This window comes from Pan paniscus, chromosome 17, assembly GCF_029289425.2.
Source record: "Pan paniscus chromosome 17, NHGRI_mPanPan1-v2.0_pri, whole genome shotgun sequence".
Classification (NCBI taxonomy): Eukaryota; Metazoa; Chordata; class Mammalia; order Primates; family Hominidae; genus Pan; species Pan paniscus.
In genome coordinates, this window is record NC_073266.2 from 6,319,458 (window position 1) to 6,391,546 (window position 72,089).

Sequence of the window (72,089 nt, forward strand, 5' to 3'; positions counted from 1 at the left end):
TCAAAAAGTACAGTAAATATATATTGCATACAGTACATAAAATATCAAGAAGTACACAAAATATGTGTTATATATACTGTAAATAAACTATCAAAAACTACAGTAATTATATTTCATATATTGTACATATAATATTAACTAAAAGTACACCAAATACATTTTATATACTGTAAATAAAATATCAATAGTACAGTAAATATATATTACATACACTACATAAAATATCAAAAAGTACACCAAATATGTTTTATATATACTGTAAATAAACGATCAAAAACTACAGTAATTATATTTAATATACTGTACATAAAATATCAAAAATTACACCAAATGTATATTACATACTGTAAATAAAATATCAAAAAGACTGTAAATATATACTACACACCCAATGTAAAATATCAAAAACTACACCAAATACATATTATATAATTTACCACAAATAACAAAAGGACACAAAATATATATTATATCCTGCACATAAAATATCGAAAAGTACAGAAAATATATTTCATATATTCTACATGTAATATTAACTAAAAGTACACCAAATACATTTTATATACTGTAAATAAAATATCAAAAAGTACAGTAAATATATATTACATACTGTACATAAAATATCAAATAGTACACCAAATATGTGTTATATATACTGTAAATAAACTATCAAAATCTACAGTAATTATACTTAATATACTGTACATAAAATATCAAAAATTACACCAAATGTATATTTTAGACTGTAAATAAAATATCAAAAAGGAAAGTAAATATATAGTACACACCCTATGTAAAATATCAAAAACTACACCAAATTTATGTTATATAATTAACATAAAGTATGAAAAGGACACCAAATATATCTTATATACTGTACATAAAATATCAAAAAGTACAGTATATATAATTCATATATTGTACATATAATATTAACTAAAAGTACACCAAATACATTTTATATACTGTGAATTAAATATCAAAAGTACTGTAAATATATATTACATACTGTACATAAAATATCAAAAAGTACACCAAATATGTGTTATATATACTGTAAATAAACTATCAAAAACTACAGTAATTATATTTAATATACTGTACATAAAACATCAAAAATTACACCAAATGTACATAATACACTGTAAATAAAATATTAAAAAGGACAGTAAATATATATGACACACCCTATGTAAAATATCAAAATCTACACCAAATATATATTATATAATTTACATAAAATATCAAAAGGTCACCAAATATATATTATATACTGTACATAAAATATCAAAAAGTACAGTAAATATATTTCATATATTGTACATATAATATTAACTAAAAGTACGCAAAATACATTTTATATACTCTAAATAAAATATCAAAATACAGAAAATATATATTACATACTCTACATAAAATATCAAAAAGTACACCAAATATGTGTTATATATACTGTAAATAAACTATCATAAACTACAGTAATTATATTTAATATACTGTACATAAAATATCAAAAATTACCCCAAATGTATATTATATACTGTAAATAAAATATCAAAAAGGACAGTAAATATATACTACACAACCTATGTAAAATATTAAAAACTACACCAAATACATATTATATAATTTACATAAAATATCAAAAGGACACCAAATATATATTATATACTGTACATAAAATATCGAAAAGTACAATAAAGATATTTCATATATTCTACATGTAATATTAACTAAAAGTACACCAAATACATTTTATATACTGTAAATAAAATATCAAAAAGTACAGTAACTATATATTACATACTGTACATAAAATATCAAATGGTACACCAAATATGTGTTATATATACTGTAAATAAACTATCATAAACCACAGTAATTATATTTAATATACTGTACATTAAATATCAAAAATTACACCAAATGTATATTATGTACTGTAAATAAAATATCAAAAAGGACAGTAAATATATACTACACACCCTATGAAAAATATCAAATCTACACCAAATATATATTATATAATTTCTATAAAATATCAAAATGTCACCAAATATATCTTATACACCGTACATAAAATATCAAAAAGTACAGTAAATATATTTCATATATTGTACATATAATATTAAATAAAGTACACCAAATACATTTTCTATACGGTAAATAAAATATCAAAAAGTACAGTAAATATATATTACATACAGTACATAAAATATCAAGAAGTACACCAAATATGTGTTATATATACTGTAAATAAACTATCAAAAACTACAGTAATTATATTTAATATACTGTACATAAAATATCAAAAATTACACCAAATGTATATTATATACTGTAAATAAAATATCAAAAAGTACAGTAAATATATTCTACACACGCAATGTAAAATATCAAAAACTACACCAAATACATATTGTATAATTTACATAAAATAACAAAAGGACAACAAATATATATTATATACTGTACATAAAATATCGAAAAGAACAGTAAATATATTTCATATATTCTACATGTAATATTAACTAAAAGTACACCAAATGCATTTTATATACTGTAAAGAAAATATCAAAAATACAGTAAATATATATTACATACTGTACATAAATTATCAAATAGTACACCAAATATGTGTTATATATACTGTAAATAAACTATCAAAATCTACAGTAATTATATTTAATATACTGCACATAAAATATCAAAAATTACACCAAATGTGTATTTTAGACTGTAAATAAAATATCAAAAAGGAAAGTAAATATATAGTACACACCCTATGTAAATATCAAAAACTACACCAAATTTATGTTATATAATTAACATAAAATATGAAAAGGACACCAAATATATCTTATATACGCTAGATAAAATATCAAAAAGTACAGTATATATAATTCATATATTGTACATATAATATTAACTAAAAGTACACCATATACATTTTATATACTGTGAATAAAATATCAAAAAGTACTGTAAATATATATTACATACTGTACATAAAATATCAAAAAGTACACCAAATATGTGTTATATATACTGCAAATAAACTATCAAAAAATACAGTAATTATATTTAATATACTGTACATAAAATATCAAAAATTATACCAAATGTACATTATATAGTGTAAATAAAATATTAAAAAGGACAGTAAATATATATGACACACCCTATGTAAAATATCAAAGTCTACACCAAAAATATATATTTAAGTACACCAAATATATATTATATACAGTAAATAAAATGTCAAAATGTACAGTAAATATATTTCATATATTGTACATATAATATTAACAAAAAGTACACAAAATACATTTTATATACTGTAAATAAAATATCAAAATACAGTAAATATATATTACTTACTCTACATAAAATATCAAAAAGTACACCAAATATGTGTTATATATACTGTAAATAAACTATCAAAAAGTACAGTAATTATATTTAATATACTGTACATAAAATATCAAAAATTACACCAAATGTATATTATATACTGTAAATAAACTATCAAAAAGGACAGTAAATATATACTACACACCCTATGTAAAATATCAAAAACTACACGAAATATATATTATATAATTTACATAAAATATCAAAATGTCACCAAATATATCTTATACACCGTACATAAAACATCAAAAAGTACAGTAAATATATTTCATATATTGTACATATAATATTAAATAAAGTACACCAAATACATTTTATATACTGTAAATTAAATATCAAAAAGTACAGTAAATATATATTAGACACAGTACATAAAATATCAAGAAGTACACCAAATATGTGTTATGTATACAGTAAATAAAATATCAAAAATTACAGTAATTATATTTCATATATTGTACACATAATATTAACTAAAAGTACACCAAACACATTTTATATCCTCTAAATAAAATATAAAAAAGTACAGTAAATATATATTATGTACACTACATAAAATATGAAAAATTACACAAAATATGTGTTATATATACTGTAAATAAACTATCAAAAACTACAGTAATTATATTTAATATACTGTACATAAAATATCAAAAATTACACCAAATGTATATTATATACTGTAAATAAAATATCAAAAAGTACAGTAAATATATACTACACACCCTATGTAAAATATTAAAAAATACACCAAATACATATGATATAATTTACATAAAATAAAAAAAGGACACCAAATATATATTATATACTGTACATAAAATATCGAAAAGTACAGTAAATATATTTCATATATTCTACATGTAAAATTAACTAAAAGTACACCAAATACATTTTATATACTTTAAATAAAATATCAAAAAGTACAGTAAATATATATTACATACTGTACATAAAATATCAAATAGTACACCAAATATGTGTTATATATACTGTAAATAAACTATCATAAAGTACAGTAATTATATTTAATATACTGTACATAAAATATCAAAAATTACACCAAATGTATATTATATAGTGTAAATAAAATATCAAAATGGACAGTAAATATATACAACACACCCGATGTAAAATATCAAAAACTACACCAAATATATATTATATAATTTACATAAAATATCAAAAGGTCACCAAATATATCTTATACACCGTAGATAGAATATCAAAACGTACAGTAAATATATTTCATATATTGTAGTTATAATATTAAATAAAGTACACCAAATACATTTTATATACTGTAAATAAAATATCAAAAAGTACAGTAAATATATATTACATACAGTACATAAAGTATCAAAAAGTACACCAAATATGTGTTATATATAGTGTAAATAAACTATCAAAAACTACAGAAATTATATTTAATATACTGTACATAAAATAACAAAAATTACACCAAATGTATATTATATACTCTAAATAAATATGAAAAAGGACACTAAATATATATTACACTCTATGTAAAATATCAAAAACTACACCAATATATATTATATAATTTACATAAAATATCAAAAGTACACCAAATATATATTATATACTGTACATAAAATATCAAAAAGTACAGTAAATATATTCTACACACGCAATGTAAAATATCAAAAACTACACCAAATACATATTATATAATTTACATAAAATAACAAAAGGACAACAAATATATATTATATACTGTACATAAAATATCGAAAAGAACAGTAAATATATTTCATATATTCTACATGTAATATTAACTAAAAGTACACCAAATGCATTTTATATACTGTAAAGAAAATATCAAAAATACAGTAAATATATATTACATACTGTACATAAATTATCAAATAGTACACCAAATATGTGTTATATATACTGTAAATAAACTATCAAAATCTACAGTAATTATATTTAATATACTGCACATAAAATATCAAAAATTACACCAAATGTGTATTTTAGACTGTAAATAAAATATCAAAAAGGAAAGTAAATATATAGTACACACCCTATGTAAATATCAAAAACTACACCAAATTTATGTTATATAATTAACATAAAATATGAAAAGGACACCAAATATATCTTATATACGCTAGATAAAATATCAAAAAGTACAGTATATATAATTCATATATTGTACATATAATATTAACTAAAAGTACACCATATACATTTTATATACTGTGAATAAAATATCAAAAAGTACTGTAAATGTATATTACATACTGTACATAAAATATCAAAAAGTACACCAAATATGTGTTATATATACTGCAAATAAACTATCAAAAAATACAGTAATTATATTTAATATACTGTACATAAAATATCAAAAATTATACCAAATGTACATTATATAGTGTAAATAAAATATTAAAAAGGACAGTAAATATATATGACACACCCTATGTAAAATATCAAAGTCTACACCAAAAATATATATTTAAGTACACCAAATATATATTATATACAGTAAATAAAATGTCAAAAAGTACAGTAAATATATTTCATATATTGTACATATAATATTAACTAAAAGTACACAAAATACATTTTATATACTGTAAATAAAATATCAAAATGTACAGTAAATATATATTACATACTGTACATAAAATATCAAAGAGTACACCAAATATGTGTTATATATACTGTAAATAAACTATCAAAAACTACAGTAATTATATTTAATATACTATACATAAAATATCAAAAATTACACGAAATGTATATTATATACTGTAAATAAAATATCAAAAAGACAGTAAATATATACTACCCTCCCTAAGTAAAATATCAAAATCTACACCAAATATATATTATATAATTCACATAAAATATCAAAAGGCCACCAAATATAACTTATATACTGTACATAATATATCAAAAAGTAAAGTAAATATGTTTCATATATTGTACATATAATATTAACTAAAATACACCAAATACATTTTATATAGTGTAAATAAAATTTCAAAAAGTTCAGTAAATATATATTACATACTGTACATAAAATATCAAAAGTACACCAAATATGTGTTATATATACTGTAAATAAACTATAAAAAACTACAGTAATTATATTTAATATACTGTACATAAAAAATCAAAAATTACACCAAATGTATATTATATACTCTAAATAAATATGAAAAAGGACAGTAAATATATATTACACTCTATGCAAAATATCAAAAACTACACGAAATATATATTATATAACTTACATAAAATATCAAAAGGACACCAAATATAGATTATATACTGTACATAAAATATCAAAAAGTACATTAAATATATTTCATATATTGTACATATAATATTAACTAAAAGTGCACCAAATACATTTTATATACTGTAAATATAATATCAAAAATACAGTAAACATATTACATACAGTACATAAAGTATCAACAAGTACACCAAATATGTGTTATATATACTGTAAATAAACTATCAAAAACTACAGTAATTATATTTAATATACTGTACATAAAATATCAAAAATTACACCAAATGTACATTATATACTGTAAATAAAATATCAAAAAAGACAGTAAATATATATGACACACCCTATGTAAAATATCAAAATGTACACGAAATATATATTTTTTAATTTACATAAAATTTCAAAAGTACACAAAATATATATTATATAGTGTACATAATATATCAAAAAGTACAGTAAATATATTTCATATATTGTACATATAATATTAACTAAAAGTAAACCAAATACATTTTATATACTGTAAATAAAATATCAAAATACAGTAAATATATATATCATACTCTACATAAAATATCAAAAAGTACACCAAATATTTGCTATATATATTGTAAATAAACTATCAAAAACTACAGTAATTATATTTAATATACTGTACATAAAATATAAAAAATACACCAAGTGTATATTATATACAGTAAATAAAATATCAAAAAGGAAAGTAAATACATATGACACACCCTATGTAAAATATCAAAAACTACACCAAATATATATTATATAATTTATATAAAATATCAAAAGGACACCAGATATATGTTATATACTGTACATAAAATATCAAAAAGTACAGTAAATACATTTCATATATTTTGCATATAATATTAACTAAAAGTACACCAAATACATTTTATATAGTGTACATAAGGTATCAAAAAGGACAGTAAATAAATATTACATACTGTACATAAAATATCAAAAACTACACCAAATATGTGTTATATATACTGTAAATAAACTATCAAAAACTACAGTAATTATATTTAATATACTGTACATAAAATATCAAAAATTACACCAAATGTATATTATATACTGTAATTAAAATATCAAAAAGTACAGTAAATATATATTACACACCCTATGTAAATTATCAAAAACTACACCAAATATATATTATATAATTTACATAAAATATCAAAAGACCACCAAATATATCTTATATACTGTACATAAAATATCAAAAACTACAGTAAATATGTTTCATATATTGTACATATAATATTAACTAAAAGTACACCAAATACATTTTATATACTGTAAATAAAATTTCAAATAGTACAGTAAATATATATTACATACTGTATATAAATTATCAAAAAGTACAACAAATATGTGTTATATATACTGTAAATACACTATCAAAAACTACAGTAAGTATATTTAATATACTGTACATAAAATATCAAAAATTACACCAAATGTATATTATATACTCTAAATAAAAGATGAAAAATGACAGTAAATATATATTACACTCTGTGTGAGATATCAAGAACTACACCAATTATATACTATATAATTTACATAAAATATCAAAAGGATACCAAATATAGATTATATACTGTACATAAAATATCAAAAAGTACACCAAATATGTGTTATATATATGGTAAATAAACTATCAAAAACTGCAGTAATTATATTTAATATAACGTACATAAAATATCAAAAATTACACCAAATGTATATTATATACTGTAAATAAAATATCAAAATTACAGTAAATATATATTACATACTCTACATAAAATATCAAAAAGTACACCAAATATGTGTTATATATACTGTAAATAAACTATCAAAAACTACAGTACTTATATTTAATATACTGTACATAAAATATCAAAAATTACACCAAATATTTGTTATATATACTGTAAATAAACTATCAAAAACTACAGTAATTATATTTAATATACTGTACATAAAATATAAAAAATTACACCAAATGTATATTATATACTGTAAATAAAATATCAACAAGGAAAGTAAATACATATGAAACACCCTATGTAAAATATCAAAAACTACACCAAATATATATTATATAATTCATATAAAATATCAAAAGGACACCAGATATATCTTATATACTGTACATAAAATATCAAAAAGTACAGTAAATACATTTCATATATTGTGCATATAATATTAACTAAAAGTACACCAAATACATTTTATATTCCGTAAATAAAATATCAAAAAGGACAGTAAATATATATTACATACTGTACATAAAATATCAAAAAGTACACCAAATATGTGTTATACATACTGTAAATAAAGTATCAAAATCTACAGTAATTATATTTCATATATTGTACATACAATATTAACTAAAAGTACACCAAATACATTTTATATACTGTAAATAAAATATCATATAGTACAGTAAATATATATTACATACACTACATAAAATATCAAAAAGTACTCCAAATATGTGTTATATATACTGTAAATAATCTATCAAAAACTACAGAAATTATATTTAATATACTGTACATAAAATATCAAAAATTACACCAAATGTATATTATATACTGTAAATAAAATATCAAAAAGTACAGTAAATATATACTACACACCCTATGTAAAATATCAAAAACTACACCAAATACATATTATATAATTTACATAAAATAACAAAAGGACAACAAATATATATTATATACTGTACATAAAATATCGAAAAGTACAGTAAATATATTTCATATATTCTACATGTAATATTAACTAAAAGTACACCAAATACTTTTATATACTGTAAATAAAATATCAAAAATACAGTAAATATATAGTACATACTGTACGTAAATTATCAAATAGTACACCAAATATGTGTTATATATACTGTAACTAAACTATCAAAATCTACAGTAATTATATCTAATATACTGTACATAAAATATCAAAAATTACACCTAATGTGTATTTTAGACTGTAAATAAAATATCAAATAGTACAGTAAATATATATTACATACAGTACATAAAATATCAAGAAGTACACCAAATATGTGTTATATATTCTGTAAATAAACTGTCAAAAACTACAGTAATTATATTTCATATATTGTACATATAATGTTAACTAAAAGTACACCAAATACATTTTACATACTGTAAATAAAATATCAAAAAGTAGAGTAAATATACATTACATACACTACATAAATTATCAAAAAGTACACCAAATATGTGTTATATATACTGTAAATAAACTATCAAAAACTACATTAGTTATATTTAATATACTGTACATAAAATATCAAAAATTACACCAAATGTATGTTATATACTGTAAATAAAATATCGAAAAGACAGTAAATATATACTACACACCCTATGTAAAATATCAAAACTACACCAAATACGTATTATATAATTTACATAAAATAACAATAGGACACCAAATATATATTATATACTGTACATAAAATATCGAAAAGTACAGTAAATATATTTCATATATTCTACATGTAATATTAACTAAAAGTACAACAAATACATTTTATATACTGTACATAAAATATCAAAAATACAGTAAATATATATTACATACTGTACATAAAATATCAAATAGTACACCAAATATGTGTTATATATACTGTAAATAAAATATCAAAAACTGCAGTAATTATATTTAATATACTGTACAGAAAATATCAAAAATTACACCAAATGTATATTATATACTGTAAATAAAATATCAAAAAGGACAGTAAATATATACTACACACCCTATGTAAAATATCAAAAACTACAAGACTTATATATTATATAATTTACATAAAATATCAAAAGGTCACCAAATATATCTTATACAACGTCCATAAAATATCAAAAATTTCAGTAAATATATTTCATATATTGTACATATAATATTAAATAAATTACACCAAATACATTTTATATACTGTAAATAAAATATCAAAAAGTACAGTACATATATATTACATACAGTATATAAAATATCAAGAAGTACACCAAATATGTGTTATATATACTGTAAATAAACTATCAAAAACTACAGTAATTATATTTCATATATTGTACATATAATATTAACTAAAAGTACACCAAACACATTTTATATACTATAAATAAAATACCAAAAAATACAGTAAATATATATTACATACACTACATAAAATATCAAAAGTACACCAAATATGTGTTATATATATTGTAAATAAACTATCAAAAACTACAGTAATTATATTTAATATACTGTACATAAAATATCAAAAATTACACCAAATGTATATGATATAATGTAAATAAAATATCAAAATGTACAGTAAATATATACTACATACCCTATGTAAAATATCAAGAACTACAACATATACATATTATATAATTTACATAAAATACCAAAAGGACACCAAATATATATTATATAATGTACATAAAATATCGAAAAGTACAGTAAATATATTTCATATATTCTAAATGTAATATTAACTAAAAGTACACCAAATACATTTTATATACTGTAAATAAAATATCAAAAATTACAGTAAATATATATTACATACTGTACATAAAATATCAAATAGTACACCAAATATGTGTTATATATACTGTAAATAAACTATCATAAAGTACAGTAATTATATTTAATATACTGTACAGAAAATATCAAAAATTACACCAAATTTATATTATATAGTGTAAATAAAATATCAAAAAGGACAGTAAATATATACTACACACCCTATGTAAAATATCAAAAACTACACCAAATATATATTATATAATTTCCATAAAATATCAAAAGGTCACCAAATATATATTATACACCGTACATAAAATATCAAAAAGTACAGTAAATATATTTCATATATTGTACGTATAATATTAACTAAAAGTACACCAAATACATTTTATATACTGTGAATAATATATCAAAAAGTACTGTAAATGTATATTACATACTGTACATAAAATATGAAAAAGTACTCCAAATATGTGTTATATATACTGTAAATAAACTATCAAAAACTACAGTAATTATATTTAATATACTGTACATAAAATATCAAAAATTACACCAAATGTACATTATATACTGTAAATAAAATATTAAAAAGGACAGTAAATATATATGACACACCCTATGTAAAATATCAAAATCTACACCAAATATATATTATATAATTTACATAAAATATCAAAAGGTCACCAAATATATATTATATACTGTACTTAAAATATCAAAAAGTACAGTAAATATATTTCATATATTGTACATATAATATTAACTAATATACGCAAAATACATTTTATATACTGTAAATAAAATATCAAAATACAGTAAATATATATTACATACTCTACTTAAAATATCAAAAAGTACACCAAATATGTGTTATATATACTGTAAATAAACTATCGAAATCTACAGTTATTATATTTAATATACTGTACATAAAATATCAAAAATTACACCAAATGTACATTATATACTGTAAATAAATTATTAAAAAGGACAGTAAATATATATGACACACCCTATGTAAAATATCAAAAACTACACCAAATATATATTATATAATTTACATAAAATATCAAAATGTCACCAAATATATCTTATACACCGTACATAAAATATCAAAAAGTACAGTAAATATATTTCACATATTGTACATATAATATTAAATAAAGTACACCAAATACATTTTATATACTGTAAATTAAATATCAAAAAGTACAGTAAATATATATTACAGACAGTACATAAAATATCAAGAAGTACACCAAATATGTGTTATGTATACAGTAAATAAAATATCAAAAATTACAGTAATTATATTTCGTATATTGTACATATAATATTAACTAAAAGTACACCAAATACATTTTATATACTGTAAATAAAATATCAAAAAGTACAGTAAATATGTATTACATACACTACATAAAATATCAAAAAGTACACCAAATATGTGTTACAGATACTGTAAATAAACTATCAAAAACTACAGTAATTATATTTAATATACTGTACATAAAATATCAAAAATTACACCAAATGTATATTATATACTGTAAATAAAATATCAAAAAGGACAGTAAATATATACTACACACCCTATGTAAAATATCAAAAACTACACCGAATACGTATTATATAATTTACATAAAATAACAAAAGGACACCAAATATATATTATATACTGTACATAAAATATCGAAAAGTACAGTAAATACATTTCATATATTGTGCATATAATATTAACTAAAAGTACACCAAATACACTTTATATACTGTAAATGAAATATCAAAAAGGACAGTAAATATATATTACCTACTGTACATAAAATATCAAAAAGTACACCAAATATGTGTTATATATACTGTAAATAAACTATCAAAAACTACAGAAATTATATTTCATATATTGTACATATAATATTAACTAAAAGTACACCAAATACATTTTATATACTGTAAATAAAATATCATAAAGTACAGTAAGTATATATTACATACACTACATAAAATATCAAAAAGTACATCAAATATGTGTTATATATACTCTAAATAAACTATCAAAAACTACAGTAATTATATTTAATATACTTTACATAAAATATCAAAAATTACACCAAATATGTGTTATATATACTGTAAATAAACTATCAAAAACTACAGTAATTATATTTAATATACTGTACAGAAAATATAAAAAATTACACCAAAATAATATTATATACTGTAAATAAAATATCAAAAAGACAGTAAATATATATGACACACCCTATGTAAAATATCAAAATCTACACCTAATATATATTATATAATTTACATAAAATATCAAAAGTACACCAATTATATATTATATACTGTACATAAAATATCAAAATTTAGAGTAAATGTATTTCATATATTGTACATATAATATTAACTAAAAGTAAACCAAATACATTTTATATACTGTAAATAAAATATCAAAATGCAGTAAATATATATTACATACACTACATAAAATATCAAAAAGTACACCAAATATGTGTTTTATACACTGTAAATAAACCATCAAAAGCTACAGTAATTATATTTAATATACTGTACATAAAATATCAAAAATTACACCAAATGTATATTATATACTGTAATTAAATTATCAAAAACTACAGTAAATATATATTACACACACTATGTAAAATATCAAAAACTACACCAAATATATATTATATAATTTAGATAAAATATCAAAAGGCCACCAAATATATCTTATATACTGTACATAAAATATCAAAAAGTACAGTAAATATGTTTCATATATTGTACATATAATATTAACTAAAAGCACACCAAATATATTTTATATACTGTAAATAAAATTTCAAAATATACAGTAAATATATATTACATACTGTACATAAAATATCAAAAAGTACACCAAATATGTGTTATATATATAGTGTAAATAAGGTATAAAAACTACAGTAGTTATATTTAATATACTGTACATAAAATATCAAAAATTACACCAAATATATATTATATACTGTAATTAAAATATCAAAAAGTATAGTAAATATATATTACACACCCTATGTAAAATATGAAAAACTACACCAAATATATATTATATAATTTACATAAAATATCAAAAGACCACCAAATATCTTATATACTGTACATAAAATATCAAAAACTACAGTAAATATGTTTCATATATTGTACATATAATATTAACTAAAAGTACACCAATTGCATTTTATATACTGTAAATAAAATTTCAAAAAGTACAGTAAATATATATTACATACTCTATGTAAAATATCAAAAAGTACACCAAATATGTGTTATACAAACTGTAAATAAACTATCAAAAACTACAGTAATTATATTTAATATACTGTACATAAAATATCAAATATTACACCAAATGTATATTATATACTGTAAATAAAATATCAAAAAGGACAGTAAATATATACTACACACCCTATGTAAAATATCAAAAACTACACCAAATACATATTATATAATTTACATAAAATAACAAAAGGACAACAAATATATATTATATACGGTACATAAAATATCGAAAAGTACAGTAAATATATTTCATATATTCTACATGTAATATTAACTAAAAGTACACCAAATACATTTTATATACTGTAAAATATCAAAAATACAGTAAATATATATTACATACTGTACATAAATTATCAAATAGTACACCAAATATGTGTTATATATACTGTAAATAAACTATCAAAATCTACAGTAATTATATTTAATATACTGTACATAAAGTATCAAAAATTACACCCAATGTGTATTTTAGACTGTAAATAAAATATAAAAAAGGGAAGTAAATATATATTACACACCCTATGTAAAATATCAAAAACTACACCAAATTTATGTTATATAATTAACATAAAATATGAAAAGGACACAAAATATATCTTATATACGGTACATAAAATATCAAAAAGTACAGTAAATATAATTCATATATTGTACATATAATATTAACTAAAAGTACACCAAATACATTTTATATACTGTGAATAAAATATCAAAAAGTACTGTAAATGTATATTACATAATGTACATAAAATATCAAAAAGTACACCAAGTATGTGTTATATATACTGTTAATAAACTATCAAAAAATACAGTAATTATATTTAATATACTGTACATAAAATATCAAAAATTATACCAAATGTACATTATATACTGTAAATAAAATATTAAAAAGGAGAGAAAATATATATGACACACCCTATGTAAAATATCAAAATCTACACCAAATATATATTATATAATTTACATAAAATATCAAAAGTACACCAAATATATATTATATACAGTACATAAAATATCAAAATGTACAGTAAATATATTTCATATATTGTACATATAATATTAACTAAAAGTACACAAAATACATTTTATATACTCTAAATCAAATATCAAAATACAGTAAATATATATTACATACTCTACATAAAATATCAAATTTACACCAAATATGTGTTATATATACTGTAAATAAACTATCGAAAACTACAGTAATTATATTTTATATACTGTACATAAAATATCAAAAATTACACCAAATGTATATTATATACTGTAAATAAAATATCAAAAAGGACAGTAAATATATGCTAAACACCCTATGTAAAATATCAAAAACTACACCAAATATATATTATATAATTTACATAAAATATCAAAATGTCACCAAATATATCTTATACACCGTAGATAAAATATCAAAAAGTACAGTAAATATATTTCATATACTGTACATATAATATTAAATAAAGTACACCAAAAACATTTTATATACTGTAAATTAAATATCAAAAAGTACCGTAGATATATATTACAGACAGTACATAAAATATCAAGAAGTACACCAAATATGTGTTATATATACAGTAAATAAACTATCAAAAACTACAGTAATTATATTTCATATATTGTACACACAATATTAACTAAAAGTACACCAAACACATTTTATATACTGTAAATAAAATATCAAAAAGTACAGTAAATATATATTACATACACTACATAAAATATCAAAAAGTACTCCAAATATGTGTTATATAAACTGTAAATAAACTATCAAAAACTACAGTAATTATATTTAATATACTGTTCATAAAATATAAAAAATTACACCAAATGTATATTATATACTGTAAATAAAATATCAAAAAGTACAGTAAATATATGCTACACACCTTATGTAAAATATCAAAAAATACACCAAATACATATGATATCATTTACATAAAATAAAAAAAGGACACCAAATATATATTATATACTGTACATAAAATATCAAAAATTACACCAAATATATATTATATACTGTAATTAAAATATCAAAAAGTACAGTAAATATATATTACACACCCTATGTAAAATATGAAAAACTACACCAAATATATATTATATAATTTACAAAAAATATCAAAAGGACACCAAATATATCTTATATACTGTACATAAAATATCAAAAATTACACCAAATATATATTATATACTGTAATTAAAATATCAAAAAGTACAGTAAATATATATTACACACCCTATGTAAAATATCAAAAACTACACCAAATATATATTATATAATTTACATAAAATATCAAAAGGACACAAAATATATGTTATATACTGTACATAAAATATCAAAAATTCCAGTAAATATGATTCATATATTGTACATATAATATTAACTAAAAGTACACCAATTACATTTTATATACTGTAAATAAATATGAAAAAGTACAGTAAATATATATTACATACTGTACATAAAATTTCAAAAAGTACACCAAATATGTGTTATATATACTGTAAATAAACTATCAAAAACTACAGTAATTATATCTAATATACTGTACATAAAATATCAAAAATTACAAAAAATGTACATTATATACTGTAAATAAAATATAAAAAAGACAGTAAATATATATGACAAACCCTATGTAAAATATCAAAATCTACACCAAATATATATTTTATAATTTACATAAAATGTCAAAAGTACACCAAATATATATTATATACTGTACAAAATATATCAAAAAGTACAGTAAATATATTTCTTATATTGTACATATAATATTAACTAAAAGTACACCAAATACATTTTATATACTGTAAATAAAATATCAAAATACAGTAAATATATATTACATACTCTACATAAAATATCAAAAAGTACACCAAATATGTGTTATATATAGTGTAAATAAACTATCAAAAACTACAGTAATTATATTTAATATACTCTACATAAAATATCTAAAATTACACCAAATATTTGTTATATATACTGTAAATAAACTATCAAAAACTACAGTAATTATATTTAATATACAGTACATAAAATATAAAAAATTACACCAAATGTATATTATATATTGTAAATAAAATATCGAAAAGGAAAGTAAATATCTATGACACACCGTATGTAAAATATCAAAAACTACACCAAATTTATGTTATATAATTAACATAAAATGTGAATAGGACACCAAATATATCTTATATACTGTAAATAAAATATCAAAAAGTACAGTAAAGATAATTCATATATTGTACATATAATATTAACTAAAAGTACACCAAATACATTTTATATACTGTGAATAAATTATAAAAAGTACTCTAAATGTATATTACATACTGTACATAAAATATCAAAAAGTACACCAAATATGTGTCATATATACTGTAAATAAACTATCAAAAACTACAGTAATTATATTTAATATACTGTACATAAAATATCAAAAATTACACCAAATGTATATTATATACTGTAAATAAAATATCAAAAAGAACAGTAAATATATATGACACACACTATGTAAAATATCAAAAACTACACCAAACATATATTATATAATTTACACAAAATATCAAAAGGACACCAAATATATATTATATACTGTACATAAAATATCAAAAATTACAGTAAATATGTTTCATATATTGTACATATAATATTAACTAAAAGTACACCAAATACATTTTATATAGTGTAAATAAAATTTCAAAAAGTACAGTAAATATATATTACATACTGTACATAAAATATCAAAAAGTACACCAATTATGTGTTATATATTCTGTAAATAAACTATCAAAAACTACAGTAATTACATTTAATATACTGTACATAAAATTTCAAAAATTACACCAAATGTATATTATACACAGTAAATAAAATATCAAAAAGGACAGTAAATATATACAAAACACACCATGTAATATATCAAAAACTACACCAAATATGTATTATATAATTTACATAAAATATCAAAAGGACACCAAATATATCTTATGTACTCTAGATAAAATATCAAAAAGTACAGTAAATATATTTCATATATTGTACATATAATATTAACTTAAATTACACCAAATACATTTTATATACTGTAAATAAAATATCAAAAAGTACAGTAAATATATATTACATACAGTACATATAATTTCAAAAATTACACCAAATATGTGTCATATATAGTGTAAATAAACTATCAAAAACTACAGAAATTATATATAATGTACTGTACATAAAATATCAAAAATTACACCATATGTATATTATATACTCTAAATAAAATATGAAAAAGGACAGTAAATATATATTACACCCTATGTAAAATATCAAAAACTACACCAAATATATATTATATAATTTACATAAAATACCAAAAGGACACGAAATATATCTTATATACTGTACATAAAATATCAAAAAGTACAGTAAATATATTTCATATATTGTTTATATAATATTAACTAAAAGTACACCAAATACATTTTATATACTGTAAATAAAATATCAAAAAGTACAGTAAATATATATTACATACAGTACATAAAATATCAAAAAGTACACCAAATATGTGTTATATATAGTGTAAATAAACTATCAAAAACTACTGAAATTATATTTAATATACTGTACATAAAATATCAAAAATTACACCAAATGTATATTATATACTCTAAATAAATATGAAAAAGGACAGTAAATATATATTACACTCTATGTAAAATATCAAAAACTACACCAATATATATTATATAATTTACATAAAATATCAAAAGTACACCAAATATATATTATATACTGTACATAAAATATCAAAAAGTACAGTAAATATATTTCATATATTGTACATATAATATTAACTAAAAGTACACCAAATACATTTTATATACTATAAATAAAATATCAAAATGTACAGTAAATATATATTACATACTGTACATAAAATATCAAAGGGTACACCAAATATGTGTTATATATACTGTAAATAAACTATCAAAAACTACAGTAATTATATTTAATATACTATACATAAAATATCAAAAATTACACGAAATGTATATTATATACTGTAAATAAAATATCAAAAAGACAGTAAATATATACTACCCTCCCTATGTAAAATATCAAAATCTACACCAAATATATATTATATAATTCACATAAAATATCAAAAGGCCACCAAATATAACTTATATACTGTACATAATATATCAAAAAGTAAAGTAAATATGTTTCATATATTGTACATATAATATTAACTAAAATACACCAAATACATTGTATATAGTGTAAATAAAATTTCAAAAAGTTCAGTAAATATATATTACATACTGTACATAAAATATCAAAAAGTACACCAAATATGTGTTATATATACTGTAAATAAACTATAAAAAACTACAGTAATTATATTTAATATACTGTACATAAAAAATCAAAAATTACACCAAATGTATATTATATACTCTAAATAAATATGAAAAAGGACAGTAAATATATATTACATTCTATGCAAAATATCAAAAACTACACGAAATATATATTATATAACTTACATAAAATATCAAAAGGACACCAAATATAGATTATATACTGTACATAAAATATCAAAAAGTACATTAAATATATTTCATATATTGTACATATAATATTAACTAAATGTACACCAAATACATTTTATATACTGTAAATATAATATCAAAAATACAGTAAACATATCACATACAGTACATAAAGTATCAACAAGTACACCAAATATGTGTTATATATACTGTAAATAAACTATCAAAAACTACAGTAATTATATTTAATATACTGTACATAAAATATCAAAAATTACACCAAATGTACATTATATACTGTAAATAAAATATCAAAAAAGACAGTAAATATATATGACACACCCTATGTAAAATATCAAAATGTACACCAAATATATATTTTTTAATTTACATAAAATTTCAAAAGTACACAAAATATATATTATATAGTGTACATAATATATCAAAAAGTACAGTAAATATATTTCATGTATTGTACATATAATATTAACTAAAAGTAAACCAAATACATTTTATATACTGTAAATAAAATATCAAAATACAGTAAATATATATTACATACTCTACATAAAATATCAAAAAGTACACCAAATATTTGTTATATATACTGTAAATAAACTATCAAAAACTACAGTAATTATATTTAATATACTGTACATAAAATATAAAAAATACACCAAGTGTATATTATATACAGTAAATAAAATATCAAAAAGGAAAGTAAATACATATGACACACCCTATGTAAAATATCAAAAACTACACCAAATATATATTATATAATTTATATAAAATATCAAAAGGACACCAGATATATGTTATATACTGTAAATAAAATATCAAAAAGTACAGTAAATACATTTCATATATTTTGCATATAATATTAACTAAAAGTACACCAAATACATTTTATATAGTGTACATAAGGTATCAAAAAGGACAGTAAATAAATATTACATACTGTACATAAAATATCAAAAACTACACCAAATATGTGTTATATATACTGTAAATAAACTATCAAAAACTACAGTAATTATATTTAATATACTGTACATAAAATATCAAAAATTACACCAAATGTATATTATATACTGTAATTAAAATATCAAAAAGTACAGTAAATATATATTACACACCCTATGTAAATTATCAAAAACTACACCAAATATATATTATATAATTTACATAAAATATCAAAAGACCACCAAATATATCTTATATACTGAACATAAAATATCAAAAACTACAGTAAATATGTTTCATATATTGTACATATAATATTAACTAAAAGTACACCAAATACATTTTATATACTGTAAATAAAATTTCAAATAGCACAGTAAATATATATTACATACTGTATATAAATTATCAAAAAGTACACCAAATATGTGTTATATATACTGTAAATACACTATCAAAAACTACAGTAAGTATATTTAATATACTGTACATAAAATATCAAAAATTACACCAAATGTATATTATATACTCTAAATAAAAGATGAAAAATGACAGTAAATATATATTACACTCTGTGTGAGATATCAAAAACTACACCAATTATATACTATATAATTTACATAAAATATCAAAAGGATACCAAATATAGATTATATACTGTACATAAAATATCAAAAAGTACACCAAATATGTGTTATATATATGGTAAATAAACTATCAAAAACTGCAGTAATTATATTTAATATAACGTACATAAAATATCAAAAATTACACCAAATGTATATTATATACTGTAAATAAAATATCAAAATTACAGTAAATATATATTACATACTCTACATAAAATATCAAAAAGTACACCAAATATGTGTTATATATACTGTAAATAAACTATCAAAAACTACAGTAATTATATTTAATATACTCTAAATAAAATATCAAAAATTACACCAAATATTTGTTATATATACTGTAAATAAACTATCAAAAACTACAGTAATTATATTTAATATACTGTACATAAAATATAAAAAATTACACCAAATGTATATTATATACTGTAAATAAAATATCAACAAGGAAAGTAAATACATATGACACACCCTATGTAAAATATCAAAAACTACACCAAATATATATTATATAATTCATATAAAATATCAAAAGGACACCAGATATATCTTATGTACTGTACATAAAATATCAAAAAGTACAGTAAATACATTTCATATATTGTGCATATAGTATTAACTAAAAGTACACCAAATACATTTTATATTCCGTAAATAAAATATCAAAAAGGACAGTAAATATATATTACATACTGTACATAAAACATCAAAAAGTACACCAAATATGTGTTATACATACTGTAAATAAAGTATCAAAAACTACAGTAATTATATTTCATATATTGTACATATAATATTAACTAAAAGTATACCAAATACATTTTATATACTGTAAATAAAATATCATAAAGTACAGTAAATATATATTACATACACTACATAAAATATCAAAAAGTACTCCAAATATGTGTTATATATACTGTAAATAAGCTATCAAAAACTACAGAAATTATATTTAATATACTGTACATAAAATATCAAAAATTACACCAAATGTATATTATATACTGTAAATAAAATATCAAAAAGTACAGTAAATATATATTACACACCCTATGTAAAATATCAAAAACTACACAATATACCTATTATATAATTTACATAAAATAACAAAAGGACAACAAATATATATTATATACTGTACATAAAATATCGAAATGTACAGTAAATATATTTCATATATTCTACATGTAATATTACCTAAAATTACACCAAATACATTTTATATAGTGTAAATAAAATATCAAAAATACAGTAAATATATATTACATACTGTACATAAATTATCAAATAGTACACCAAATATGTGTTATATATACTGTAAATAAACTATCAAAATCTACAGTAATTATATTTAATATACTGTACATAAAATATCAAAAATTACACCCAATGTGTATTTTAGACTGTAAATAAAATATCAAAAAGGAAAGTAAATATATAGTACACACCCCATGTAAAATATCAAAAACTACCCCAAATTTATGTTATATAATTAACATAAAATATGAAAAGGACACAAAATATATCTTATATACGGTACATAAAATATCAAAAAGTACAGTAAATATAATTCATATATTGTACATATAATATTAACTAAAAGTACACCAAATACATTTTATAAACTGTGAATAAAATGTCAAAAATTACTGTAAATGTATATTACATACTGTACATAAAATATCAAAAAGTACACCAAATATGTGTTATATATACTGTAAATAAACTATCAAAAACTACAGTAATTATATTTAATATACTGTACATAAAATATCAAAAATTACAAGAAATGTACATTATATACTGTAAATAATACATTAAAAAGGACAGTAAATATATATGACACACCCTATGTAAAATATCAAAATCTACACCAAATATATATCATATAATTTACATAAAATATCAAAATTACACCAAATATATATTATATACTGTACATAAAATATCAAAAAGTACAGTAAATATATTTCATATATTGTACATATAATATTAACTAAAAGTACACAAAATATATTTTATATACTGTAAATAAAATATCGAAATACAGTAAATATATATTACATACTGTACATAAAATATAAAATAGTACACCAAATATGTGTTATATATACTGTAAATAAACTATCAAAAACTACAGTAATTATATTTAATATACTATACATAAAATATCAAAAATTACACGAAATGTATATTATATACTGTAAATAAAATATCAAAAAGACTGTAAATATATACTACCCTCCCTATGTAAAATATCAAAATCTACACCAAATATATATTATATAATTCACATAAAATATCAAAAGGCCACCAAATATAACTTATATACTGTACATAATATATCAAAAAGTAAAGTAAATATGTTTCATATATTGTACATATAATATTAACTAAAATACACCAAATACATTTTATATAGTGTAAATAAAATTTCAAAAAGTTCAGTAAATATATATTACATACTGTACATAAAATATCAAAAAGTACACCAAATATGTGTTATATATACTGTAAATAAACTATAGAAAACTACAGTAATTATATTTAATATACTGTACATAAAAAATCAAAAATTACACCAAATGTATATTATATACTCTAAATAAATATGAAAAAGGACAGTAAATATATATTACATTCTATGCAAAATATCAAAAATTACACCTATATATTATATAATTTACATAAAATATCTAAAGGACACCAAATATAGATTATACACTCTACATAAAATATCAAAAAGTACATTAAATATATTTCATATATTGTACATATAATATTAACTAAATGTACACCAAATACATTTTATATACTGTAAATATAATATCAAAAATACAGTAAACATATTACATACAGTACATAAAGTATCAACAAGTACACCAAATATGTGTTATATATACTGTAAATAAACTATCAAAAACTACAGTAATTATATTTAATATACTGTACATAAAATATCAAAAATTACACCAAATGTACATTATATACTGTAAATAAAATATCAAAAAGCCAGTAAATATATATGACACACCCTATGTAAAATATCAAAATGTACACCAAATATATATTTTTTAATTTACATAAAATTTCAAAAGTACACAAAATATATATTATATAGTGTACATAATATATCAAAAAGTACAGTAAATATATTTCATATATTGTACATATAATATTAACTAAAAGTAAACCAAATACATTTTATATACTGTAAATAAAATATCAAAATACAGTAAATATATATTACATACTCTACATAAAATATCAAAAAGTACACCAAATATTTGTTATATATACTGTAAATAAACTATCAAAAACTACAGTAATTATATTTAATATACTGAACATAAAATATAAAAAATACACCAAGTGTATATTATATACAGTAAATAAAATATCAAAAACGAAAGTAAATACATATGACACACCCTATGTAAAATATCAAAAACTACACCAAATATATATTATATAAATAAAATATCAAAAGGACACCAGATATATGTTATATACTGTACATAAAATATCAAAAAGTACAGTAAATACATTTCATATATTTTGCATATAATATTAACTAAAAGTACAGCAAATACATTTTATATAGTGTACATAAGGTATCAAAAAGGACAGTAAATAAATATTACATACTGTACATAAAATATCAAAAACTACACCAAATATGTGTTATATATACTGTAAATAAACTATCAAAAACTACAGTAATTATATTTAATATACTGTACATAAAATATCAAAAATTACACCAAATGTATATTATATACTGTAATTAAAATATCAAAAAGTACAGTAAATATATATTACACACCCTATGTAAATTATCAAAAACTACACCAAATATATATTATATAATTTACATAAAATATCAAAAGACCACCAAATATATCTTATATACTGTACATAAAATATCAAAAACTACAGTAAATATGTTTCATATATTGTACATATAATATTAACTAAAAGTACACCAAATACATTTTATATACTGTAAATAAAATTTCAAATAGCACAGTAAATATATATTACATACTGTATATAAATTATCAAAAAGTACACCAAATATGTGTTATATATACTGTAAATACACTATCAAAAACTACACTAAGTATATTTAATATACTGTACATAAAATATCAAAAATTACACCAAATGTATATTATATACTCTAAATAAAAGATGAAAAATGACAGTGAATATATATTACACTCTGTGTGAGATATCAGAAACTACACCAATTATATACTATATAATTTACATAAAATATCAAAAGGATACCAAATATAGATTATATACTGTACATAAAATATCAAAAAGTACACCAAATATGTGTTATATATATGGTAAATAAACTATCAAAAACTGCAGTAATTATATTTAATATAACGTACATAAAATATCAAAAATTACACCAAATGTATATTATATACTGTAAATAAAATATCAAAATTTCAGTAAATATATATTACATACTCTACATAAAATATCAAAAAGTACACCAAATATGTGTTATATATACTGTAAATAAACTATCAAAAACTACAGTAATTATATTTAATATACTCTACATAAAATATCAAAAATTACACCAAATATTTGTTATATATACTGTAAATAAACTATCAAAAACTACAGTAATTATATTTAATATACTGTACATAAAATATAAAAAATTACACCAAATGTATATTATATACTGTAAATAAAATGTCAACAAGGAAAGTAAATACATATGACACACCCTATGTAAAATATCAAACACTACACCAAATATATATTATATAATTCATATAAAATATCAAAAGGACACCAGATATATCTTATATACTGTACATAAAATATCAAAAAGTACAGTAAATACATTTCATATATTGTGCATATAGTATTAACTAAAAGTACACCAAATACATTTTATATTCCGTAAATAAAATATCAAAAAGGACAGTAAATATATATTACATACTGTACATAAAATATCAAAAAGTACACCAAATATGTGTTATACATACTGTAAATAAAGTATCAAAAACTACAGTAATTATATTTCATATATTGTACATATAATATTAACTAAAAGTATACCAAATACATTTTATATACTGTAAATAAAATATCATAAAGTACAGTAAATATATATTACATACACTACATAAAATATCAAAAAGTACTCCAAATATGTGTTATATATACTGTAAATAAGCTATCAAAAACTACAGAAATTATATTTAATATACTGTACATAAAATATCAAAAATTACACCAAATGTATATTATATACTGTAAATAAAATATCAAAAAGTACAGTAAATATATACTACACACCCTATGTAAAATATCAAAAACTACACCATATACCTATTATATAATTTACATAAAATAACAAAAGGACAACAAATATATATTATATACTGTACATAAAATATCGAAATGTACAGTAAATATATTTCATATATTCTACATGTAATATTAACTAAAATTACACCAAATACATTTTATATAGTATAAATAAAATATCAAAAATACAGTAAATATATATTACATACTGTACATAAATTATCAAATAGTACACCAAATATGTGTTATATATACTGTAAATAAACTATCAAAATCTACAGTAATTATATTTAATATACTGTACATAAAATATCAAAAATTACACCCAATGTGTATTTTAGACTGTAAATAAAATATCAAAAAGGAAAGTAAATATATAGTACACACCCTATGTAAAATATCAAAAACTACCCCAAATTTATGTTATATAATTAACATAAAATATGAAAAGGACACAAAATATATCTTATATACGGTACATAAAATATCAAAAAGTACAGTAAATATAATTCATATATTGTACATATAATATTAACTAAAAGTACACCAAATACATTTTATATACTGTGAATAAAATGTCAAAAAGTACTGTAAATGTATATTACATACTGTACATAAAATATCAAAAAGTACACCAAATATGTGTTATATATACTGTAAATAAACTATCAAAAACTACAGTAATTATATTTAATATACTGTACATAAAATATCAAAAATTACAAGAAATGTACATTATATACTGTAAATAATACATTAAAAAGGACAGTAAATATATATGACACACCCTATGTAAAATATCAAAATCTACACCAAATATATATCATATAATTTACATAAAATATCAAAATTACACCAAATATATATTATATACTGTACATAAAATATCAAAAAGTACAGTAAATATATTTCATATATTGTACATATAATATTAACTAAATGTACACAAAATACATTTTATATACTGTAAATAAAATATCGAAATACAGTAAATATATATTACATACTGTACATAAAATATAAAATAGTACACCAACTATGTGTTATATATACTGTAAATAAACTATCATAAACTACAGTAATTATATTTAATATACTGAACATAAAATATCAAAAATTACACCAAATGTATATTATATACCGTAAATAAAATATCAAAAAGGACAGGAAATATATACTACACACCCTATGTAAAATATCAAAAACTACACAAAATATATATTATATAATTTATATAAAATATCAAAAGGTCACCAAATATATCTTATACACCGTACATAAAATATCAAAAAGTACAGTAAATAGATTTCATATATTGTACATATAATATTAAATAAAGTACACCAAATACATTTTATATACTGTAAATAAAATATGAAAAAGTACAGTAAATATATATTACATACAGTACATAAAATATCAAGAAGTACACCAAACATGTGTTATATATACTGTAAATAAACTATCAAAAACTACAGTAATTATATTTCATATATTGTACATATAATATTAACTAAAAGTACACCAAATACATTTTAAATACTGTAAATAAAATATCAAAAAGTACAGTAAATATATATTACATACAGTACATAAAGTATCAAAAAGTACACCAAATATGTGTTATATATAGTGTAAATAAACTATCAAAAACTACTGAAATTATATTTAATATACTGTACATAAAATATCAAAAATTACACCAAATGTATATTATATACTCTAAATAAATATGAAAAAGGACAGTAAATATATATTACACTCTATGTAAAATATCAAAAACTACACCAATATATATTATATAATTTACATAAAATATCAAAAGTACACCAAATATATATTATATACTGTACATAAAATATCAAAAAGTACAGTAAATATATTTCATATATTGTACATATAATATTAACTAAAAGTACACCAAATACATTTTATATACTGTAAATAAAATATCAAAATGTACAGTAAATATATATTACATACTGTACATAAAATATCAAAGAGTACACCAAATATGTGTTATATATACTGTAAATAAACTATCAAAAACTACAGTAATTATATTTAATATACTATACATAAAATATCAAAAATTACACGAAATGTATATTATATACTGTAAATAATATATCAAAAAGACAGTAAATATATACTACCCTCCCTATGTAAAATATCAAAATCTACCCCAAATATATATTATATAATTCACATAAAATATCAAAAGGCCACCAAATATAACTTATATACTGTACATAATATATCAAAAAGTAAAGTAAATATGTTTCATATATTGTACATATAATATTAACTAAAATACACCAAATACATTTTATATAGTGTAAATAAAATTTCAAAAAGTTCAGTAAATATATATTACATACTGTACATAAAATATCAAAAAGTACACCAAATATGTGTTATATATACTGTAAATAAACTATAAAAAACTACAGTAATTATATTTAATATACTGTACATAAAAAATCAAAAATTACACCAAATGTATATTATATACTCTAAATAAATATGAAAAAGGACAGTAAATATATATTACATTCTATGCAAAATATCAAAAACTACACGAAATATATATTATATAACTTACATAAAATATCAAAAGGACACCAAATATAGATTATATACTGTACATAAAATATCAAAAAGTACATTAAATATATTTCATATATTGTACATATAATATTAACTAAATGTACACCAAATACATTTTATATATTGTAAATATAATATCAAAAATACAGTAAACATATTACATACAGTACATAAAGTATCAACAAGTACACCAAATATGTGTTATATATACTGTAAATAAACTATCAAAAACTACAGTAATTATATTTAATATACTGTACATAAAATATCAAAAATTACACCAAATGTACATTATATACTGTAAATAAAATATCAAAAAGCCAGTAAATATATATGACACACCCTATGTAAAATATCAAAATGTACACCAAATATATATTTTTTAATTTACATAAAATTTCAAAAGTACACAAAATATATATTATATAGTGTACATAATATATCAAAAAGTACAGTAAATATATTTCATATATTGTACATATAATATTAACTAAAAGTAAACCAAATACATTTTATATACTGTAAATAAAATATCAAAATACAGTAAATATATATTACATACTCTACATAAAATATCAAAAAGTACACCAAATATTTGTTATATATACTGTAAATAAACTATCAAAAACTACAGTAATTATATTTAATATACTGTACATAAAATATAAAAAATACACCAAGTGTATATTATATACAGTAAATAAAATATCAAAAAGGAAAGTAAATACATATGACACACCCTATGTAAAATATCAAAAACTACACCAAATATATATTATATAATTTATATAAAATATCAAAAGGACACCAGATATATGTTATATACTGTACATAAAATATCAAAAAGTACAGTAAATACATTTCATATATTTTGCATATAATATTAACTAAAAGTACACCAAATACATTTTATATAGTGTACATAAGGTATCAAAAAGGACAGTAAATAAATATTACATACTGTACATAAAATATCAAAAACTACACCAAATATGTGTTATATATACTGTAAATAAACTATCAAAAACTACAGTAATTATATTTAATATACTGTACATAAAATATCAAAAATTACACCAAATGTATATTATATACTGTAATTAAAATATCAAAAAGTACAGTAAATATATATTACACACCCTATGTAAATTATCAAAAACTACACCAAATATATATTATATAATTTACATAAAATATCAAAAGACCACCAAATATATCTTATATACTGTACATAAAATATCAAAAACTACAGTAAATATGTTTCATATATTGTACATATAATATTAACTAAAAGTACATCAAATACATTTTATATACTGTAAATAAAATTTCAAATAGCACAGTAAATATATATTACATACTGTATATAAATTATCAAAAAGTACACCAAATATGTGTTATATATACTGTAAATACACTATCAAAAACTACACTAAGTATATTTAATATACTGTACATAAAATATCAAAAATTACACCAAATGTATATTATATACTCTAAATAAAAGATGAAAAATGACAGTAAATATATATTACACTCTGTGTGAGATATCAAAAACTACACCAATTATATACTATATAATTTACATAAAATATCAAAAGGATACCAAATATAGATTATATACTGTACATAAAATATCAAAAAGTACACCAAATATGTGTTATATATATGGTAAATAAACTATCAAAAACTGCAGTAATTATATTTAATATAACATACATAAACTATCAAAAATTACACCAAATGTATATTATATACTGTAAATAAAATATCAAAATTACAGTAAATATATATTACATACTCTACATAAAATATCAAAAAGTACACCAAATATGTGTTATATATACAGTAAATAAACTATCAAAAACTACAGTAATTATATTTAATATACTCTACATAAAATATCAAAAATTACACCAAATATTTGTTATATATACTGTAAATAAAGTATCAAAAACTACAGTAATTATATTTAATATACTGTACATAAAATATAAAAAATTACACCAAATGTATATTATATACTGTAAATAAAATATCAACAAGGAAAGTAAATACATATGACACAACCTATGTAAAATATCAAACACTACACCAAATATATATTATAAAATTCATATAAAATATCAAAAGGACACCAGATATATCTTATATACTGTACATAAAATATCAAAAAGTACAGTAAATACATTTCATATATTGTGCATATAGTATTAACTAAAAGTACACCAAATACATTTTATATTCCGTAAATAAAATATCAAAAAGGACAGTAAATATATATTACATACTGTACATAAAATATCAAAAAGTACACCAAATATGTGTTATACATACTGTAAATAAAGTATCAAAAACTACAGTAATTATATTTCATATATTGTACATATAATATTAACTAAAAGTATACCAAATACATTTTATATACTGTAAATAAAATATCATAAAGTACAGTAAATATATATTACATACACTACATAAAATATCGAAAAGTACTCCAAATATGTGTTATATATACTGTAAATAAGCTATCAAAAACTACAGAAATTATATTTAATATACTGTACATAAAATATCAAAAATTACACCAAATGTATATTATATACTGTAAATAAAATATCAAAAAGTACAGTAAATATATACTACACACCCTATGTAATATATCAAAAACTACACCATATACCTATTATATAATTTACATAAAATAACAAAAGGACAACAAATATATATTATATACTGTACATAAAATATCGAAATGTACAGTAAATATATTTCATATATTCTACATGTAATATTAACTAAAATTACACCAAATACATTTTATATAGTATAAATAAAATATCAAAAATACAGTAAATATATATTACATACTGTACATAAATTATCAAATAGTACACCAAATATGTGTTATATATACTGTAAATAAACTATCAAAATCTACAGTAATTATATTTAATATACTGTACATAAAATATCAAAAATTACACCCAATGTGTATTTTAGACTGTAAATAAAATATCAAAAAGGAAAGTAAATATATAGTACACACCCTATGTAAAATATCAAAAACTACCCCAAATTTATGTTATATAATTAACATAAAATATGAAAAGGACACAAAATATATCTTATATACGGTACATAAAATATCAAAAAGTACAGTAAATATAATTCATATATTGTACATATAATATTAACTAAAAGTACACCAAATACATTTTATATACTGTGAATAAAATGTCAAAAAGTACTGTAAATGTATATTACATACTGTACATAAAATATCAAAAAGTACACCAAATATGTGTTATATATACTGTAAATAAACTATCAAAAACTACAGTAATTATATTTAATATACTGTACATAAAATATCAAAAATTACAAGAAATGTACATTATATACTGTAAATAATACATTAAAAAGGACAGTAAATATATATGACACACCCTATGTAAAATATCAAAATCTACACCAAATATATATCATATAATTTACATAAAATATCAAAATTACACCAAATATATATTATATACTGTACATAAAATATCAAAAAGTACAGTAAATATATTTCATATATTGTACATATAATATTAACTAAATGTACACAAAATACATTTTATATACTGTAAATAAAATATCGAAATACAGTAAATATATATTACATACTGTACATAAAATATAAAATAGTACACCAAATATGTGTTATATATACTGTAAATAAACTATCATAAACTACAGTAATTATATTTAATATACTGAACATAAAATATCAAAAATTACACCAAATGTATATTATATACCGTAAATAAAATATCAAAAAGGACAGGAAATATATACTACACACCCTATGTAAAATATCAAAAACTACACAAAATATATATTATATAATTTATATAAAATATCAAAAGGTCACCAAATATATCTTATACACCGTACATAAAATATCAAAAAGTACAGTAAATAGATTTCATATATTGTACATATAATATTAAATAAAGTACACCAAATACATTTTATATACTGTAAATAAAATATGAAAAAGTACAGTAAATATATATTACATACAGTACATAAAATATCAAGAAGTACACCAAACATGTGTTATATATACTGTAAATAAACTATCAAAAACTACAGTAATTATATTTCATATATTGTACATATAATATTAACTAAAAGTACACCAAATACATTTTATATACTGTAAATAAAATATCAAAAAGTACAGTAAATATATATTACATACAGTACATAAAGTATCAAAAAGTACACCAAATATGTGTTATATATAGTGTAAATAAACTATCAAACACTACTGAAATTATATTTAATATACTGTACATAAAATATCAAAAATTACACCAAATGTATATTATATACTCTAAATAAATATGAAAAAGGACAGTAAATATATATTACACTCTATGTAAAATATCAAAAACTACACCAATATATATTATATAATTTACATAAAATATCAAAAGTACACCAAATATATATTATATACTGTACATAAAATATCAAAAAGTACAGTAAATATATTTCATATATTGTACATATAATATTAACTAAAAGTACACCAAATACATTTTATATACTGTAAATAAAATATCAAAATGTACAGTAAATATATATTACATACTGTACATAAAATATCAAAGAGTACACCAAATATGTGTTATATATACTGTAAATAAACTATCAAAAACTACAGTAATTATATTTAATATACTATACATAAAATATCAAAAATTACACGAAATGTATATTATATACTGTAAATAATATATCAAAAAGACAGTAAATATATACTACCCTCCCTATGTAAAATATCAAAATCTACCCCAAATATATATTATATAATTCACATAAAATATCAAAAGGCCACCAAATATAACTTATATACTGTACATAATATATCAAAAAGTAAAGTAAATATGTTTCATATATTGTACATATAATATTAACTAAAATACACCAAATACATTTTATATAGTGTAAATAAAATTTCAAAAAGTTCAGTAAATATATATTACATACTGTACATAAAATATCAAAAAGTACACCAAATATATGTTATATATACTGTAAATAAACTATAAAAAACTACAGTAATTATATTTAATATACTGTACATAAAAAATCAAAAATTACACCAAATGTATATTATATACTCTAAATAAATATGAAAAAGGACAGTAAATATATATTACATTCTATGCAAAATATCAAAAACTACACGAAATATATATTATATAACTTACATAAAATATCAAAAGGACACCAAATATAGATTATATACTGTACATAAAATATCAAAAAGTACATTAAATATATTTCATATATTGTACATATAATATTAACTAAATGTACACCAAATACATTTTATATATTGTAAATATAATATCAAAAATACAGTAAACATATTACATACAGTACATAAAGTATCAACAAGTACACCAAATATGTGTTATATATACTGTAAATAAACTATCAAAAACTACAGTAATTATATTTAATATACTGTACATAAAATATCAAAAATTACACCAAATGTACATTATATACTGTAAATAAAATATCAAAAAGCCAGTAAATATATATGACACACCCTATGTAAAATATCAAAATGTACACCAAATATATATTTTTTAATTTACATAAAATTTCAAAAGTACACAAAATATATATTATATAGTGTACATAATATATCAAAAAGTACAGTAAATATATTTCATATATTGTACATATAATATTAACTAAAAGTAAACCAAATACATTTTATATACTGTAAATAAAATATCAAAATACAGTAAATATATATTACATACTCTACATAAAATATCAAAAAGTACACCAAATATTTGTTATATATACTGTAAATAAACTATCAAAAACTACAGTAATTATATTTAATATACTGTACATAAAATATAAAAAATACACCAAGTGTATATTATATACAGTAAATAAAATATCAAAAAGGAAAGTAAATACATATGACACACCCTATGTAAAATATCAAAAACTACACCAAATATATATTATATAATTTATATAAAATATCAAAAGGACACCAGATATATGTTATATACTGTACATAAAATATCAAAAAGTACAGTAAATACATTTCATATATTTTGCATATAATATTAACTAAAAGTACACCAAATACATTTTATATAGTGTACATAAGGTATCAAAAAGGACAGTAAATAAATATTACATACTGTACATAAAATATCAAAAACTACACCAAATATGTGTTATATATACTGTAAATAAACTATCAAAAACTACAGTAATTATATTTAATATACTGTACATAAAATATCAAAAATTACACCAAATGTATATTATATACTGTAATTAAAATATCAAAAAGTACAGTAAATATATATTACACACCCTATGTAAATTATCAAAAACTACACCAAATATATATTATATAATTTACATAAAATATTAAAAGACCACCAAATATATCTTATATACTGTACATAAAATATCAAAAACTACAGTAAATATGTTTCATATATTGTACATATAATATTAACTAAAAGTACACCAAATACATTTTATATACTGTAAATAAAATTTCAAATAGCACAGTAAATATATATTACATACTGTATATAAATTATGAAAAAGTACACCAAATATGTGTTATATATACTGTAAATACACTATCAAAAACTACACTAAGTATATTTAATATACTGTACATAAAATATCAAAAATTACACCAAATGTATATTATATACTCTAAATAAAAGATGAAAAATGACAGTAAATATATATTACACTCTGTGTGAGATATCAAAAACTACACCAATTATATACTATATAATTTACATAAAATATCAAAAGGATACCAAATATAGATTATATACTGTACATAAAATATCAAAAAGTACACCAAATATGTGTTATATATATGGTAAATAAACTATCAAAAACTGCAGTAATTATATTTAATATAACATACATAAAATATCAAAAATTACACCAAATGTATATTATATACTGTAAATAAAATATCAAAATTACAGTAAATATATATTACATACTCTACATAAAATATCAAAAAGTACACCAAATATGTGTTATATATACAGTAAATAAACTATCAAAAACTACAGTAATTATATTTAATATACTCTACATAAAATATCAAAAATTACACCAAATATTTGTTATATATACTGTAAATAAAGTATCAAAAACTACAGTAATTATATTTAATATACTGTACATAAAATATAAAAAATTACACCAAATGTATATTATATACTGTAAATAAAATATCAACAAGGAAAGTAAATACATATGACACAACCTATGTAAAATATCAAACACTACACCAAATATATATTATATAATTCATATAAAATATCAAAAGGACACCAGATATATCTTATATACTGTACATAAAATATCAAAAAGTACAGTAAATACATTTCATATATTGTGCATATAGTATTAACTAAAAGTACACCAAATACATTTTATATTCCGTAAATAAAATATCAAAAAGGACAGTAAATATATATTACATACTGTACATAAAATATCAAAAAGTACACCAAATATGTGTTATACATACTGTAAATAAAGTATCAAAAACTACAGTAATTATATTTCATATATTGTACATATAATATTAACTAAAAGAATACCAAATACATTTTATATACTGTAAATAAAATATCATAAAGTACAGTAAATGTATATTACATACACTACATAAAATATCAAAAAGTACTCCAAATATGTGTTATATATACTGTAAATAAGCTATCAAAAACTACAGAAATTATATTTAATATACTGTACATAAAATATCAAAAATTACACCAAATGTATATTATATACTGTAAATAAAATATCAAAAAGTACAGTAAATATATACTACACACCCTATGTAATATATCAAAAACTACACCATATACCTATTATATAATTTACATAAAATAACAAAAGGACAACAAATATATATTATATACTGTACATAAAATATCGAAATGTACAGTAAATATATTTCATATATTCTACATGTAATATTAACTAAAATTACACCAAATACATTTTATATAGTATAAATAAAATATCAAAAATACAGTAAATATATATTACATACTGTACATAAATTATCAAATAGTACACCAAATATGTGTTATATATACTGTAAATAAACTATCAAAATCTACAGTAATTATATTTAATATACTGTACATAAAATATCAAAAATTACACCCAATGTGTATTTTAGACTGTAAATAAAATATCAAAAAGGAAAGTAAATATATAGTACACACCCTATGTAAAATATCAAAAACTACCCCAAATTTATGTTATATAATTAACATAAAATATGAAAAGGACACAAAATATATCTTATATACGGTACATAAAATATCAAAAAGTACAGTAAATATAATTCATATATTGTACATATAATATTAACTAAAAGTACACCAAATACATTTTATATACTGTGAATAAAATGTCAAAAAGTACTGTAAATGTATATTACATACTGTACATAAAATATCAAAAAGTACACCAAATATGTGTTATATATACTGTAAATAAACTATCAAAAACTACAGTAATTATATTTAATATACTGTACATAAAATATCAAAAATTACAAGAAATGTACATTATATACTGTAAATAATACATTAAAAAGGACAGTAAATATATATGACACACCCTATGTAAAATATCAAAATCTACACCAAATATATATCATATAATTTACATAAAATATCAAAATTACACCAAATATATATTATATACTGTACATAAAATATCAAAAAGTACAGTAAATATATTTCATATATTGTACATATAATATTAACTAAATGTACACAAAATACATTTTATATACTGTAAATAAAATATCGAAATACAGTAAATATATATTACATACTGTACATAAAATATAAAATAGTACACCAAATATGTGTTATATATACTGTAAATAAACTATCATAAACTACAGTAATTATATTTAATATACTGAACATAAAATATCAAAAATTACACCAAATGTATATTATATACCGTAAATAAAATATCAAAAAGGACAGGAAATATATACTACACACCCTATGTAAAATATCAAAAACTACACAAAATATATATTATATAATTTATATAAAATATCAAAAGGTCACCAAATATATCTTATACACCGTACATAAAATATCAAAAAGTACAGTAAATAGATTTCATATATTGTACATATAATATTAAATAAAGTACACCAAATACATTTTATATACTGTAAATAAAATATGAAAAAGTACAGTAAATATATATTACATACAGTACATAAAATATCAAGAAGTACACCAAACATGTGTTATATATACTGTAAATAAACTATCAAAAACTACAGTAATTATATTTCATATATTGTACATATAATATTAACTAAAAGTACACCAAATACATTTTATATACTGTAAATAAAATATCAAAAAGTACAGTAAATATATATTACATACAGTACATAAAGTATCAAAAAGTACACCAAATATGTGTTATATATACTGTAAATAAACTATCAAAAACTACAGTAATTATATTCAATATACTGTACATAAAATATCAAAAATTACACCAAATGTATATTATATACTCTAAATAAAAGATGAAAAATGACAGTAAATATATATTACACTCTGTGTGAAATATCAAAAACTACACCAATTATATACTTTATAATTTACATAAAATATCAAAAGGACACCAAATATAGATTATATACTGTACATAAAATATCAAAAAGTACAGCAAATATATTTCATATATTGTACATATAATATTAACTAAAAGTACACCAAATATATATTATATAGTGTAAATAAAACATCAAAAAGTACAGTAAACATATATTACATACTGTACATAAACTATCAAAAAGTACACCAAATATCTGTTATATATACTGTAAATAAACTATCAAAAACTGCAGTAATTATATGTAATATAATGTACATAAAATATCAAAAATTACACCAAATGTATATTATATACTGTAAATAAAATATCAAAATTACAGTAAATATGTATTACATACACTACATAAAATATCAAAAAGTACAACAAATATGTGTTATATATACTGTAAATAAACTATCAAAAACTACAGTAATTATATTTAATATACTGTACATAAAATATCGAAAATTACACCAAATGTATATTATATACTGTAAATAACATAGCAAAAAGTACAGTAAGTATATACTACACTCCCTATGTAAAATATCAAAAACTACACCAAATATATATTATATAATTTACATAAAATACCATAAGGACACCAAATATATATTATATACTGTACATAATATATCGAAAAGTACAGTAAATATATTTCATATACTCTACATGTAATATTAACTAAAAGTACACCAAATACATTTTATATACTGTAAATAAAATATCAAAAAGTACAGTAAATATATATTACATACTGTACATAAAATATCAAATAGTACACCAAATATGTGTTATATATACTGTAAATAAACTATCAAAATCTACAGAAATTTTATTTCATATATTGTACATATAATATTATCTAAAAGTACACCAAATACATTTTATATACTGTAAATAAAATATCATAAACTACAGTAAGTATATATTACATACACTACATAAAATATCAAAAAGTACACCAAATCTGTGTTATATATACTCTAAATAAACTATCAAAAACTACAGTAATTATATTTAATATACTCTACATAAAATATCAAAAATTACACCAAATATGTGTTATATATACTGTAAATAAACTATCAAAAACTACAGTAATTATATTTAATATACTGTACAGAAAGTATAAAAAATTACACCAAAATAATATTATATACTGTAAATAAAATATCAAAAAGACAGTAAATATATATGACACACCCTATGTAAAATATCAAAATCTACACCTAATATATATTATATAATTTACATAAAATATCAAAAGTACACAAATTATATATTATATACTGTACATAAAATATCAAAATTTAGAGTAAATGTATTTCATATATTGTACATATAATATTAACTAAAATAAACCAAATACATTTTATATACTGTAAATAAAATATCAAAATACAGTAAATATATATTACATACACTACATAAAATATCAAAAAGTACACCAAATATGTGTTTTATACACTGTAAATAAACTATCAAAAGCTACAGTAATTATATTTAATATACTGTACATAAAATATCAAAAATTACACCAAATGTATATTATATACTGTAATTAAAATATCAAAAAGTACAGTAAATATATATTACACACCCTGTGTAAAATATGAAAAACTACACCAAATATATATTATATAATTTACATAAAATATCAAAAGACCACCAAATATATCTTATATACTGTACATAAAATATCAAAAACTACAGTAAATATGTTTCATATATTTTACATATAATATTAACTAAAAGTACACCAATTGCATTTTATATACTGTAAATAAAATTTCAAAAAGTACAGTAAATATATATTACATACTCTATGTAAAATATCAAAAAGTACACCAAATATGTGTTATACATACTGTAAATAAACTATCAAAAACTACAGTAATAATATTTAATATACTGTACATAAAATATCAAAAATTACACCAAATGTATATTATATACTATAAATAAATATGAAAAATGACAGTAAATATATATTACACTCTATGCAAAATATCAAAAACTACACCAAATGTATATTATATAACTTACATAAAATATCAAAAGGACACCAAATATAGATTATATACTGTACATAATATATCAAAAAGTACATTAAATATATTTCATATATTGTACATATGATATTACCTAAAGTACACCAAATACATTTTATATACTGTAAATAAAATATCAAAAAGTACAGTAAATATCTATTACATACACTACATAAAATATCAAAAAGTACACCAAATATGTGTTATATATACTGTAAATAAGCTATCAAAAACTACAGTAATTATATTTAATATACTGTATATAAAATATCAAAAATTACACCAAATGTATATTATATACTGTAAATAAAATATCAAAATGTACAGCAAATATATACTACACACCCTATGTAAAATATCAAAAACTACACCAAATACATATTATATAATTTACATAAAATAACAAAAGGACAACAAATATATATTATATACTGTACATAAAATATCGAAAAGTACAGTAAATATATTTCATATATTCTACATGTAATATTAACTAAAAGTACACCAAATACATTTTATATACTGTAAATAAAATATCAAAAATACAGTAAATATATATTACATACTGTACATAAATTATCAAATAGTACACCAAATATGTGTTATATATACTGTAAATAAACTATCAAAATCTACAGTAATTATATTTAATATACTGTACATAAAATATCAAAAATTACACCCAATGTGTATTTTAGACTGTAAATAAAATATCAAAAAGGAAAGTGAATATATACTACACACCCTATGAAAAATATCAAATCTACACCAAATATATATTATATAATTTCCATAAAACATCAAAAGGTCACCAAATATATCTTATACACCGTACATAAAATATCAAAAAGTACAGTAAATATATTTCATATATTGTACATATAATATTAAATAAAGTACACCAAATACATTTTCTATACGGTAAATAAAATATCAAAAAGTACAGTAAATATATATTACATACAGTACATAAAATATCAAGAAGTACACCAAATATGTGTTATATATACTGTAAATAAACTATCAAAAACTACAGTAATTATATTTAATATACTGTACATAAAATATCAAAAATTACACCAAATGTATATTATATACTGTAAATAAAATATCAAAAAGGACAGTAAATATATTCTACACACGCAATGTAAAATATCAAAAACTACACCAAATACATATTATATAATTTACATAAAATAACAAAAGGACAACAAATATATATTATATACTGTACATAAAATATCGAAAAGAACAGTAAATATATTTCATATATTCTACATGTAATATTAACTAAAAGTACACCAAATACATTTTATATACTGTAAAGAAAATATCAAAAATACAGTAAATATATATTACATACTGTACATAAATTATCAAATAGTACACCAAATATGTGTTATATATACTGTAAATAAACTATCAAAATCTACAGTAATTATATTTAATATACTGCACATAAAATATCAAAAATTACACCAAATGTGTATTTTAGACTGTAAATAAAATATCAAAAAGGAAAGTAAATATATAGTACACACCCTATGTAAATATCAAAAACTACACCAAATTTATGTTATATAATTAACATAAAATATGAAAAGGACACCAAATATATCTTATATACGCTAGATAAAATATCAAAAAGTACAGTATATATAATTCATATATTGTACATATAATATTAACTAAAAGTACACCATATACATTTTATATACTGTGAATAAAATATCAAAAAGTACTGTAAATGTATATTACATACTGTACATAAAATATCAAAAAGTACACCAAATATGTGTTATATATACTGCAAATAAACTATCAAAAAATACAGTAATTATATTTAATATACTGTACATAAAATATCAAAAATTATACCAAATGTACATTATATAGTGTAAATAAAATATTAAAAAGGACAGTAAATATATATGACACACCCTATGTAAAATATCAAAGTCTACACCAAAAATATATATTTAAGTACACCAAATATATATTATATACAGTAAATAAAATATCAAAATGTACAGTAAATATATTTCATATATTGTACATATAATATTAACAAAAAGTACACAAAATACATTTTATATACTGTAAATAAAATATCAAAATACAGTAAATATATATTACTTACTCTACATAAAATATCAAAAAGTACACCAAATATGTGTTATATATACTGTAAATAAACTATCAAAAAGTACAGTAATTATATTTAATATACTGTACATAAAATATCAAACATTACACCAAATGTATATTATATACTGTAAATAAACTATCAAAAAGGACAGTAAATATATACTACACACCCTATGTAAAATATCAAAAACTACACCAAATATATATTATATAATTTACATAAAATATCAAAATGTCACCAAATATATCTTATACACCGTACATAAAATATCAAAAAATACAGTAAATATATTTCATATATTGTACATATAATATTAAATAAAGTACACCAAATACATTTTATATACTGTAAATTAAATATCAAAAAGTACAGTAAATATATATTAGACACAGTACATAAAATATCAAGAAGTACACCAAATATGTGTTATGTATACAGTAAATAAAATATCAAAAATTACAGTAATTATATTTCATATATTGTACATATAATATTAACTAAAAGTACACCAAATACATTTTATATACTGTAAATAAAATATCAAAAAGTACAGTAAATATATATTACATACACTACATAAAATATCAAAAAGTACACCAATTATGTGTTATAGATACTGTAAATAAACTATCAAAAACTACAGTAATTATATTTAATATACTGTACATAAAATATCAAAAATTACACCAAATTTATATTATATACTGTAAATAAAATATCAAAAAGTACAGTAAATATATACTACACACCCTATGTAAAATATCAAAAACTACACCAAATACGTATTATATAATTTACATAAAATAACAAAAGGACACCAAATATATATTATATACTGCACATAAAATATCGAAAAGTACAGTAAATATATTTCATATATTCTACATGTAATATTAACTAAAAGTACACCAAATACATTTTATATACTCTAAATAAAATATCAAAAAGTACAGTAAATATATATTACATAATGTACATAAAATATCAAATAGAACACCAAATATGTGTAATATATACTGTAAATAAACTATCAAAATCTACAGTAATTGTATTTAATACACTGTACATAAAATATCAAAAATTACACCAAATGTATATTTTAGACTGTAAATAAAATATCAAAAAGGAAAGTAAATATATAGTACACACCGTATGTAAAATATCAAAAACTACACCAAATTTATGTTATATAATTAACATAAAATATGAAAAGGACACCAAATATATCTTATATACTGTACATAAAATATGAAAAAGTACAGTAAATATAATTCATATATTGTACATATAATATTAACTAAAAGTACACCAAATACATTTTATGTACTGTGAATAAAATACTAAAAGTACTGTAAATGTATATTACATACTGTACATAAAATATCAAAAAGTACACCAAATATGGGTTATATATACTGTAAATAAACTATCAAAAACTACAGTAAGTATATTTAATATACTGTACATAAAATATCAAAAATTACAACAAATGTACATTATATACTGTAAATAAAATATTAAAAAGGACAGTAAATATATATGACACACCCTATGTAAAATATCAAAATCCACACCAAATATATATTATATAATTTACATAAAATATCAAAAGTACACCAAATATATATTATATACTGTACATAAAATATCAAAAAGTGCAGTAAATATATTTCATATATTGTACCTATAATATTAACTAAAAGTACACAAAATACATTTTTTATACTGTAAATAAAATATCAAAATACAGTAAATATATATTACATACTGTACATAAAATATAAAATAGTACACCAAATATGTGTTATATATACTGTAAATAAACTATCATAAAGTACAGTAATTATATTTAATATACTGTACATAAAATATCAAAAAATACCCCAAATGTACATTATATACCGTAAATAAAATATCAAAAAGGACAGTAAATATATACTACACACCCTATGTAAAATATCAAAAACTACACGAAATATATAATATATAATTTACATAAAATATCAAAAGTTCACCAAATATATCTTATACACCGTACATAAAATATCAAAAAGTACAGTAAATATATTTCATATATTGTACATATAATATTAAATAAAGTACACCAAATACATTTTATATACTGTAAATTAAATATCAAAATGTACAGTAAATATATATTACAGACAGTACATAAAGTATCAAGAAGTACAACAAATATGTGTTATATATACAGTAAATAAACTATCAAAAACTACAGTAATTATATTTCATATATTGTACATATAATATTAACTAAAAGTACGCAAAATACATTTTATATACTCTAAATAAAATATCAAAATACAGTAAATATATATTACATACTCTACATAAAATATCAAAAAGTACACCAAATATGTGTTATATATACTGTAAATAAACTATCATAAACTACAGTAATTATATTTAATGTACTGTACATAAAATATCAAAAATTACACCAAAAGTATATTATATACTGTAAATAAATTATCAAAAAGACAGTAAATATATACTACACACCCTATGTAAAATATCAAAAACTACACCAAATATATATTATATAATTTACATAAAATATCAAAAGTTCACCAAATATATCTTATACACTGTACATAAAATATCAAATAGTACAGTAAATATATTTCATATATTGTACATATAATATTAAATAAAGTACACCAAATACATTTTATATACTGTAAATAAAATATCAAAAATACAGTAAATATATATTACATACAGTACATAAAATACCAAGAAGTACACCAAATATGTGTTATATATACCGTAAATTAACTATCACAAACTACAGTAATTATATTTCATATATTGTACATATAATATTAACTAAAAGTACACCAAACACATTTTATATACTGTAAATAAAATATCAAAAAGTACAGTAAATATATATTACATACAGTACATAAAATATCAAGAAGTACACCAAATATGTGTTATATATACTGTAAATAAACGATCAAAAACTACAGTAATTATATGTAATATACTGTACATAAAATATCAAAAATTACACCAAATGTATATTATATACTGTAAATAAAATATCAAAAAGTACAGTAAATATATACTACACACCCTATGTAAAATATCAAAAACTACACCAAATACATATTATATAATTTACATAAAATAACAAAAGGACACCAAATATATATTATATACTGTACATAAATTATCGAAAAGTACAGTAAATATATTTCATATATTCTATATGTAATATTAACTAAAAGTACACCAAATACATTTTATATACTGTAAATAAAATATCAAAAAGTACAGTAAATATATATTACATACACTACATAAAATATCAAATAGTACACCAAATATGTGTTATATATACTCTAAATAAACTATCAAAAACTACAGTAATTATATTTAATATACTTTACATAAAATATCAAAAATTACACCAAATATGTGTTATATATACTGTAAATAAACTATCAAAAACTACAGTAATTATATTTAATATACTGTACAGAAAATATAAAAAATTACACCAAAATAATATTATATACTGTAAATAAAATATCAAAAAGACAGTAAATATATATGACACACCCTATGTAAAATATCAAAATCTACACCTAATATATATTATATAATTTACATAAAATATCAAAAGTACACCAATTATATATTATATACTGTACATAAAATATCAAAATTTAGAGTAAATGTATTTCATATTTTGTACATATAATATTAACTAAAAGTAAACCAAATACATTTTATATACTGTAAATAAAATATCAAAATGCAGTAAATATATATTACATACACTACATAAAATATCAAAAAGTACACCAAATATGTGTTTTATACACTGTAAATAAACCATCAAAAGCTACAGTAATTATATTTAATATACTGTACATAAAATATCAAAAATTACACCAAATGTATATTATATACTGTAATTAAATTATCAAAAACTACAGTAAATATATATTACACACACTATGTAAAATATCAAAAACTACACCAAATATATATTATATAATTTAGATAAAATATCAAAAGGCCACCAAATATATCTTATATACTGTACATAAAATATCAAAAAGTAGAGTAAATATGTTTCATATATTGTACATATAATATTAACTAAAAGCACACCAAATATATTTTATATACTGTAAATAAAATTTCAAAATATACAGTAAATATATATTACATACTGTACATAAAATATCAAAAAGTACACCAAATATGTGTTATATATATAGTGTAAATAAAGTATAAAAACTACAGTAATTATATTTAATATACTGTACATAAAATATCAAAAATTACACCAAATGTATATTATATACTGTAATTAAAATATCAAAAATTATAGTAAATATATATTACACACCCTATGTAAAATATGAAAAACTACACCAAATATATATTATATAATTTACATAAAATATCAAAAGACCACCAAATATATCTTATATACTGTACATAAAATATCAAAAACTACAGTAAATATGTTTCATATATTGTACATATAATATTAACTAAAAGTACACCAATTGCATTTTATATACTGTAAATAATATTTCAAAAAGTACAGTAAATATATATTACATACTCTATGTAAAATATCAAAAAGTACACCAAATATGTGTTATACATACTGTAAAGAAACTATCAAAAACTACAGTAATTATATTTAATATACTGTACATAAAATATCAAAAATTACACAAAATGTATATTATATACTGTAAATAAAATATCAAAAAGGACAGTAAATATATACTACACACCCTATGTAAAATATCAAAAACTACACCAAATACATATTATATAATTTACATAAAATAACAAAAGGACAACAAATATATATTATATACTGTACATAAAATATCGAAAAGTACAGTAAATATATTTCATATATTCTACATGTAATATTAACTAAAAGTACACCAAATACATTTTATATACTGTAAAATATCAAAAATACAGTAAATATATATTACATACTGTACATAAATTATCAAATAGTACACCAAATATGTGTTATATATACTGTAAATAAACTATCAAAATCTACAGTAATTATATTTAATATACTGTACATAAAATATCAAAAATTACACCCAATGTGTATTTTAGACTGTAAATAAAATATCAAAAAGGGAAGTAAATATATAGTACACACCCTATGTAAAATATCAAAAACTACACCAAATTTATGTTATATAATTAACATAAAATATGAAAAGGACACCAAATATATCTTATATACGGTACATAAAATATCAAAAAGTACAGTAAATATAATTCATATATTGTACATATAATATTAACTAAAAGTACACCAAATACATTTTATATACTGTGAATAAATTATCAAAAAGTACTGTAAATGTATATTACATAATGTACATAAAATATCAAAAAGTACACCAAATATGTGTTATATATACTGTTAATAAACTATCAAAAAATACAGTAATTATATTTAATATACTGTACATAAAATATCAAAAATTATACCAAATGTACATTATATACTGTAAATAAAATATTAAAAAGGACAGTAAATATATATGACACACCCTATGTAAAATATCAAAATCTACACCAAATATATATTATATAATTTACATAAAATATCAAAAGTACACCAAATATATATTATATACAGTACATAAAATATCAAAATGTACAGTAAATATATTTCATATATTGTACATATAATATTAACTAAAAGTACACAAAATACATTTTATATACTCTAAATCAAATATCAAAATACAGTAAATATATATTACATACTCTACATAAAATATCAAATTTACACCAAATATGTGTTATATATACTGTAAATAAACTATCGGAAACTACAGTAATTATATTTTATATACTGTGCATAAAATATCAAAAATTACACCAAATGTATATTATATACTGTAAATAAAATATCAAAAAGGACAGTAAATATATGCTAAACACTCTATGTAAAATATCAAAAACTACACCAAATATATATTATATAATTTACATAAAATATCAAAATGTCACCAAATATATCTTATACACCGTACATAAAATATCAAAAAGTACAGTAAATATATTTCATATACTGTACATATAATATTAAATAAAGTACACCAAAAACATTTTATATACTGTAAATTAAATATCAAAAAGTACAGTAGATATATATTACAGACAGTACATAAAATATCAAGAAGTACACCAAATATGTGTTATATATACAGTAAATAAACTATCAAAAACTACAGTAATTATATTTCATATATTGTACACATAATATTAACTAAAAGTACACCAAACACATTTTATATACTGTAAATAAAATATCAAAAAGTACAGTAAATATATATTACATACACTACATAAAATATCAAAACGTACACCAAATATGTGTTATATATACTGTAAATAAACTATCAAAAACTACAGTAATTATATTTAATATACTGTTCATAAAATATAAAAAATTACACCAAATGTATATTATATACTGTAAATAAAATATCAAAAACTACAGTAAATATATGCTACACACCTTATGTAAAATATCAAAAAATACACCAAATACATATGATATAATTTACATAAAATAAAAAAAGGACACCAAATATATATTATATACTGTACATAAAATATCAAAAAGTACAGTAAATATGTTTCATATATTCTACATGTAATATTAACTAAAAGTACACCAAATACATTTTATATACTGTAAATAAAATATCAAAAAGTACAGTAAATATATATTACATACTGTACATAAAATATCAAATAGTACACCAAATATGTGTTATATATACTGTAAATATACTATCATAAAGTAAAGTAATTATATTTAATATACTGTACATAAAATATCAAAAATTACACCAAATGTATATTATATACTGTAAATAAAATATCAAAAAGTACAGTAAATATATACTACACACCCTATGTAAAATATCAAAAACTACACCAAATACGGATTATATAATTTACATAAAATAACAAAAGGACACCAAATATATATTATATACTGCACATAAAATATCGAAAAGTACAGTAAATATATTTCATATATTCTACATGTAATATTAACTAAAAGTACACCAAATACATTTTATATACTCTAAATAAAATATCAAAAAGTACAGTAAATATATATGACATACTGTACATAAAATATCAAATAGAACACCAAAGATGTGTAATATATACTGTAAATAAACTATCAAAATCTACAGTAATTGTATTTAATATACTGTACATAAAATATCAAAAATTACACCAAATGTATATTTTAGACTGTAAATAAAATATCAAAAAGGAAAGTAAATATATAGTACACACCGTATGTAAAATATCAAAAACTACACCAAATTTATGTTATATAATTAACATAAAATATGAAAAGGACACCAAATATATCTTATATACTGTACATAAAATATGAAAAAGTACAGTAAATATAATTCATATATTGTACATATAATATTAACTAAAAGTACACCAAATACATTTTATGTACTGTGAATAAAATACTAAAAGTACTGTAAATGTATATTACATACTGTACATAAAATATCAAAAAGTACACCAAATATGTGTTATATATACTGTAAATAAACTATCAAAAACTACAGTAAGTATATTTAATATACTGTACATAAAATATCAAAAATTACAACAAATGTACATTATATACTGTAAATAAAATATTAAAAAGGACAGTAAATATATATGACACACCCTATGTAAAATATCAAAATCCACACCAAATATATATTATATAATTTACATAAAATATCAAAAGTACACCAAATATATATTATATACTGTACATAAAATATCAAAAAGTGCAGTAAATATATTTCATATATTGTACCTATAATATTAACTAAAAGTACACAAAATACATTTTTTATACTGTAAATAAAATATCAAAATACAGTAAATATATATTACACACTGTACATAAAATATAAAATAGTACACCAAATATGTGTTATATATACTGTAAATAAACTATCATAAACTACACTAATTATATTTAATATACTGTACATAAAATATCAAAAAATACCCCAAATGTACATTATATACCGTAAATAAAATATCAAAAAGGACAGTAAATATATACTACACACCCTATGTAAAATATCAAAAACTACACGAAATATATATTATATAATTTACATAAAATATCAAAAGTTCACCAAATATATCTTATACACCGTACATAAAATATCAAAAAGTACAGTAAATATATTTCATATATTGTACATATAATATTAAATAAAGTACACCAAATACATTTTATATACTGTAAATTAAATATCAAAATGTACAGTAAATATATATTACAGACAGTACATAAAGTATCAAGAAGTACAACAAATATGTGTTATATATACAGTAAATAAACTATCAAAAACTACAGTAATTATATTTCATATATTGTACATATAATATTAACTAAAAGTACGCAAAATACATTTTATATACTCTAAATAAAATATCAAAATACAGTAAATATATATTACATACTCTACATAAAATATCAAAAAGTACACCAAATATGTGTTATATATACTGTAAATAAACTATCATAAACTACAGTAATTATATTTAATATACTGTACATAAAATATCAAAAATTACACCAAAAGTATATTATATACTGTAAATAAATTATCAAAAAGACAGTAAATATATACTACACACCCTATGTAAAATATCAAAAACTACACCAAATATATATTATATAATTTACATAAAATATCAAAAGTTCACCAAATATATCTTATACACTGTACATAAAATATCAAATAGTACAGTAAATATATTTCATATATTGTACATATAATATTAAATAAAGTACACGAAATACATTTTATATACTGTAAATAAAATATCAAAAACACAGTAAATATATATTACATACAGTACATAAAATATCAAGAAGTACACCAAATATGTGTTATATATACCGTAAATTAACTATCACAAACTACAGTAATTATATTTCATATATTGTACATATAATATTAACTAAAATTACACCAAACACATTTTATATACTGTAAATAAAATATCAAAAAGTACAGTAAATATATATTACATACAGTACATAAAATATCAAGAAGTACACCAAATATGTGTTATATATACTGTAAATAAACGATCAAAAACTACAGTAATTATATGTAATATACTGTACATAAAATATCAAAAATTACACCAAATGTATATTATATACCGTAAATAAAATATCAAAAAGTACAGTAAATATATACTACACACCCTATGTAAAATATCAAAAACTACACCAAATACATATTATATAATTTACATAAAATAACAAAAGGACACCATATATATATTATATACTGTACATAAATTATCGAAAAGTACAGTAAATATATTTCATATATTCTATATGTAATATTAACTAAAAGTACACCAAATACATTTTATATACTGTAAATAAAATATCAAAAAGTACAGTAAATATATATTACATACACTACATAAAATATCAAAAAGTACACCAAATATGTGTTATATATACTCTAAATAAACTATCAAAAACTACAGTAATTATATTTAATATACTTTACATAAAATATCAAAAATTACACCAAATATGTGTTATATATACTGTAAATAAACTATCAAAAACTACAGTAATTATATTTAATATACTGTACAGAAAATATAAAAAATTACACCAAAATAATATTATATACTGTAAATAAAATATCAAAAAGACAGTAAATATATATGACACACCCTATGTAAAATATCAAAATCTACACCTAATATATATTATATAATTTACATAAAATATCAAAAGTACACCAATTATATATTATATACTGTACATAAAATATCAAAATTTAGAGTAAATGTATTTCATATTTTGTACATATAATATTAACTAAAAGTAAACCAAATACATTTTATATACTGTAAATAAAATATCAAAATGCAGTAAATATATATTACATACACTACATAAAATACCAAAAAGTACACCAAATATGTGTTTTATACACTGTAAATAAACCATCAAAAGCTACAGTAATTATATTTAATATACTGTACATAAAATATCAAAAATTACACCAAATGTATATTATATACTGTAATTAAATTATCAAAAACTACAGTAAATATATATTACACACACTATGTAAAATATCAAAAACTACACCAAATATATATTATATAATTTAGATAAAATATCAAAAGGCCACCAAATATATCTTATATACTGTACATAAAATATCAAAAAGTACAGTAAATATGTTTCATATATTGTACATATAATATTAACTAAAAGCACACCAAATATATTTTATATACTGTAAATAAAATTTCAAAATATACAGTAAATATATATTACATACTGTACATAAAATATCAAAAAGTACACCAAATATGTGTTATATATATAGTGTAAATAAAGTATAAAAACTACAGTAATTATATTTAATATACTGTACATAAAATATCAAAAATTACACCAAATGTATATTATATACTGTAATTAATATATCAAAAATTATAGTAAATATATATTACACACCCTATGTAAAATATGAAAAACTACACCAAATATATATTATATAATTTACATAAAATATCAAAAGACCACCAAATATATCTTATATACTGTACATAAAATATCAAAAACTACAGTAAATATGTTTCATATATTGTACATATAATATTAACTAAAAGTACACCAATTGCATTTTATATACTGTAAATAATATTTCAAAAAGTACAGTAAATATATATTACATACTCTATGTAAAATATCAAAAAGTACACCAAATATGTGTTATACATGCTGTAAATAAACTATCAAAAACTACAGTAATTATATTTAATATACTGTACATAAAATATCAAAAATTACACCAAATGTATATTATATACTGTAAATAAAATATCAAAAAGGACAGTAAATATATACTACACACCCTATGTAAAATATCAAAAACTACACCAAATACATATTATATAATTTACATAAAATATCAAAAGGTCACCAAATATATCTTATACACAGTAGATAAAATATCAAAAAGTATAGTAAATATATTTCATATATTGTACGTATAATATTAAATAAAGTACACCAAATACATTTTATATACTGTAAATAAAATATCAAAAAGTACAGTAAATATATATTACATACAGTACATAAAATATCAAGAAGTACACCAAATATGTGTTATATATACTGTAAATAAACTATCAAAAACTAGAGTAATTATATTCAATATACTGTACATAAAATATCAAAAATTACACCAAATGTATATTATATACTCTAAATAAAAGATGAAAAATGACAGTAAATATATATTACACTCTGTGTGAACTATCAAAAACTACACCAATTATATACTATATAATTTACATAAAATATCAAAAGGACACCAAATATAGATTATATACTGTACATAAAATATCAAAAAGTACAGCAAATATATTTCATATATTGTACATATAATATTAACTAAAAGTACACCAAATATATATTATATAGTGTAAATAAAACATCAAAAAGTACAGTAAATATATATGACATACTGTACATAAACTATCAAAAAGTACAGCAAATATCTGTTATATATACTGTAAATAAACTATCAAAAACTGCAGTAATTATATGTAATATAATGTACATAAAATATCAAAAATTACACCAAATGTATATTATATACTGTAAATAAAATATCAAAATTACAGTAAATATGTATTACACACACTACATAAAATATCAAAAAGTACACCAAATATGTGTTATATATACTGTAAATGAACGATCAAAAACTACAGTAATTATATTTAATATACTGTACATAAAATATCGAAAATTACACCAAATGTATATTATATACTGTAAATAACATAGCAAAAAGTACAGTAAGTATATACTACACTCCCTATGTAAAATATCAAAAACTACACCAAATATATATTATATAATTTACATAAAATACCATAAGGACACCAAATATATATTATATACTGTACATAATATATCGAAAAGTACAGTAAATATATTTCATATACTCTACATGTAATATTAACTAAAAGTACACCAAATACATTTTATATACTGTAAATAAAATATCAAAAAGTACAGTAAATATATATTACATACTGTACATAAAATATCAAATAGTACACCAAATATGTGTTATATATACTGTAAATAAACTATCAAAATCTACAGAAATTTTATTTCATATGTTGTACATATAATATTATCTAAAAGTACACCAAATACATTTTATATACTGTAAATAAAATATCATAAACTACAGTAAGTATATATTACATACACTACATAAAATATCAAAAAGTACACCAAATCTGTGTTATATATACTCTAAATAAACTATCAAAAACTACAGTAATTATATTTAATATACTCTACATAAAATATCAAAAATTACACCAAATAAGTGTTATATATACTGTAAATAAACTATCAAAAACTACAGTAATTATATTTAATATACTGTACAGAAAATATAAAAAATTACACCAAAATAATATTATATACTGTAAATAAAATATCAAAAAGACAGTAAATATATATGACACACCCTATGTAAAATATCAAAATCTACACCTAATATATATTATATAATTTACATAAAATATCAACAGTACACAAATTATATATTATATACTGTACATAAAATATCAAAATTTAGAGTAAATGTATTTCATATATTGTACATATAATATTAACTAAAAGTAAACCAAATACATTTTATATACTGTAAATAAAATATCAAAATACAGTAAATATATATTACATACACTACATAAAATATCAAAAAGTACACCAAATATGTGTTTTATACACTGTAAATAAACTATCAAAAGCTACAGTAATTATATTTAATATACTGTACATAAAATATCAAAAATTACACCAAATGTATATTATATACTGTAATTAAAATATCAAAAAGTACAGTAAATATATATTACACACCCTATGTAAAATATGAAAAACTACACCAAATATATATTATATAATTTACATAAAATATCAAAAGACCACCAAATATATCTTATATACTGTACATAAAATATCAAAAACTACAGTAAATATGTTTCATATATTTTACATATAATATTAACTAAAAGTACACCAATTGCATTTTATATACTGTAAATAAAATTTCAAAAAGTACAGTAAATATATATTACATACTCTATGTAAAATATCAAAAAGTACACCAAATATGTGTTATACATACTGTAAATAAACTATCAAAAACTACAGTAATAATATTTAATATACTGTACATAAAATATCAAAAATTACACCAAATGTATATTTTAGACTGTAAATAAAATATCAAAAAGGAAAGTAAATATATAGTACACACCCTATGTAAAATATCAAAAACTACACCAAATTTATGTTATATAACTAACATAAAATATGAAAAGGACACCAAATATATCTTATATAGTTTACATAAAATATCAAAAAGTACAGTAAATATAATTCATATATTGTACATATGATATTAACTAAAGTACACCAAATACATTTTATATACTGTAAATAAAATATCAAAAAGTACAGTAAATATCTATTACATACACTACATAAAATATCAAAAAGTACACCAAATATGTGTTATATATACTGTAAATAAGCTATCAAAAACTACAGTAATTATATTTTATATACTGTACATAAAATATCAAAAATTACAACAAATATACATTATGTACTGTAAATAAAATACTAAAAAGGACAGTAAATATATATGACACACACTATGTAAAATATCAAAATCTACACCAAATATATATTATATAATTTACATAAAATATCAAAAGTACACCAAATATATATTATATACTGTACATAAAATATCAAAAAGTACAGTAAATATATTTCATATATTGTACATATAATATTAACTAAAAGTACACAAAATACATTTTATATACTGTAAATAAAATATCAAAATACAGTAAATATATATTACATACTGTACATAAAATATAAAATAGTACACCAAATATGTGTTATATATACTGTAAATAAACTAGCAAAAACTACAGTAATTATGTTTAATATACTGTACATAAAATATCAAAAATTACACCAAATGTATATTATATACTGTAAATAAAATATCAAAAAGTACAGTAAATATATACTACACACCCTATGTAAATTATCAAAAACTACACCAAATACATATTATATAATTTACATAAAATAACAAAAGGACACCAAATATATATTATATAATGTACTAAAATATCGAAAAGTTCAATAAAGATATTTCATATATTCTACATGTAATATTAACTAAAAGTACACCAAATACATTTTATATACTGTAAATAAAATATCAAAAAGTTCAGTAACTATATATTACATACTGTACATAAAATATAAAATGGTACACCATATATGTGTTATATATACTGTAAATAAACTATCATAAACTACAGTAATTATATTTAATATACTGTACATAAAATATCAAAAATTACACCAAATGTATATTATATACAGTAAATAAAATATCAAAAAGGACAGTAAATATATACTACACACCCTATGTAAAATATCAAAAACTACACGAAATATATATTATATAATTTACATAAAATATCAAAAGGTCACCAAATATATCTTATACACCGTACATAAAATATCAAAAAGTACAGTAAATAGATTTCATATATTGTACATATAATATTAAATAAAGTACACCAAATACATTTTATATACTGTAAATAAAATATCAAAAAGTACAGTAAATATATATTACATACAGTACATAAAATATCAAGAAGTACACAAAATATATGTTATATATACTGTAAATAAACTATCAAAAACTACAGTAATTATATTTCATATATTGTACATATAATATTAACTAAAAGTACACCAAATACATTTTATATACTGTAAATAAAATATCAAAAAGTACAGTAAATATATATTACATACACTACATAAAATATCAAAAAGTACACCAAATATGTGTTATATATACTGTAAATAAACGATCAAAAACTACAGTAATTATATTTAATATACTGTACATAAAATATCAAAAATTACACCAAATGTATATTACATACTGTAAATAAAATATCAAAAAGACTGTAAATATATACTACACACCCAATGTAAAATATCAAAAACTACACCAAATACATGTTATATAATTTACCACAAATAACAAAAGGACACAAAATATATATTATATACTGCACATAAAATATCGAAAAGTACAGAAAATATATTTCATATATTCTACATGTAATATTAACTAAAAGTACACCAAATACATTTTATATACTGTAAATAAAATATCAAAAAGTACAGTAAATATATATTACATACTGTACATAAAATATCAAATAGTACACCAAATATGTGTTATATATACTGTAAATAAACTATCAAAATCTACAGTAATTATACTTAATATACTGTACATAAAATATCAAAAATTACACCAAATGTATATTTTAGACTGTAAATAAAATATCAAAAAGGAAAGTAAATATATAGTACACACCCTATGTAAAATATCAAAAACTACACCAAATTTATGTTATATAATTAACATAAAGTATGAAAAGGACACGAAATATATCTTATATACTGTACATAAAATATCAAAAAGTACAGTATATATAATTCATATATTGTACATATAATATTAACTAAAAGTACACCAAATACATTTTATATACTGTGAATTAAATATCAAAAGTACTGTAAATATATATTACATACTGTACATAAAATATCAAAAAGTACACCAAATATGTGTTATATATGTACTGTAAATAAACTATCAAAAACTACAGTAATTATATTTAATATACTGTACATAAAACATCAAAAATTACACCAAATGTACATTATACACTGTAAATAATATATTAAAAAGGACAGTAAATATATATGACACACCCTATGTAAAATATCAAAATCTACACCAAATATATATTATATAATTTACATAAAATATCAAAAGGTCACCAAATATATATTATATACTGTACATAAAATATCAAAAAGTACAGTAAATATATTTCATATATTGTACATATAATATTAACTAAAAGTACGCAAAATACATTTTATATACTCTAAATAAAATATCAAAATACAGAAAATATATATTACATACTCTACATAAAATATCAAAAAGTACACCAAATATGTGTTATATATACTGTAAATAAACTATCATAAACTACAGTAATTATATTTAATATACTGTACATAAAATATCAAAAATTACACCAAATGTATATTATATACTGTAAATAAAATATCAAAAAGTACAGTAAATATATACTACACAACCTATGTAAAATATTAAAAACTACACCAAATACATATTATATAATTTACATAAAATATCAAAAGGACACCAAATATATATTATATACTGTACATAAAATATCGAAAAGTACAATAAAGGTATTTCATGTATTCTACATGTAATATTAACTAAAAGTACACCAAATACATTTTATATACTGTAAATAAAATATCAAAAAGTACAATAACTATATATTACATACTGTACATAAAATATCAAATGGTACACCAAATATGTGTTATATATACTGTAAATAAACTATCATAAACCACAGTAATTATATTTAATATACTGTACATTAAATATCAAAAATTACACCAAATGTATATTATGTACTGTAAATAAAATATCAAAAAGGACAGTAAATATATACTACACACCCTATGAAAAATATCAAATCTACACCAAATATATATTATATAATTTCCATAAAATATCAAAATGTCACCAAATATATCTTATACACCGTACATAAAATATCAAAAAGTACAGTAAATATATTTCATATATTGTACATATAATATTAAATAAAGTACACCAAATACATTTTCTATACGGTAAATAAAATATCAAAAAGTACAGTAAATATATATTAGATACAGTACATAAAATATCAAGAAGTATACCAAATATGTGTTCTATATACTGTAAATAAACTATCAAAAACTACAGTAATTATATTTAATATACTGTACATAAAATATCAAAAATTACACCAAATGTATATTATATACTGTAAATAAAATATCAAAAAGTACAGTAAATATATTCTACACACGCAATGTAAAATATCAAAAACTACACCAAATACATATTATATAATTTACATAAAATAACAAAAGGACAACAAATATATATTATATACTGTACATAAAATATCGAAAAGAACAGTAAATATATTTCATATATTCTACATGTAATATTAACTAAAAGTACACCAAATACATTTTATATACTGTAAAGAAAATATCAAAAATACAGTAAATATATATTACATACTGTACATAAATTATCAAATAGTACACCAAATATGTGTTATATATACTGTAAATAAACTATCAAAATCTACAGTAATTATATTTAATATACTGCACATAAAATATCAAAAATTACACCAAATGTGTATTTTAGACTGTAAATAAAATATCAAAAAGGAAAGTAAATATATAGTACACACCCTATGTAAATATCAAAAACTACACCAAATTTATGTTATATAATTAACATAAAATATGAAAAGGACACCAAATATATCTTATATACGCTAGATAAAATATCAAAAATACAGTATATATAATTCATATATTGTACATATAATATTAACTAAAAGTACACCATATACATTTTATATACTGTGAATAAAATATCGAAAAGTACTGTAAATGTATATTACATACTGTACATAAAATATCAAAAAGTACACCAAATATGTGTTATATATACTGCAAATAAACTATCAAAAAATACAGTAATTATATTTAATATACTGTACATAAAATATCAAAAATTATACCAAATGTACATTATATAGTGTAAATAAAATATTAAAAATGACAGTAAATATATATGACACACCCTATGTAAAATATCAAAGTCTACACCAAGAATATATATTTAAGTACACCAAATATATATTATATACAGTAAATAAAATATCAAAATGTACAGTAAATATATTTCATATACTGTACATATAATATTAACAAAAAGTACACAAAATACATTTTATATACTGTAAATAAAATATCAAAATACAGTAAATATATATTACTTACTCTACATAAAATATCAAAAAGTACACCAAATATGTGTTATATATACTGTAAATAAACTATCAAAAAGTACAGTAATTATATTTAATATACTGTACATAAAATATCAAAAATTACACCAAATGTATATTATATACTGTAAATAAACTATCAAAAAGGACAGTAAATATATACTACACACCCTAGGTAAAATATCAAAAACTACACCAAATATATATTATATAATTTACATAAAATATCAAAATGTCACCAAATATATCTTATACACCGTACATAAAATATCAAAAAGTACAGTAAATATATTTCATGTATTGTACATATAATATTAAATAAAGTACACCAAATACATTTTATATACTGTAAATTAAATATCAAAAAGTACAGTAAATATATATTAGACACAGTACATAAAATATCAAGAAGTACACCAAATATGTGTTATATATACAGTAAATAAAATATCAAAAATTACAGTAATTATATTTCATATATTGTACATATAATATTAACTAAAAGTACACCAAATACATTTTATATACTGTAAATAAAATATCAAAAAGTACAGTAAATATATATTACATACACTACATAAAATATCAAAAAGTACACCAATTATGTGTTATAGATACTGTAAATAAACTATCAAAAACTACAGTAATTATATTTAATATACTGTACATAAAATATCAAAAATTACACCAAATTTATATTATATACTGTAAATAAAATATCAAAAAGTACAGTAAATATATACTACACACCCTATGTAAAATATCAAAAACTACACCAAATACGTATTATATAATTTACATAAAATAACAAAAGGACACCAAATATATATTATATACTGCACATAAAATATCGAAAAGTACAGTAAATATATTTCATATATTCTACAGGTAATATTAACTAAAAGTACACCAAATACATTTTATGTACTGTGAATAAAATACTAAAAGTACTGTAAATGTATATTACATACTGTACATAAAATGTCAAAAAGTACACCAAATATGTGTTATATATACTGTAAATAAACTATCAAAAACTACAGTAAGTATATTTAATATACTGTACATAAAATATCAAAAATTACAACAAATGTACATTATATACTGTAAATAAAATATTAAAAAGGACAGTAAATATATATGACACACCCTATGTAAAATATCAATATCCACACCAAATATATATTATATAATTTACATAAAATATCAAAAGTACACCAAATATATATTATATACTGTACATAAAATATCAAAAAGTGCAGTAAATATATTTCATATATTGTACCTATAATATTAACTAAAAGTACACAAAATACATTTTATATACTGTAAATAAAATATCAAAATACAGTAAATATATATTACATACTGTACATAAAATATAAAATAGTACACCAAATATGTGTTATATATACTGTAAATAAACTATCATAAACTACAGTAATTATATTTAATATACTGTACATAAAATATCAAAAATTACCCCAAATGTACATTATATACCGTAAATAAAATATCAAAAAGGATAGTAAATATATACTACACACCCTATGTAAAATATCAAAAACTACACGAAATATATATTATATAATTTACATAAAATATCAAAAGTTCACCAAATATATCTTATACACCGTACATAAAATATCAAAATGTACAGTAAATATATTTCATATATTGTACATATAATATTAAATAAAGTACATCAAATACATTTTATATACTGTAAATTAAATATCAAAATGTACAGTAAATATATATTACAGACAGTACATAAAGTATCAAGAAGTACAACAAATATGTGTTATATATACAGTAAATAAACTATCAAAAACTACAGTAATTATATTTCATATATTCTACATGTAATATTAACTAAAAGTACGCAAAATACATTTTATATACTCTAAATAAAATATCAAAATACAGTAAATATATATTACATACTCTACATAAAATATCAAAAAGTACACCAAATATGTGTTATATATACTGTAAATAAACTATCATAAACTACAGTAATTATATTTAATATACTGTACATAAAATATCAAAAATTACACCAAAAGTATATTATATACTGTAAATAAATTATCAAAAAGACAGTAAATATATACTACACACCCTATGTAAAATATCAAAAACTACACCAAATATATATTATATAATTTACATAAAATATCAAAAGTTCACCAAATATATCTTATACACCGTACATAAAATATCAAATAGTACAGTAAATATATTTCATATATTGTACATATAATATTAAATAAAGTACACCAAATACATTTTATATACTGTAAATAAAATATCAAAAATACAGTAAATATATATTACATACAGTACATAAAATATCAAGAAGTAAACCAAATATGTGTTATATATACCGTAAATTAACTATCACAAACTACAGTAATTATATTTCATATATTGTACATATAATATTAACTAAAAGTACACCAAACACATTTTATATACTGTAAATAAAATATCAAAAAGTACAGTAAATATATATTACATACAGTACATAAAATATCAAGAAGTACACCAAATATGTGTTATATATACTGTAAATAAACTATCAAAAACTACAGTAATTATATGTAATGTACTGTACATAAAATATCAAAAATTACACCAAATGTATATTATATACTGTAAATAAAATATCAAAAAGTACAGTAAATATATACTACACACCCTATGTAAAATATCAAAAACTACACCAAATACATATTATATAATTTACATAAAATAACAAAAGGACACCAAATATATATTATATACTGTACATAAAATATCGAAAAGTACAGTAAATATATTTCATATATTCTATATGTAATATTAACTAAAAGTACACCAAATACATTTTATATACTGTAAATAAAATATCAAAAAGTACAGTAAATATATATTACATACTGTACATAAAATATCAAATAGTACACCAAATATGTGTTATATATACTGTAAATAAACTATCAAAATCTACAGTAATTATATTTTATATACTGTACATAAAATATCAAAAATTACACCAAATGTACATTTTATACTGTAAATAAATTATTAAAAAGGACAGTAAATATATATGACACACCCTATGTAAAATATCAAAATCTACACCAAATATATATTATATAATTTACATAAAATATCAAAAGGTCATCAAATATATATTATATACTGTACATAAAATATCAAAAATTACAGTAAATATATTTCATATATTGTACATATAATATTAACTAAAAGTACACAAAATACATTTTATATACTGTAAATAAAATATCAAAATACAGTAAATATATATTACATACTCTACATAAAATATCAAAGAGTACACCAAATATGTGTTATATATCCTTTAAATTAACTATCATAAACCACAGTAATTATATTTAATATACTGTACATTAAATATCAAAAATTACACCAAATGTATATTATATACTGTAAATAAAATATCAAAAAGTACAGTAAATATATACTACACACCCTATGTAAAATATCAAAAACTACACGAAATATATATTATATAATTTCCATAAAATATCAAAAGGTCACCAAATATATCTTATACACCGTACATAAAATATCAAAAAGTACAGTAAATATATTTCATATATTGTACATATAATATTAAATAAAGTAAACCAAATACATTTTATATACTGTAAATAAAATATCAAAAGGTACAGTAAATATATATTACATACTGTACATAAAATATCAAGAAGTACACCAAATATGTGTTATATATACTGTAAATAAACTATCAAAAATTACAGTAATTATACTTCATATATTGTACACATAATATTAACTAAAAGTACACCAAACACATTTTATATCCTCTAAATAAAATATAAAAAAGTACAGTAAATATATATTACGTACACTACATAAAATATGAAAAATTACACAAAATATGTGTTATATATACTGTAAATAAACTATCAAAAACTACAGTAATTATATTTAATATACTGTACATAAAATATCAAAAATTACACCAAATGTATATTATATACTGTAAATAAAATATCAAAAAGTACAGTAAATATATACTACACACCCTATGTAAAATATTAAAAAATACACCAAATACAAATGATATAATTTACATAAAATAAAAAAGGACACCAAATATATATTATATACACTACATAAAATATCGAAAAGTACAGTAAATATATTTCATATATTCTACATGTAAAATTAACTAAAAGTACACCAAATACATTTTATATACTTTGAATAAAATATCAAAATTACAGTAAATATATATTTCATACTGTACATAAAATATCAAATAGTACACCAAATATGTGTTATATATACTGTAAATAAACTATCATAAAGTACAGTAATTATATTTAATATACTGTACATAAAATATCAAAAATTACACCAAATGTATATTATATAGTGTAAATAAAATATCAAAATGGACAGTAAATATATACAACACACCCGATGTAAAATATCAAAAACTACACCAAATATATATTATATAATTTACATAAAATATCAAAAGGTCACCAAATATATCTTATACACTGTAGATAAAATATCAAAACGTACAGTAAATATATTTCATATATTGTAGGTGTAATATTAAATAAAGTACACCAAATACATTTTATATAATGTAAATAAAATATCAAAAAGTACAGTAAATATATATTACATACAGTACATAAAGTATCAAAAAGTACACCAAATATGTGTTATATATAGTGTAAATAAACTATCAAAAACTACAGAAATTATATTTAATATACTGTACATAAAATAACAAAAATTACACCAAATGTATATTATATACTCTAAATAAATATGAAAAAGGACACTAAATATATATTACACTCTATGTAAAATATCAAAAACTACACCAATATATATTATATAATTTACATAAAATATCAAAAGTACACCAAATATATATTATATAGTGTACATAAAATATCAAAAAGTACAGTAAATATATTTCATATATTGTACATATAATATTAACTAAAAGTACACCAAATACATTTTATATACTGTAAATAAAATATCTAAATATACAGTAAATATATATTACATACTGTACATAAAATATCAAAGAGTACACCAAATATGTGTTATATATACTGTAAATAAACTCTCAAAAACTACAGTAATTATATTTAATATACTATACATAAAATATCAAAAATTACATGAAATGTATATTATATACTGTAAATAAAATATCAAAAAGACAGTAAATATATACTACCCTCCCTAAGTAAAATATCAAAACCTACACCAAATATATATTATATAATTTACATAAAATATCAAAAGGCCACCAAATATAACTTATATACTGTACATAATATATCAAAAAGTAAAGTAAATATGTTTCATATATTGTACATATAATATTAACTAAAATACACCAAATACATTTTCTATAGTGTAAATAAAATTTCAAAAAGTTCAGTAAATATATATTACATACTGTACATAAAATATTAAAAAGTACACCAAATATGTGTTATATATACTTTAAATAAACTATAAAAAACTACAGTAATTATATTAAATATACTGTACATAAAAAATCAAAAATTACACCAAATGTATATTATATACTCTAAATAAATATGAAAAAGGACAGTAAATATATATTACACTCTATGCAAAATATCAAAAACTACACGAAATATATATTATATAAGTTACATAAAATATCAAAAGGACACCAAATATAGATTATATACTGTACATAAAATATCAAAAAGTACATTAAATATATTTCATATATTGTACATATAATATTAACTAAAAGTGCACCAAATACATTTTATATACTGTAAATATAATATCAAAAATACAGTAAACATATTACATACAGTACATAAAGTATCAACAAGTACACCAAATATGTGTTATATATACTGTAAATAAACTATCAAAAACTACAGTAATTATATTTAATATACTGTACATAAAATATCAAAAATTACACCAAATGTACATTATATACTGTAAATAAAATATCAAAAAATACAGTAAATATATATGACACACCCTATGTAAAATATCAAAATGTACACGAAATATATATTTTTTAATTTACATAAAAATTCAAAAGTACACAAAATATATATTATATAGTGTACATAATATATCAAAAAGTACAGTAAATATATTTCATATATTGTACATATAATATTAACAAAAATAAACCAAATACATTTTATATACTGTAAATAAAATATCAAAATATTGTAAATATATATATCATACTCTACATAAAATATCAAACAGTACACCAAATATTTGCTATATATACTGTAAATAAACTATCAAAAACTACAGTAATTATATTTAATATACTGTACATAAAATATAAAAAATACACCAAGTGTATATTATATACAGTAAATAAAATATCAAAAAGGAAAGTAAATACATATGACACACCCTATGTAAAATATCAAAAACTACACCAAATATATATTATATAATTTATATAAAATATTAAAAGGACACCAGATATATGTTATATACTGTACATAAAATATCAAAAAGTACAGTAAATACATTTCATATATTTTGCATATAATATTAACTAAAAGTACACCAAATACATTTTATATAGTGTACATAAGGTATCAAAAAGGACAGTAAATAAATATTACATACTGTACATAAAATATCAAAAACTACACCAAATATGTGTTATATATACTGTAAATAAACTATCAAAAACTACAGTAATTATATTTAATATACTGTACATAAAATATCAAAAATTACACCAAATGTATATTATATACTGTAATTAAAATATCAAAAAGTACAGTAAATATATATTACACACCCTATGTAAATTATCAAAAACTACACCAAATATATATTATATAATTTACATAAAATATCAAAAGACCACCAAATATATCTTATATACTGTACATAAAATATCAAAAACTACAGTAAATATGTTTCATATATTGTACATATAATATTAACTAAAAGTACACCAAATACATTTTATATACTGTAAATAAAATTTCAAATAGTACAGTAAATATATATTACATACTGTATATAAATTATCAAAAAGTACAACAAATATGTGTTATATATACTGTAAATACACTATCATAAACTACAGTAAGTATATTTAATATACTGTACATAAAATATCAAAAATTACACCAAATGTATATTATATACTCTAAATAAAAGATGAAAAATGACAGTAAATATATATTACACTCTGTGTGAGATATCAAGAACTACACCAATTATATACTATATAATTTACATAAAATATCAAAAGGATACCAAATATAGATTATATACTGTACAAAAAATATCAAAAAGTACACCAAATATGTGTTATATATATGGTAAATAAACTATCAAAAACTGCAGTAATTATATTTAATATAACATACATAAAATATCAAAAATTACACCAAATGTATATTATATACTGTAAATAAAATATCAAAATTACAGTAAATATATATTACATACTCTACATAAAATATCAAAAAGTACACCAAATATGTGTTATATATACTGTAAATAAACTATCAAAAACTACAGTAATTATATTTAATATACTCTACATAAAATATCAAAAATTACACCAAATATTTGTTATATATACTGTAAATAAACTATCAAAAACTACAGTAATTATATTTAATATACTGTACATAAAATATAAAAAATTACACCAAATGTATATTATATACTGTAAATAAAATATCAACAAGGAAAGTATATACATATGAAACACCCTATGTAAAATATCAAACACTACACCAAATATATATTATATAATTCATATAAAATATCAAAAGGACACCAGATATATCTTACATACTGTACATAAAATATCAAAAAGTACAGTAAATACATTTCATATATTGTGCATATAATATTAACTAAAAGTACACCAAATACATTTTATATTCCGTAAATAAAATATCAAAAAGGACAGTAAATATATATTACATACTGTACATAATATATCAAAAAGTACACCAAATATGTGTTATACATACTGTAAATAAAGTATCAAAAACTGCAGTAATTATATTTCATATATTGTACATACAATATTAACTAAAAGTACACCAAATACATTTTATATACTGTAAATAAAATATCATAAAGTACAGTAAATATATATTACATACACTACATAAAATATCAAAAAGTACTCCAAATATGTGTTATATATACTGTAAATAATCTATCAAAAACTACAGAAATTATATTTAATATACTGTACATAAAATATCAAAAATTACACCAAATGTATATTATATACTGTAAATAAAATATCAAAAAGTACAGTAAATATATACTACACACCCTATGTAAAATATCAAAAACTACACCAAATACATATTATATAATTTACATAAAATAACAAAAGGACAACAAATATATATTATATACTGTACATAAAATATCGAAAAGTACAGTAAATATATTTCATATATTCTACATGTAATATTAACTAAAAGTACACCAAATACATTTTATATACTGTAAATAAAATATCAAAAATACAGTAAATATATAGTACATACTGTACGTAAATTATCAAATAGTACACCAAATATGTGTTATATTTACTGTAACTAAACTATCAAAATCTACAGTAATTATATTTAATATACTGTACATAAAATATCAAAAATTACACCTAATGTGTATTTTAGACTGTAAATAAAATATCAAATAGTACAGTAAATATGTATTACATACAGTACATAAAATATCAAGAAGTACACCAAATATGTGTTATATATTCTGTAAATAAACTGTCAAAAACTACAGTAATTATATTTCATATATTGTACATATAATGTTAACTAAAAGTACACCAAATACATTTTATATACTGTAAATAGAATATCAAAAAGTAGGGTAAATATACATTACATACACTACATAAAATATCAAAAAGTACACCAAATATGTATTATATATACTGTAAATAAACTATCAAAAACTACAGTAATTATATTTAATATACTGTAGATAAAATATCAAAAATTACACCAAATGTATATTATATACTGTAAATAAAATATCAAAAAGTACAGTAAATATATACTACACACCCTATGTAAAATATCAAAAACTACACGAAATATATATTATATAATTTCCATAAAATATCAAAAGGTCACCAAATATATCTTATACACCGTACATAAAATATCAAAAAGTACAGTAAATATATTTCATATATTGTACATATAATATTAAATAAAGTAAACCAAATACATTTTATATACTGTAAATAAAATATCAAAAGGTACAGTAAATATATATTACATACTGTACATAAAATATCAAGAAGTACACCAAATATGTGTTATATATACTGTAAATAAACTATCAAAAATTACAGTAATTATACTTCATATATTGTACACATAATATTAACTAAAAGTACACCAAACACATTTTATATCCTCTAAATAAAATATAAAAAAGTACAGTAAATATATATTACGTACACTACATAAAATATGAAAAATTACACAAAATATGTGTTATATATACTGTAAATAAACTATCAAAAACTACAGTAATTATATTTAATATACTGTACATAAAATATCAAAAATTACACCAAATGTATATTATATACTGTAAATAAAATATCAAAAAGTACAGTAAATATATACTACACACCCTATGTAAAATATTAAAAAATACACCAAATACAAATGATATAATTTACATAAAATAAAAAAGGACACCAAATATATATTATATACACTACATAAAATATCGAAAAGTACAGTAAATATATTTCATATATTCTACATGTAAAATTAACTAAAAGTACACCAAATACATTTTATATACTTTGAATAAAATATCAAAATTACAGTAAATATATATTACATACTGTACATAAAATATCAAATAGTACACCAAATATGTGTTATATATACTGTAAATAAACTATCATAAAGTACAGTAATTATATTTAATATACTGTACATAAAATATCAAAAATTACACCAAATGTATATTATATAGTGTAAATAAAATATCAAAATGGACAGTAAATATATACAACACACCCGATGTAAAATATCAAAAACTACACCAAATATATATTATATAATTTACATAAAATATCAAAAGGTCACCAAATATATCTTATACAC